At 43.8% G+C, this 72,089-nt stretch overlaps 1 protein-coding gene across 1 annotated transcript; it reads left to right on the forward strand.

The window, feature by feature from the left end:
* Window positions 1-4,480: 4,480 nt before the first annotated feature.
* On the forward strand, window positions 4,481-51,795 carry HTR1E (5-hydroxytryptamine receptor 1E). Its single transcript, XM_064508756.1, has 2 exons — window positions 4,481-4,528; window positions 46,741-51,795. Exon 2 carries the CDS (start codon window positions 46,847-46,849, stop codon window positions 48,011-48,013), a length of 1,167 nt encoding a protein of 388 aa, XP_064364826.1. The 5' UTR covers window positions 4,481-4,528; window positions 46,741-46,846; the 3' UTR covers window positions 48,014-51,795.
* Window positions 51,796-72,089: the final 20,294 nt, after the last annotated feature.

The raw sequence follows: 72,089 nt of genomic DNA on the forward strand, positions 1-72,089 counted from the left end.
CCTGTCCTCTGGCATCTGCCATTCTGCCATGATGGAAGGGTGATTGACTGAGTGAATGCATGTCGGGGTGAGTGCACACCTGAATGCAAGTAAAATCTCATCTGAGAGGACTTTTCATAGCAAGATACATCTGACAGTGTCTAAAAGGAGGTGATTCAACATGGTTTCCATCATGCATCTACAAATACGCTTAAGAAATGACAGATCAGGTCTGAGGAGCATTGCTAGGATACTGTAAGAGATGGTCCAGTTATCGTGGTACCTCCCTATCCCGCAAGCTGAGTACTTGTCCCCATGACACTTTTGGGGGAGTAGAGAGTCTTTTTATCTTCATTTGGAGTTAGGCAGCTGAGGGCTTAAGGGACTGAGACAGGGTCATAGATAAGGCATGAAGCAAAGCAGAACCCACCTCTCTCAAGAACCAGCCTGGTGCCATAATTACTGACTAATCCTGTCTCTGTAGCCTGTCACAAGAAGGGTTTTTGGCAGTCATTCCAGCTCCTTTCACAGTCACATGAAATTAATTTAATTATTAAAAAATCCTAAAGAATAATGGTATTTAATTGACTTAATATGAAGCTTTCTGGGCTGTCACTCCACCCAGTTTTGATCAGCTTGTACTCATTCAGCTGTGAGTGACTGATGTTTGTGCCTTTCATTAAGAGTCCGTTGTCTCAGTTTAAATCCTTCCTTTCATACTTACATTTGCATAAAAATAATTTGCTTTTATTTTTCGAATCTATATTTTTTTTGTCAGGCTCCCTGACTGGAGGGCCCTCCTTGAGGATATGATTGATGCAACCACCTCCTGCTCATGAAAGTTTGTTCCACCTGTAGCTGCAGTATGTTTGGGGAGGAAGGGGGGGATGCAAAGTCATTGACTGGGACAGATGCCAGAACACAGCTATACAGCAAGATGCTTTATTCAGTTGCGCACATGAATAAATACTACATCCTAAACAAAGTTCTTGTTTGTATTACCACCATGCCGATGGCCCCACTGAAGATTACAGCCCACTTATGGCTGATACTGTATGAACATAGAGCAACCTTCCTATCTCCTTTGATCTCTAAACATAAGTAGGTGGTGTAAAAACCTCTAGAGAAAGTCCTGGACAGAAATTCTTTTCAGCACTAACAACCACAAAAAATGTTTGGGAGTCTCACTCCTTTGTTGTTCAGAGCTTGAGGATGATATTAAAGACATCGCTGCTGCGACCCAGGAACTTTAGCTGGCCTTACACTGCGTTAGTTAGCCTGTTAATGAAGACTACTGTCAAATCACGGGCAATTACTATGGAAATCATTCAAGACATCGAATTTTAACAGGTCACAAAGGTATGTCCCCCAAACTACGAATGCTGGCATAGAAGTTACAGGGATCCACCTGCCCTCTCTGGGCACATCTCCTGACAAGGCATAGGGGGAGCACCACAATAAATAGCCCAAACCAGCATAGAGTAGTCTGCCCCCAGAGGAACAAACCAAACAGCATCTGGGTGCGTTTCGTCTCCTCTTTTTGGTAAAAATAACATGTGAAATGTGCAGGAATCAGTTCTCTACTCCAAGTAGTTATCTACTGCAGACTTAGAGGATTTTGTCCTGGTACATGGTTTTTAATTGGACTTTTTCTTTTTTGTGATCAGCCAGTTATTTTCAGCTCTGTTTCTATGCTCTATTTCCCAAGACACACAAAGCTGTAAGCGTAACTGGGGAAGGGTTCAGAAGAAGAGCTGGATTTACCCTATCCCAGACTTCAGAGGTGGATGCCACAATAAAGAGATGAGAAGTAAAAGCTCTGAAGTTGTTGAAGGCCATTCTGTGGCATATGAAGACCCAAGAAACTGTGCAGCAGCAGCTGTGGTTTCAGATCACAGGAAAGCACGTAAAGAGACTGTGTATCACCTCCCCAGCTGGCAGCTGAGCCCTGGGACTGGCTGCACACCAGAGGGGTGGCTGTGCCAGGACCACCCAGCACTGAGGCTAGACAACCCCATACAGGAACAGTCAGGACCCTGAGCGCAACCCCCATCCCAGAGGAGGTACATGACGCCCGCGGCTGGGGCTTCCCTGGCTGCTCCCGGTGCCCTGCTCCCTCACTGGGGAGTGGGATGTGCCCTGATGGTGAGGCCTGGCCCTGCCACCACTGGGACCCCCTGCCCACACTGGCCCTGGGGTGCCACCAGCCTGCATAGTGCTGTGGCAGGAGCAGGCCCACATCTTAGAGTCCTACATGTGTCAAAGCCCCATGGCATTAGCAAGGCAGTCCCTAGAGCTGGGTCCTCCAGGTGAAGCTGATCCCTGTCTAGTGATCCCAGTCTAGTGGGATGTCACAGGCTATTTCCCAAAACATGTGGACAGTGCCCTTTGGCTGTGGGCACTCCACTTTCAGTCCCTTTTGGAAACAGGCCAGGTATCCACAGCAGCTCCCTTGCAATACCCATCTGTTGGGCTTTCTCACCCCTTACTCATATTTTAGGACCCTGGCAATGCAGCTTTGGCCACTCCAAGGCAACAAGTTCATATAGCCTGCCACATACAGACTCCCCAACTTCTGCCCCTTAAGGGCATGTGAGCACCCCAAAACTCCTGCTCTTTTATAACACAGCCCCTTACTCTTTCAGATCCTCCCAGCGTCTCTTGCTCTCTGCAAGTCTCTCAAAACCGTGTGGCTGGAAGAAATGAGGCTGCTTTAGTGCCCTTACACTGCCCTTGTCTCTTCAGCTGCAGGACACATGCCAGCAAAGCATGTGAAGACAGGGGAAAATCAAGACGACGATAAATTTGATAAGCAACAAATTCCTGCCTTAAACTGAGAGTGGCCAGTGCTGTCTTGCATGACTGGCTCTCTGGAGCTGCTCACCAGGTACACAGCTCCTCTGTAATTCAGGGTCCAGTTCAACTCAAGCCTTTGCTCACTCAGCAGGCCATGAAGCCTCCAGCTGTGTCTCCTCCAGGAGCAGCTTCCCTCTCTCCAATTGCATTTTTTCATACTCCAGGTACTGTTTCTCCTGCTCCTCTACATCTGAGAGATTCTTTCCAGATGAAGTCTTCTCACTACATAGTGCATCCTGAGATCCCTTGGTCTTCAGAGCCTCCCTGTGCCCTGTTCCTTACTACAGCCTCCCTCTGGTCCCAGTTCAGGGCTAATAACGCCTTCCTGTCTCCAGCCATCATCATACAAGAACACCATTCCCTCTGCCCTCTCATGTCCAGCAGTGAGCTGACCTCACTGCAACTCCTTCTACATTTTTTTTTCTGTGATTCATGCTTGTTATTTTTTCCCTGGTCGCCTGAAGGGATCCACTGTCACTGTTTAAGAGTAGTTAAGTTCCTCACCAAAACCTGCTTATTAAAAAAACTCTTAATCTTACTCCAGAAACACGCTGGTACCACTGGTGGCCTGGCTTACATATGCCCTCTGCATGGGAGCATGTGGCAGCACTGCTCCTGCCTCAGAGTATCTCAGGAGCACTGCAAAGCAGTTCATGCTCTCTTTAGGCTGTGTCAGCTTCTACATTTTAACACTCCAGCTGCCTCACAGACATGTTTCCCTGGAAAGGATGTAAGATCTCTTTCTTCTCTCTGTTCTTTCAGGGGCAACGTGGCAGGAGAGACAGGAACAGTGGCTCAGCAGAGGGGTTTTAAAACAAGCAGCAGTCCACATTAAAAAATAAGCTTGCAAACCTATGGGAAATAATAAGCAAGTTCTTGCCCGTTTTGAAATCCCCAGCTGGAGACAACTTCCCTCAGAGAAAGCAGGGGTTCCTTTACCTCCACCTTTTGCACCTTGCTTTTCTTGCATCCCATGCATGCCCTTACTTAGAAAAGCAGAAACCTTTTGGGAGTCTCCTGTGTCGTTTTGTCCCCGTCTGTCGAAGCGGGGATGTTCCCATGCTGTCTACTTCGGCAGAAAACGTAAGGTCGGAGTCGTGTTCGACAATGTAGGCATTGCTAGCAGAAATCACATCGTTCCCAGAGGGGGGAAAAAAAGCTATTCGATTTTGATAGCCGCCGATGAGACCTAAACCCTCTCTAGGGCACCTCCACGGGGTATATAGCCCCCGTCCGGGCGCAGCGCTGAGCAGAGCGGCTCTCACGTCCCCGCGGGTGGCTGCGGCGCCCCGACCGCAACACAAGCGCGCCAGAGCGCCGCGGCCCTCCGCGCAGCGCGCAGCCTCCGCCGCCTGCTCCCGGCCGCTCTCCCCGCGGCGCCGCCCCGCTGCCCGCCGCGGGCGCGGAGCGGCGGGGCGGGGCGGGGCGGGGGCGGCGCCGGGCCCCGCGCCCCGCCGCGGAGCGCGGCCGCCGGAGCGCAGCGCGGTGCGGCGCCGCGGAGCCGCCTCCCCGCGGCTCCCCCGCCCGGGCGGCGGGGCGGCCCCGGCTCGGCCGGAGCGGCGGTGCGAGGCGGCCGCCGCCGCCGATAAATCCCGCCGCCGGCGGGGAGCGCGCCACTCGCCGCGGGCGCGCAGCGGGGCGCAGCCCGCCCCCCCGGGGCAGCGACCCCCGCGGACGGTGCCGCGGAGCCCAGGTGAGTGCCGGGGGCGCGCGGTGCCTCGGCGGCGGCGCGGGCGGCTGCCCCGGGGGGGCGGGCCGCGGGAGACCCCCCTCCCGGGACCGGCGTTTCCCTCCGCCAGCTCCCGTCGGGGGCCCTGCGGCGGCCCCCGGGGGCGGCAGCGCGGTGGGCAGCGCGTACCGGCTGCGCGGCTCTCGCCGCGGTGCCGAGCGCGTCCGCGGTCCCCGTGCGCGCGGGGCGAGCTCCGGGCTGCAACCCGCCGCGCTGCCCGGGCATCTGCTTTCAGCGATTCGTTCGGCGGTGAATTCGCCTCAAGAAGGAATCGCCCTTCCTTTTGATGTATCGGAAGGGCAGGTCTCTTTGCACGGTGCTTTCCCATCGTTGGACTGGGGGCTGAGCGGGTGAACGGTGTGAAAATAGAGTTGCTGTGGTTCTCTGTATCGTACGCGGCAGGTTGCGCTCCTCGCTTTTTAGGGCTGGACCGCCAGGAACGTGCGTGCGGCTGTGGGAGCCTCTGCCTACCTGTTAGCCCTCGCGGCCCAAAATGCGTGTCAGGTGGAATCGCGCCTTTTCCTTGCTCACAGATTGAAAGGGAGTCCTTGAATGTATGTAAGGATGGGGGGGTGGGGAACAGGGCTACTTCATTTTACTGTGTATCACCAGCCTCGTGCTCGAAAATCGTGACTTTGGTCTGCACTCCGTCTAAATAATGACCTATTAGAAGCATAGGGCATTTCATCTGCATCCATATATTTCTTGCTGGGCTGAGAGTCTTTTTGAAACAGTTCTGAAATTTTCAGTTTTAGAAGAACAGAGCTTGAATTGGCATGCAGTCATATACTCCAAGAGCTCAGACCTTAAATTGAAAAATACCCACCAAATATTACAACTCTAATGATGCACAAATTGCACTGTTTTCCCATAGAGAAATTCATACTTCCCACAGAGAAATATGACTTCTATCCAGCCAACTGCTTGCTTAATTCTAGTGTGTGTTTAGGTGCCATTGACTTCAGTGGAATTACAGACATGTGCTTTTGTGCTTTCCCAAACCAGGACCTAAGTCCTGATCTGAAAAGCAGTCATTTGCATAAATCACAATCGTTCAAAAGTTTGTGGCAGACCAAATCGGGTGAAACCAGCACTGAACAGCATCATCAACTCCCCTGCCCAAGGATGAGGAAATCACCAATGCTGTGGATTTTTCCTGTGTTTTTTAGGAGGTCTGTAAATATGGAGTGAGGTGGTCCTGACTCTATCTTGAAATGAAGACCACCTCCTCATTAGAGTTATTGCCCCTCAGTGATTGCTTGCTGGTTTTAGGCTACCTTCCTATTTCAGTTTTCTCCCAACTTTACAGCACAGAAGCTGTAGGTAGTTCTTCCGTGATTTATCCAACTAAAAAAATAGAATCTCTTATTTGATAGAATGACAATCTGCAATTAATTTGCAAGTACCAAATACATAAACGACTGTCAGGAACCAAAGCACTTTACAGCAAATTAAGGTGTCCAAAGACTAACATTTATTTCTTAATAGCCTGATTCTTCTGCAAGGAGCTCTTTGATTGCTTTGAAAATTAGAGAAAATTGTACTTAACTGTTCCATATTCTTTCCCAGTGCATGCTGAAATCATCTGTATTCTCAGTTACCTTGCCTTTCTGTTTCGGAAGCAGATAAATGTGCCTGTATTTGTACTTAAGATCCCTGAGAAAAGTTACGGAGTGCTTTTGCTTGTATTGTTATTTTCACAACTTCAGGAACATGCAGGCAGTGGCAGTGTTGCTTTAGTAGCTCTAAGTTTTAGCCTATTGCTGCTGACAATGTGCCTTGAAGCTTTGCTTTGTTCCCTGGTGAAAGCCGCCAGCTTCACCAAGTGGCCACCTAAAGACAGTGGATGCGTGCTTTGTATTTCGTGTTTGCTCTGGTCCTGGTCTTTTTGCTGAAACTAGCTACCCAGGTGCCGCTTGCTGGCAGTCACAGGTGTGTGTAGAAGGGAAGGAAAGGGAACCTGACAGTTGCACCGCCTCTCACTGAAGGGTTTGGATTTAGCATAACCTCCCTGTAAGAGTGATACAGGATCTCTTCCAGGACATAAAAAGGGGTAGCATTGTATATTAAAAAGGAGGGGGAAAAGATTTCAAAGCAAACAGTGAGAAAAGCCTTAAATCAGTTCAAAGACATTTAAAGGGTCATTGATCAAACACTGGGAAGACACCGTGATAAAGGAAAAGGTCACTGAGCCAAACTCATCTCGATGTAGTTCCATTAAAACTGTCAAACTGATCCCTGGCATAACTTCACTGAAAATATTTTTCTGTTCTCTTTAATAAAGTGATTGGTATGTTAATGTTGGCACCTATTTTCCACACACTCAAGTATGTAAATACCTCTGCTTATGAGCAGCCCTCGTAAATTCAATGGGTTTGACAAGTGTAAAGTTAACCACCTGCCCAGGGTTTTAATTCTGCAAACGGTTACTGGATCATCCCTTCTGCGGCTTTTAAAATAGCTAATTTGGTGCTCTTGAGAGCCGTGGCAGTACCAAGTGCGGAGTCTGTGGAAGACACTGTGGCTGGGAGCTCTGCAGGTGCACGGACGGGTAGGGCTAGAATTTAAATATAATCTCAATGAATTGGAGACAAGATCTGTGAAAGCAGGGGCAGGAAGGCCAGGTGCGAAGTGTGACTCTGAGTGGGGAATAATAAACTGCACAAATATAGGATGGGAAACAGCTCGGCTGGTGGCACTTCTGCAGGAAAAAAAAAGAATTGCTGTTGAGAGAAAGGCAGACACCTCACAGGGCTGTACAAAGAGGCCCGCAGTCTTCAAGGGGATTTGGTCCAGCTGCTCGGCATCAGCGAGGTCTCAGCAGGATGACTCTGCCGTTCAGGGCTTGGTGTTGTGTGTGGGCTACATGGGCAGGGTGCCAGGAAGGGCAGCGCCGGGATTTAAAAAACGTGGTTTAAAAGGAGTCACTCAGGTTCTTTAACCTAGAGAATGACCTGAAGCCGGACATGGTTATAGCCTTCAAATCTGTAAAAGGCTGCCCCAAAAGGAAGGAGCTAGCCATTCTCCATGCTGCCGGGACAGGATCAAGGCAAGGTGCACCCGGGGCGCTGGAGGTGTCTGGGCACTGCCCTGCCAACACAGCCGGAGAGATACGTCCCATGCGGAAAGTCTCTAAAGGCTCAGGCTCAGGTGGGGAAGGAGACACCCTTAAAAGCATCACACAGTGTTATAAGACATCCTGGGTGTGTCGGATGTGGCACGGTGGTTTTATGTAAAAAGAGGTTGCTATTAAAAAGGGATGGTTTTCTCCAGTCCCACAGACAGCAAAGTCAGATGGAGCTGAACCGTTAGGGTCTGTAAACTGTTTTGAAGCCTGAAAAGCATATTGATCAGCCCCAACATCTAACACCTCTGTCCACAGGGAATTACTGTCTTAGTTACGGTTCCTTCGCACCCAGAATGGGAACAGGGAGCCAGGGAAAAGTAAGGCTGTCCTGTTAAAAACTAGGTTTAGTCACATATATGGCAGTCACAGAAGCTGTGACAGTTGCCCGGGGCATTTTGAGCTCTGGTTTGTGAGTAAGATTGAGAGGAGGATTTGAAAACAGGATCCCTTTCCCCTCATTCGTCCTCTGTCACCTTTGCGACGTGGATTCCGTCTTCCAGCCCAGCTTCTGGGGCTGCACAAAGTCCGTCCACTGTGCCCGGGTCCATGAGAAACCCCTTCTTCCCTCCCCTCTGTGGCAGGGGTGCCGGTCTGCTCCCGGATGCTCCCATAGCTGGACACTCCCAAGCTGCTGCCAAAGAAGATGCAGTTCCCCGTCTTCCTCACCAAAGGGTCTGCAGGACGTGGGGCAGAGCCTTTCCCTGCCCAGCCATGCTCTTGTAAGAAGACACAAAATACCATCTCCGCATGAAGCAGACAAATTAAATGTTGGCATCCATAAGAGAAGCTCTTAGCAAAATTGCCTTTGAGGGTCACCCATGTCCTCCCAGGGATCAGTCTGGGCTCCTAAAAAGAGAACTTTTTTGACCTAACCCTTGCTCAGTCTCTGCAGTACTCACGAAAATAGACAGAGGTACAATATCACCCAGTATGTTTTAAAAGCTAGGAAATACAAGTGCATCCCTAGTCTTCAGCATTGCTACTCAGCCATTAGCTTCTGGAAGCCCTCCCCTTTCATACTTCAGTGTTGTTACCTCCTGACAGATAACAGGCTGCACTGGGACATCCAGCATATCTGTTGCAGAATTATCCTTTTTTGCCTCTAAGACTTTGCCGGTTTAAATGTCCTAAAGGGATATTATGCTAATAGCTTCTAATTACGCTATTAGTTCATTTACCAGTTTATGCTGATTTGAGAGCCATATTGTGCTCTGCCCAGCAAAGATACCTTCTCCTGAATCCGTGTCACAGATGAACTGGCAGGGTCTTTTTGGAGGAGATGAACCCACGATGGGCCACCTGCAAACTGCACCCTCTGACCTTTTTCTGTCCCTCCAGGCACCCTCTTCGGGTATTTGGTTTCTTGCAGTTAACAGTGCAGGGACAGAACCTCACAGGCTTCCACTTTCGAGGACCGCACACTGACCAACTCCAGATCTGCCGTTGTTTCTCTCTTTGGGAACTAGATTTTGTTTTATAATTATACAAAAGGCAACAGAAGAAAAAAAGCAAACAACCTACACATTTATTTACTTTCAGCTAATCTTGTTCCTCCCCACAAGCAAAATTAGATAGGCTTTCCTATTAAGTTAGAAGATGATTCTGACTTACATTTTTTCTGAGAAGGCCAGATTATCTGCTACCCCAGACAGCAATTGCTACATGCTTCACTGTTTCCCTTCATTCACATTTTGAAGTACCCAAGGATCAGTTAAAGCTGGCTTTCAATCAGCAGGAGCATCCAACCGGATCTACGTAGCAAATTATTCTCTTAAAACATGCTCTGTGGGTTGGGTCCTATGGTTATTCTGTCTTTGCTCGTTGAAATTGCTGATCAGTGTCTTTCCTGTAGGAGAAGAGTTTGAAGCCAAGCACATACATTGAAAAATACTATTCAGAAAGAGATTTATGATCCTGTTTCGTCAGGGATGCTTATGTGGAATTATTGCCTGCTTGAAAGCACTGACTCAGAGCTCACATGAAAATTGCCAGTATAATTCCACTACTCCATGTTTCACAGAATCGCATACTTTGTGCCCTGCTTTGAGTATTTTGCAGATGAAAGTTGGTCAGTTTTCTCCAAAGGAGAGCTTTGTAGGCAGCTGAACTGTAACCGCGTCCTCCTGAGTGGAAAAACATGCAGTGACTGCCAGTCAAATACATAATACCTTAATTTTGAAATGGACAGCTTCGCATTAACATCACTGGGTTCTTTTAATAACGCTTTTGAGCAGCCTAACTGAGCCTCGTATGTATGAAGTTTTGCATGAAGGGAAATACTTGAGACTTAGCCAAGCCGTATCGGTGCTGTATCTTACCTTCAGATGCTTTGTCCACACCACAAAGCCAAAGGTGCCTGCCCGACGCCACCCTGCCCCGCGAGCGGGCGATGCTACTAAATGGGCGTGAGTCAGGCGTATGTATACAGCCAATAACTTAATTTCCGTTTGTTTACTGAGGCACTTCCCCTCAATACAGCACTGAAGCGATGAAACAAAGTGCTTCTCCAACTGGTGGTACAGGTTTGCTTCCCTAGATAGCACCCAATTTGAAAATAAAGAGTAAGGTCTGAAATGAGTCTCACAGAGGCGCGCGTACCTTTTCTTTACTAGATATTTTCTAGCTGGTTCTTGCAGACGTCAGAGGCATGTGGCTGCTCTTACCAAAATGAAATGGTCCAACTGGGTGCGCTTGTGCATCCGCGCTCTGTTTGACACGTCTCGCTGTGATAGGTGTGATACACAGCTAATACAGTTTTCCATGCAATTCATATCTTCCTGAGTTGTGAAAGTCAAGCATCTACCTTCTTCTTTTACCAAGACTAATGACTTTGTAGCTGTTATATATCACAGGCAAGCATAGACTAGCCAAAAGGTCTCACAGTGCTGTAAATATTTGATAAAGCTGCTGATGGGGCTCTCTACAGGGTGAGTGTGAATTCCATGCTGTAAGAAACAACTAGAAATCAAATTATGCCTACTTTATCTTCCTGTATTAAAAGCCTGGGTCATCACTTTTTTTTTTCCTTGAACTGAAACAAAGGTCTGAAAACCCTGAGCAGTTTGACATACTACATATTAGAGGCTGGTATGAGCAGCTTGCTCTCCTGAAGGATTATGATTGCACTATACTGTAATATGTATACAAGCCTTTCTTTGGGCTGCATTTCACACAGTGCCTGCTTGTTGAGTCTTAGGGGTCTTTCAGGGATATCAAAACACACAGTGTTCCTCTGAAAAACAGCAGTCATCTTGTCCATGTTCAAATTCCTCCCGCAAGTCCTTGAAAAAGCTAACCTGTTGGACAAGGGGAAGGGGGGAATATGGGGGTCTGGTTGGCTGTTTGAGCCTGTTACTATTAATGTACCATGGTCTCCTTTCATGAATGTTTTCCAATTGCATCAAATAATGCATAGACAGAAAAGAAAACTCCCCCCTCCTACTGATGAGAGATATGCAACCAAAAAAAGAATAAATAGTAGGATTTCTTTTTCTAGTACAACAAATAGCTCTTCTCTGAATTACAATCTGTTCATGGAAGCTGGTGTTAAAAGATCTCCCATGCTCTGCTAGGTGGAGCTTCAGGAGGGCCTGGCGGGTATTAAATGCCACATCGTGAAATCTGTGTTTTGTGGGGGAGGGAGTATGGTCCTGGGTGCTCCCACTTGTGGAGAAGATTGGAACCAGAATTTAGGGACATTTCTACACTTTTTTTTTTAATCATTATTAAAGAAGTGAAACAAGCCCTGGTTTTAATTCATTGGTTGTGAAGGTCTGTGTCCTGAAAAGTTTGATGCAAGCACAACTCTTCTTTCTCGTTGGTGTAGAAGTGCCTGTAAGATGGAAAAATCTTCCGTTGACTGCTGTGGGTGCAAAATCTGTTCTGAAACCTTCTCATATTAAATGGCAATTGTCACTTTTTAACAACAAAGCAGAGTTCAATTGTCTACTTAAAAAGATACAGTAGTTCTCATATTGTAATAATAGCAGTTTTCCACAACTGTCTCCACAACAGAGCTCTGTATAGGCTCTGGCTTATGAACTAACATGTACACTAAGCTACTAAAGGGAAATGCCTACTAAAAAAAATAAAGCTTGGTTATTTTTCCCAAGTATTTGATAATAGAAGAACTATTTCCAAAAATTTTGCATAAAAAAAAAAAAAACAAAACAAAAGAAGAAACTATTTCAAGTATCTCATATTAGGAGAAAAAAATCAAATCATAAATAAAACCAGATCAGCCATACACAAGGCGTTTATACACAGCCGCCTTTGAAGCAAGTTGGATATGTGGGTGGGCAAGAGGTAGGTGTCCTGGGATTTATTGGTGGAGGTGTGTGCGAGTTTTTTCAGGCTGAGACCATAGCATTTTGCTGTCTAAGGCACCTCATAGGTGTTTGGAAACTTAAAACCATACAGTTTCTATTAGCTGTTCCTATTAATAAGTGCTAGCAAAGAACCCTGCCTAACGCTGGTGATGTGCAGCAAAATGAACAAGTGCAGAAACAAGGTGAGAAAGTCCTGGCCAAGCCCTAGGGAAAGCCGAGCTCAGGAAGGGGGCTGAGGTTGGGGGTAATGTTAACTGACTGCTTTGCATTCGCACTGAAGCTTAAATGTTGAGTATGGGCAATCTCAGACACCAAGTCCAGGGGAGAAGTGAGGACTTGGCCCAATCACAGCACTATATTAGAAGAAAAATTTCATATCAATTTGCCTGAGTCTCTCGTCTCTATTCAAAACCATTACATGTGCTTTTGGGTTTTGTCTGCATCCCTTACGCACTATAGATGTCCATTTGAACCAATAGATATTTGGGAACTGCTAAGAACATAAATGAATTATTAATTTATAATGAGACAGGGGAGAGAATGTTACTTAAATGTCTTCCACACCTTACTAAAGAGTTCAGGTTTTCTTAAGCCTGATTGTTTTGTTGGTTGTTGAGGGAGGATTTTAAGGGATCCATTAATAATGCTACTATCTTTGCTTCTTTATATTTTGGGGAATTTGTAGATGTGAATATAGCTAACTGCAGGCTCTTTCCTAGCCTGTTCAGATCCGAAGGAGTTTTTGCGTACCCTGTATATGTGATACAGGGTCTGTCACACTGAAAGTGATCTTGCTGCTGTCCCTCCTGGACAAGGCACTTTGGGGTCATCACCAGCTTCTGCCCACACTCAGCACCACTTTGTGAGGCTTGTGACAACGGGACAAGCTGTCTCACTACCCAGGCCTCCCTGCAGCTCTGTCCCCCTGGCTATCCCTCACCAGCGCTTCTCTTTGGGCGCCAAAAGAGAGTTTGAAAATGCAGGGGTTGTGAGCCAGAGCCAGATTATGGGGAGAAAACTGAGAGTCTGTGTCCTTTGGCAAGGCAGCTTCCCGAAGCAGATGAAATTAAGTTGCGTCCTCATCCAGCACTTTAGGAGCACGTGGGGCTGTGGCCAGCTCCAGCCCCAAGGGAACGGCTATTGCAAAAGAGAAGGAACAAACCAGCAGTGTTGTTACACTACAGCCCCTGAGGCTTAGGCGTTGAGTGCAAAGCTAAAAAAGTAGCTTAAAAATGCAGAGGCTAGAGTTAATTTCGTCTCTTAGTTTAATTCTTATAGTGCAGCTTCATTTTATCTATTCTTCTTTGTTCGATAGCATATCACACATTCTAATTGACCATTTAATAAGACATTCCTGTAAGGTTAAGCTCTGCAGTAAAATAGTCCTTATTTATTGATAGATTTATACCCGAAAAGCTTGCGGGCAGCACACTATGAGCTCATGATTTTAATGTGAAGGTGGCATTTACACTGATAAAATTTCCATCATTTCACAGCCAAGCTATTGTTTTTAATCAGGCACACAGTGGACATTATTCAAGAGAAAAATAAATCATAGTTCTTTCAGAATTAATACTTTGGGTGCATGCAATATCTCTCCTCTTTGTGTGTTTAATCCATGATGAGGTTGATACCAAAATCTATTTTCAGAAAAACGTGTTCTTTCTGCAGCTGGTTTATAAAAGTATGTTTTTTAAATGTTATCTTCAGCCAGCAAAGCATGGAAGCAATTTTATTTTGACTGTTTTAAACATAATGCTTTTACATTGTTGATACAACAACAAATATGTTAACGGACCTTTTTACGTAGCAGCCTTTAAATAATTTCACTATCTAGTACAGCAGTACTAACACAGATTTAATCTGGAGCCATATTAGATAGAATACCTTAAGCAGTTCCATGAGGCAAGAAATCCCGCATTTGTGGTTGAAGCTATCTGTGCATTACAAGGGTGAGCAATATTGCATGATCTTGAAAATGATTCTGAAAATTGGTCAGTCTGAAGTTTCAGTTACACTAGAATGTTTTTTGGCTGATAGAGGAAAAAAAAACATTGGATGTTAGAGGTCCAAGAGAGCTTGAAATATACAATGAATGTAAAGATAGACCTTGGACAGGTGAAGCCAGATGATGGGAAGAAAATCAGCAAACTCTGTCCCCCGTAAGTGCCACATCCTGGCAGTGTCCCTGTACCTAACATGATTAAATTACCAAAAATTCCTGGACAGTTCTTTGCATCTGAATCTCCTCTGAAGCACTGATGCACTGGATATTCACTATTTTTTGTTGAAGCAACACTATCTTTAGAAATGTCCCCGGAAAACTGACTACTAGAGGATCTCAGAAATGAGTGTCTTTCCCTGGTTCCTTTAGTCCCTCAAAATTTGTATTCAATTTGTATTCCAAGCCTGCTGGGTATCTTTACAAAATAGCAGCCCAAATTGCTGGTTTTGATGGCTTATTTAGGCATTAATTTCCCTCAAAACCACTTCCAGGACATTTTGAATCCTCCTTTATCCATTTGGGCAGGTATGTTGAAGACAGCTGCCTCCTTCTAGTCATCCACCAATGTTACCCTTGTTGTGCCAACTTTTGTCCCCACGTGTGTTATCCTTCACACTGAATTTACAAGTGTGTGTGAATGTAGCTAGCAACTTCAAAAGGAAACACAGCTACTCTGATCATGCTCATCTGTAGACTCCTTCCCTGAATCAGTCTTATCCAGGCAAATATAAATGCTTCCTGTGAGATCAAAACGCATTTACTTTTTCCTGTCATCTCATGTGCCAAACACAAGCTAGCTGAGGAGACTCAGCCTTGGTTCATGATATTGGTGGTGAGCAAGTGTGAGCTCTGTTCTTCTAAGGGCACCTGCCAGAAATCCATTAATTTCCTCATACGTAGAAAATATTTATTGTCAGTCATTTTATAAAACTGCCCCCTCCTCTGGTTATTGGAAAGTATCGCACATGTACATATTGCTTTTGGGACTATGGACGAGGAAAGAGCTTGAGAGAGGAGCTCCTACTTAGGACCTCTAGGTAGACCCAGCCTGCTGCCTCTTCTACTTACTTGTTAGCTCTAGGTTTTTCAGAGCAGTGAGTCTTTACATCATGCCAAGTTGGAGTGAAAATGGTCTGAATTTGTTCTAGTTATCTTCCTACTTTCCAGAATTCCAACTGTGGGATTTTAATCACCCCGGTCCTCCTTTAGTGGGGCTTTTCTCATTTTTCCCCTAATTCCGTGCTGCCTGGTCGCTGTTCACAGGTGAGGAGCAGGGCCGCCCATCTCCAGGTGCATGGTTCTAAGAGAAGAGTCCTGGGTGAGAGGAGACACAGCCCAGCACGGTCTTGCACTGCAGACCAAAGGGCTGTCCAGCTCAACCTGCCACAGCAGGGGGCCAGATCACATAATCTCCTGAGATCCCTTCCAGCATGGTATTGCTGATGTGGTTTCGCTCCTGGATTTTTAAAGCATCATGTAAGTGGCAACTTTGTGCACTTCAAGAAGGCTGCAAAACTCCCACTTTATTTGTGGAGAACAACAGAATGTTGTTTAATGTTTGTCCTCCTGGCTCTTAGCAATTAAACTTATTTCCTCCTTGCTGATGTTAAATAGACTGGGCATGTTCTCGTGGTGTGGCATCCTGTTTGAAATCTGTTCATCCAGCTTCCTCTCTAGTTCTGTGCAGCGTAAGCAAGGAAGATGCACATCACCATGAAGAAGCACTCAAGAGTAAGCATGGAACAAGGGGACATTACTGGAAGGCTACCAAGCTGCTATAGCTGTGTAGATATTGTGCTAATACCCTTCATTTCTGATTGAAGCTTCCTCTTGAATCTTAAGTCCCTCACTCGCTCCCCATCCCAGCAGTGCACAGGGCAATTGGCAACCACCCTGAACCACCTGGATCCCGGGGCAGGGAGGGACATGCTGTCACTGTTGTCACTGCTTGGCTTGGTGGCCCACTGGTGACACCTGGTTGTTGGCACTAAGAAGAGAGATGTTTGCAATGGAAGTGTTGATGGGCAGGGGCTTTAGAGAAATGCCTGGAATGGCCTCCTGCGCACAAAAAAAAAGACTGAACTCACTTTCATCTACCTACACGCACCTTAAAAGTCAACCTCATGAGATTGTACAGAATGTTTTGACATGTTCCGCTGATTTAAGGACATCAAATTCTGTTACTGTAAGCTCTAGAGTGGCTCTTTTTGCTGTTTCACTCAATTCCCAGCCGAAATTAAACACCTGAGCTGGGACGCCGCCGTTTGAGATTAATGAAATTGTTCAGGTATCGAAGCAGTGACAAAATGAGAAGTTCTTTCTAGCAGAAAAAGTAATTACTCCTTTTCAGATTTTCAATCTGACACTAGCGTTAGCATCAATTATTCTCTGTTGGGAATATTATATCTCTTAATAAGGTTCATTGTAATATCATCCTTTCTCAGTAGTAATCTGAATAGAGAAGACCTCTTCAAACCTTTGTCTTGCTGCCTTGAGATTTTTAACATTTCAGCCTCCCACTTATCAGCTGATACCTTGCACTGACTTCAGCATCTGAACAAATCCAGGTATCTCAAGTGTCTGGAAATCAGATCTCCCCCTCCCCTTTTGGGGGCAAGAATTTGAAGAGAAAAGCAACAATGTTTCCAAGCTAAAAGGTGTTGTAACAATTGAAGTTAAAATCCTCAGGGTGGAGAAAACATGTCAAAATAATCTGGCAAATCTTTGAGAATGGGTCTCAGGGAGAAAGGGGAACTCCCGTGTGTTGTTTTCATCTTAATAAGGAAATAGCGTCAGCTCTGGGTCTCAGCTCCTGCTCCCGCAGGTCAAGAGTGTAGTTCAAAAAGCTAAGCATGCCATCTTCCTATATTTCCAACAGTGTAAAATTGTCCAACTCCAAAGTGCTCAGGTGCAAAATATGTTGTATTTTTAAGAGCTGAGCTGCTGTCCTAGTGCACACTTCTTTGAGAGTTTAATAAAGCCTGGTGTAGTCAAGACCACTGGGTTTTCTCAAGTCCAAATAGATCCTTAGTTCCTCCATGCCGCCATTCATAGTACAACCTCTCAGCTGATTGCCTTCAATGCAGTATTTACACCAGTGCTTAATTTCTAACTCAGCCTCTCTGGTGCTCCCTCTTCTGTTTCTCCATCTATCATTCTCTCTGATTTAACATCTAATGTTTGAGAGTATTGAAACAGGCTGAAGAGATTTAGATGCACAGCTGTGTGACTAAATCCCTTAGATAGTTTTGACAATCAGCCATTATGCTCAGCTTCCAATTGTTTTGAATAGAAGACTGTTGAAAATAAACAGAAAAAATAAAATAAATTGCAAGTGACCTTTCCTGTGGCTCCAGATTAGGACATTCTATGAGTAAACAGTCTCTGAATGATGCTGTTCTGAATTAAATAAATCAGTGGCTTCAGTGGGTATAATACGAGGCTGGCAATAAAAAATATTTAAAATCCTGTCAAAATGTTGAAATCCTAATCCAGACCTCACCAGGACTAGTATGAGCTGTTGCCAGTACCTGTCTGCAAAATCTGCCTCACAGACCAACAGACCCTGCCTGTTTCTGCCTACCTGGACTTCTTGTTCAGACGTCCAGGGCAGATTGCTGGCTCTTTGCTCAAGTGATATCTTGGAAGATCGTGTGGTAAAATAAAATCACTGTTGGGACACAGACACAAAGTATAATAAGATGGCTGCCACAGCTGGACAACATCCAACTTCAGAATATGGGACATTCAGAAATGCTACAAAGTCAGGCATTTTTGAAGGACTCACAAGAACTGTTGGGTTCAGCAGGAAAGCTGTACTGCCTTTGCCAAAGCAGAGGGCTACAGCAGAGACATTTGCTACAAGCTGCTAATATACAGCCAGCCCAGATGTCACAGGGCCTGAGCTGGAAAGGAAAAGGCATATTTGGAGCCAGTTATGCTGAATATTTCTTTAACTTCATTATTTGAAGCATTTGTAGTAATTGTATTGTAACCCTTATCTTCATTTATGTGGTTGCTTTTTGCAAATTATTAACAATTGCAGGTCACCTTTGAGATTGAAGCATCCTAGCATTTGCTGTAAAAGCTTTTCAGAGTAACTCATATCTTATTTACCCTGTCACCAGATCATTTCATGTGCTAATACACCAGGAAGGTCAAACTGTGCTGATAATAGCAGAGTTTTCATTCAACTCATTTTTATTCCAGTGCAGATATATTTAAGGCAAGAGGTACCTTAGGGGTGCCTAAGTACATACACTAGATTACCTCCGCCGTTGTCTCCTAAGGCAAACACACCCAGAAACGTAAGGTCTTTGGGAAAGAGTTTTGTATCTGTTTCTGCGGCACCTTGCACAATTGGGTCACAGCCCCTTAGCCTTTGCCTCTGCACTCGTTCTGGCCGTTGGCAGGAAGGTGTCTGCGGTGGTTCACCAGGAATGAAATCTGTGTCTAATCTTCAGCATGGCAACAGCCCCAGTAACTGCCTCTGGAGGTATTCCCATATTTAATGCTAGGCCTGTACTTAAGACTTTCAGAATTTGGGTTCGTATTGCAGCAAGACTCCAGTTCAACAAACAGGAAGTCTTGGGAAAACTGGGATTTGGGAATTTGGGACTTTGCAAGAGATTTTTCCTAAATTTGGGGGGAAATTGACATCTTTCCACTAGCATTGAAGAGCTTTGGATCAGGATCGTAAGAGACTATGCAGGAGTGAAATCAACAGGACACACGTTTGCATGTCTGTGAACCTGAGCCAATGTGACAATAAATCTCCCATACAACACAGGTAAGAGTAGGTATCATACCCAAGGGCATGTTGACAACATCCAAGATGCACAGGAGGACAACCCTGGGATAGGGCTATATCTTAAAAGTAAATTTTGCAGGAAGAAGCAATTTGCCAATCTTTCTCTAAAGAGCTACAAGGTGCTAGAAATAGTCCATGGGATTTTGACTGTGATGCACCCAGAGAATGGAGTTCACCCATCTACTGAAGGCCTCAGTATGTCACAGACCAGGCACTCTCCTAAAGGTTGAATTTATCCCAGACTGCTCAGCAAGCAATCATTTTAGCTTTCTTGCCACACAGATAGAGTAAGTTAGGCAGTGACCCATGCATACTAAGCACCCCTGCAAAATTGACTGTTTTTAACTAAATACCCGAGAGTGGTTTCAAGTGCCTAATTTAAGATCTTTTCAGATAAGGAGCCTACAGTAACTTGGGAAAACCACTCATTGCTATATCAGTGTCAGGCATGGGCATATAACCCAATCCTGTATAATCCATCAGAGTTAATCTATCTCAACTAAAAATGACCTTACACATGAATATATGAAACTGTAATGCCATCCCATTTTCTAGTTCCTCTGTTCCCATAAATTAAATGCGTTCAGTAGAAGACTGGGAATATAAGTAAAGGGAATCAGCTCTCTGCCCTTTTAGACTGACAAAAAAAATGCAGCAAATTACAACTAAAAAGTAGCCATAATTTGTGAGTCACAAAAGACCCTAGGGTGAATACAATTAGAAAGGGAGAATTAATGGTATATTGTCTATGTATGTCCGAGTTGCAGGCAGACACTGAAGTGCAGACAACTTGAAGCAGGAGAGGCTGCTGTTGTTGCTCATTTTTTTTTCAGACTACTCCAGCATCCATGCAAAATAATTTCAACAGCTTCCAGTTCTGAGGAAATGTGTAGCTAAAATTTGCTGCTATAAATATTTATTCAAGAGGAGGACAGGTAAATGCTCTGTGCTAATAGTTCGCAGAAGAGAGCTGAATTGCCAGTGTCACTGGATGATGTACACAGTGTCGGAAGTACTTTGGTTTTTGCATTGTTGTCTATACAGCTTTCTTTTTTTTACACTGGTCTCACAATTATAGTGGGATATCAGATACAGTTGTCTTACATCAGCTTCAGTGACGCAATGGACTGGAATAACCAGTTAATACCATAATACTACATGGGGAGGTGGAGGTGGAGACATGACAAGTCATAGTAAGATCGGTAGTATAGCAATATCATTAATGTTTTTTTTTTTCTTTTGGTATCTGCACTAAATTTTCCACAGGAAAGAACATTAATAATCGTAACTTTGATTGAGGACTGCTGTTATCCACTCACAGCATGTAGGAGCACACAGGCACTTGGATAAATCACAAAAAAGAAAACCACTTAGCATGCTGCTGTCCTCAATAGCACCTTTTTCTGAAGGTACAAGGCTGAGTGCTCTAAGCAGAGAGCGAGTGAAGAGGAAAGCAAGGCTGGAACAGCCTGCTGAAGTGTACTCAAGGTCAACCCATCTCATGGAAGACTAAGAGGTCACACTTGACTTGGAAGGTATTCTGATATGCTTAAAAATTTACGTAATTAAATAATTCAGTGAATGAAAGCCATCAGAATTCTAATGTACAGTTAATGGGATCTTTCAAGAATCGCAAAGATCAGCTGTAAGAATGACATAACTACAGCCATTAGCAAGCTCATCCAAAAGTAATTGTCCATCAAAGCTGAGTGCCTGCACATCCACATCACCGCAACACAGGGGAGCCTGAGAAGCCGCACAGATATCCCTGCTTTCAACCACTGCAAAAAGGCAGGTGGCATGTGTGAATAATCTCCTGAACTGCCTCTTTTTCCTACTGCAGACTGTCAGCCCAAGTCTGTTTGCCACACCTCCATGGATGAAGTGGGTAGTAGTAACTCGACCAGAGTGTGCTGCCAACCTCCTGGTAGCAATCACAGCAGGAGATCATCTTCTCCTTAAACAATGCTGCTTAAGCAGATCACTGGGAGAGAAGCAAATCACACTGATTTGAAACATGGAGTGCCTCTCACACACACATTGAGAGGATGAGTTGCTGAACAGTCTCCACAAAACTGCTATACAATTTTGCACTGTATTTGTATTTCCTACCAAGTGCACAGGCAATGCCAACGTGACAAAAGAAAACAAGCAATAAGGGCATGCCATAGCTGCTTCTCCACTGCTCAACAGTGTCTCTAGGCTTCACATCCCTGAGACAGCCTTGAGGCATGGGGCAGCACTCAAACCTAAGAAAAATATGGTGGGAAGACCACCATGCCACTCCTCATTCAAGGCTGCTAACATGGTTGGGATAGCCTCCAGCATAAATTTCCCACTCCTACTAACTCCTACTGGATGTATCTTCTATACCAAGGCCTATGAAAGGGACCTCACAAAGCCTGAACCAGAGATTCGGCCCTTCACCTGCTTTGTATAGAACCAAGCAATAAACAATTCCAATATGAAGGTCTAATGGAGTTAACAGAGCATATAAAACTGTCTGCCATGTTTCAGCATATTTAATTTGCTGCAGCAACCTGCAGCCATTAGAGCTGTTTCTGCCTCTCTTTTACAATCCACCTGTGCTCTGAGAGATGCGTTCCCATGCCAGGAGGCCCTGTGTAGCTACTCTAAATTCGACAGAGTGATGCAATGCCATGAAAGCATTAAGCTGCTCTTTGCTTTCCAATGCAGTACAGAGTAAAGCAGCTCCCTCACTGCAGCCAGGAGAGGCAGGAGGGACCCTGTGGCCTGGCCGCTCCTGCAAAGAGCAGGGAAGCAATGCCTGCGGCTGTGGCTTCCTCTGGAGCACAAACTTTGGGACCCCTCAGGCTGCACCGCAGGTTGGTGCCTCTCTCCAGTGCTTTCTCCAAACACATCCTCCTGTCACATTTTGTGGATTGTTAGGAATATGATTCACTAGCCCAGCAGTCTACTGTGCTGCATGTGCCCTGTGATAATGTGTAGCATAACAGCAGTGATTCACAAGTTCCCCCTCTCCAGCCCACAGCTCTGCGCATGTCCCCGGGAAAATGAGAGTTTGCTTTTCACAGGGGTGGAGAATCACACCATCCATGCATCCCAGTCTTTGATCAGATGAACAGGGCATCACGTGCCCCTGCATGTGGGAAGTGGTTGTGGCGAAAGAGGGTTTTGGGTGAAGTGAACAGACCTACCTTCTCCTGATCGGTACAAAGCATGCTGCAGAACCTCTGGCAGCTGCTTTCTCACTTAAATTAGTTGATGACTGTAATCAACATATGAAATATTTTAAACCACTTTAGCTTGCATAAGTTGTATCTTACAGTCATTGCTGTTACGTGCCCAAACAAGGTGTGATACTGGTACTGCTATCATCAATTTGAAGTTATGAAGGTATGTTTCAGATTATTCTTAAAAACTTCCCTGTGTAGACAAGAATTTCTTTTTTTAAATTAGGATAAGTTGAGAAGACTGGTCCGCACATGTAATGCATGCAACAGCAGCTATAATCAGAATCTTGCGTCATGTACATCAGACTTCCAGAGGTCATATAGTCCAACCTCCTGCCCTTAGCATAATATAAAGGCTAATGACCTGCAAAGATGTCATGCAGTGTGAGGAATCACATAAAATAATTTCTCAGGAGATTGCAAGGTCTGTTGGCAAAGAGAGCAGCTGAAACATTACCCGGTGCTGCCAAGGATGCTGCAGCTGGAGATGAGGAAGATTGGGAAATAGCCATCACATAACGATCATAATCTGTCTCAGAAACTCCCATCTCCCTCGTCAGTGTTCAGGTGGTGCAGGGCCAGAAGAAGCTTCAGGCAGAGGGTGACTGTACTTTGGACCCCCTGGGGGAGTTTCAGCATGACAGGGCAGACTGAGTGCTCTGAGCTCTGGTGCAGAGATCCTGACTGGGATCGTCCATCTGTGCAAAAGCTATTAAAAAAACCCATCGGTCTCTCCCACTCCTGCCCAGGTTGCTTGCACACTCTCTTTCCTCTGATGTTAAAATAGCCATTCCCAGTCCTGGCCCCCTGACTCCCAGCGGGGGTAGAGCATTCCTGGGAGGGGCCGGCCAGTATTCCCATGGGTCTGGAATGTCAGCAGGGAGAAGGGGGGGGTAAGCAGCAAAAACGCTTGGGCACTGCTGCACCAAATACTACATCAGCAGCCCCTACTTCTCCAGCCCTGTACGCAGGCTGTGTGCTCTCAGCCCAGCACAGTGTCCCTGCATCTGCATAGCACCAAGCAGCTCCCCGAATGCCCACCACCGTCTCTGATGTCCCACCTCAGCTGCCTTCTTCCACAGTGTGAATGTGATGGGCTGCAGCAGTGATAGAAATGAGCATACTTCATTCTAAGGGTATGGATGAGTACATCTAGCCAGCAGTAATTTAACTGATGTATTGCAAGTCTAGGACCACCATTGCTCACCAAGGAGAGAAAAATTCTCCTCTAAAATATTTACAAAGAATTTAAACAATGACCCAGCCAGGCAGTCAGTACAGTAGCATGGAAAGCAGTCTGTAGCATAAGCATTTTTCTGCAGTGTGGCTGCTTTCACTTGGACCAGTTTAGCACAAGGAGAGTATCCCAAAGCAGGTGAATCAGAACTGCTTGTCAAGACATGCCTCATTGGTGCTGAGCTGGAAGGCAGGGATCCTACGTCCTTCTCCTGTTTGGTACAAAACCTGCTGCAGAACCTCTGGTAGCTGCTTTCTCACTTAAATTAGCTAATGACTGTAATTAAGATACAAAATATTTTAAACCACTTTAGCCTGCATAAGTTGTATCTTACAACCATTGCCAGGAGAGCATATCCTGTACCCAGCCTTAGATGACAGGCAAAGTTAGAAACTATTTGCTGCCTGCTCTGCAACCTAGCCATGGAAAGGGGCAGAGATAATACAGAAATGTGCAAAGGGATGACAATAGTGAATGGGGAGGAGTTAGTGGAAAGACCACAAACTGAGTGAAGCTGCCTCATCTCTGCATTGTGTGACCCTTGCAAGGGGTTTGCCTTTGGCTCTGGGCCAAGGATTTAGCCCCTCATTGCAGTGGGCGGCTGCCACTACAGGCTTCCCTGCACTCATGGCATTTGCAGGCTGTACTCTTGGCCATGATGCAACTGTGTGAAACGCAGTGTCAGGCACTGCAGGATGGACACAGCGCAGGGTCAGCATAGTCATGCAGGCAGCAGCTAGAGGTGTCTATAGTTTCCCATGCTCTAGAACAAGATGGGTTTTGCTGCAGTAAGATTGCACGTTAACTGTAATGATAAGTGTATTTGCTCACTTCCAGATTTGGCCATTGACAACATACCTGATTCCTTCTGGTACTGTTAGGGACTGCATAAAAAGTGTCAACTGATATGTTGCAGAGCTTAAGCTGGATTTTATTTAAACATGCATAAGACACTTGGGGTGGGAGGGGAAGGAAAGACGACTTTATCTGCTTTCCAGAGTCTGATCATGAGTCAACTGTCAATGACTGTTATACCAGTTTGGGGGAAAATTCTGTATTGGTAGGTTCATGAAGCTACTGCACCATGAAGACTATAGTTCTTCAAATTATTTTTTTGTAGTAATGGTCAGAATAAAGCATTCTCATGAGATGCCTTACAAGGAACTAGGTACAATCTGGCAGTCAACAGTTGTGAATATACAGAACCAACATGTTTGAGGACATCTGGAAGTTTAATTAATCTCTATTGCGTATTGATAGAGGAAACATGCTTTATCTGCCAGAATTGTAGATAAACGTTTGCTTGTGTTTGACTGATCTTTGGCAACAAAGATTGACAAAAGTAATAGCACCAGAATATAAAAAAAGATTTCTTTTGTAAGTCAGAGTTTCACACAGCTCTCACTTGTAATGTCCCAGCAGCATTTTAAGGCTGTATTTCATAAATGCAGTCCACTTGTGCACGGAGCAGAGAAATGGATATATGATGTTTGTGACAGAAAAACAAATGGAGGGGAAAGAAAAGCAATGCCAAAATGATACTGAAGATATCTCCTCTGATATGCTTCTATTATAAGTATTTTACTGTGTGCTTCAGTACTGGGGTTTGGTGATGGTGGCGGAGGTTCTGACATGTTGATACATGTCAGGTAGGTAGGCTGAAGAGATTGTTTTATTTTCACTTTCTCCACTCTGAGCGATTCCTTAGCTTTTCAGCACTGCATTGTGCAATGCACTAGTGCTATTAAGGGGCAGAAGTAAAGACCAGATTAGGGGCACTGTTGATATGGACCAGATCTGATCTCTGAGCTCACAGTTCTCACCCTCTTCAGCTACTCAAACTTCCCCTGTGGGCTGAAAATTCCCATTTCAGCCTCAAAGCGACTCTTCGCAAGTCTGAGCGAAAACATCAGCTCCTTCAGTTTTGCAAGCAGGGAAAATGTTTTATTTCTCCCGTTTGGTGCAAGCACTACAGTGCTGCACTTGCATAGCTCGTAAGTGACTGAAGGCACCAACTTCAGACTGCTGGGCTCTATCGTCCCTAGAGCAGAAACAAGCCAAGCTGAAAGAAAACAGATCATTCAGTTCGAAGTGCTTTATAGTTATGGGCACTTGTTTACTTGCTCACATTGATTTTTTCTGCGTATGTTCTCACAGGTTCTTGCCATAGGGCAGTCCAGGAGGGCTAAACCTGTGTGGATCCAGACGCCTCGTTTCAGAATGCGTCAAGTTATTTCTACATAAGGTGTCTGGTTGGAGAGCAGGCACAAACACCCCATTCATTGAAGGAGATGTAATACAAGATCCAAGAGATTTAGAACAAATGAGGCTGACTATGAAGACAGTAAGGACGATGAACTGCAAGTGCTGGCTTGCTATGGTTTCAGTGATGTCTCTTTCCACATGACCAAAGTGAGATGCTCGTGTTTTTCCCTTGTGTGGCATGGTGTTCACCAATCATTTGTCCATCAGGCAGACCAAGCCTCCTCAGAGTATATAAAGAGACTGCAGCCAACAGATGCAGCAGTTTGTGCAGCAGGTCACACAGAAGGATGCAAAGAAGGTGCCTTCGTCTCCAGTCGTAGTAGTGTACACTTCCTCAGATATGGTTATGACGCCCCAGAGCACATTCCCCAGTAGCTGTTGGAGTCACTGCATCTGCCATGTCAGAGGCTTCCACCCAGACAGATCTGATGGCAGATGCAGCTCTGCAGGTCTCAGGCTGCAGGGAGTGCCTGGGGTCTCTCCGTGAGGCTGGGGCTGACAGTCAGCTCTCCCGCAGAAGGTGTGCTGTTGTTTACGAGTTGTGTCGCCAGGTCAAGTAGTTACAGGAAGAAGTAAGCAGGCTGTGTAGCATCTGAGAAGATGAGTGTGAGATAGATAGGATATTCTCAGAGACCCTACAGCTCCAAGAGTCTCAACCCCCCACAGAAGCGGAGATGCAGGCGGGCTCTGTGCCATGTGGAACAGTAGGTCACAACTCTGTAGAAGACAAAGGCTGAAAACTGGTCAGTTTTCATATGAGGAGAAAGGCTCTTGCTCCTGCTGAAGACTTTGAGTTGATGAACAGGTTCAGTGCCCTCCAAGCTGAGGAGGAGCTGGGCATGGCTTCAAGGGAAGCAACTGGGCTGACAAACCCTGTGCCATGCAGGAACACCTGGAAGAAGCAGCAAGTGATTGTTGTGGGTGACTCCCTGCTGCAGGGGACAGAGTCACTCATCTGCTGACCTGACCTCTTGTCTAGAGAGGTTTGTTGCCTGCCAAGAGCTCAAATACAAGATGTCGTGGAAAGACTGCCAAGGCTTGTCCATGTGTTGGACTTTCATGCAAGCACTAATGATACCAAGGCCAAATTGGAAACCATCAAACAGGATTTCAGAGCTCTGGGGATGGTGGTCAAGGGCCTGAGAGCCCAGGTCATTTTCTCCTCAATCCTGACAGTGAGGGGGAAGGATGGGAGGAGGAATAGATGGATACTCCAATTTACTGGGTGCACAGCTGGTCTCAGCAACAGGGTTTTGGTTGCTATGACCATGGGACCCAATTTGAAGATCAACAGCTGATTGGGAGAGATGGGATCCGCCTCACTAAATGGGGCACACATGTCTTTGCCATCAGGCTGGCCAACCTGGTAAGAAGGGCTTTAAACTAGGAAAGATGGGCAAAGGGGAGAGTTATAGAGACCATGCAGTCAGTATAACAGGGCCCAAGTGGGGATACCTCAAGCAATTGCATGCAGCTAAGCTAGTACTTACAAGACAAGACTGGGGAAACCTCTTGCACTCCTTCTGGGAGAGCAGCATGCTCGTATACCTCTCTGAAGTGCCAGAAGTGCCTATACACAAATACATGGGGAATAAACACTTAGCATGGGAACTAAACAGGAGGAATTAGAGATCTGTGTGCAGTCGCAGAGCTATGATCTCATAGTGATTACAGAGACATGGTGGGATAGCTCACATGACTATAATGCTGCAGTGTATAACTACACGCTCTTTAGGAAGGACAGCCCAGGAAGATGAGGAGGGGGAGTTGCCCTTTATGTGCGAGAGCAACTGGAATATATGGAGCTCTGCCTAGGGGTGGATGATGAGCAGGCTGAGAGCTTATGAGTAAGGATTAAGGGACAGACTAACATGAGTGATACTGTTGTGGGTGTTTGCTACAGGCCACCTGATCAGGAAGAAGATGTAGATGAGGCCTTCTATAGACAGCTGGAAGTAGCCTCATGATCACGGGCCCTGGTTCTCGTGGGGGACTTCAACCACCCTGATATCTGCTGGAGGAACAACACAGCAAGGCACAAACAGTCCAGGAGGTTCCTGCAGGGCATTAATGGTAACTTTCTGACACAGGTGATGGAGGAGCCAATGAGGAGAGCTATGCTGCTGGACCTTGTACTAACAAACAAAGAAGGACTGGCTGGAGGTGTGAAGGTTGGGGGCAGCCTTGGCTACAGTGACCATGAGATGGTGGAGTTCAGGATCCTGCAAGGAGGAAGCAGGGCAAAAAGCAGGATCACAATCCTGGACTTCAGGAGAGCAAATTTTGGCCTCTTCAGGGACCTTCCTGGAAGAATCCCATGGGATAGGGCCCTAGAAGGAAGGGCGGGGTCCAAGAGAGCTGGTTAATATTCAAGGATTACGTCCTCCAAGCTCAAGATTTGTGCATCCCTATGAGTAAGAAGTCAAGCAAAGGGGGAGGAGACCTGCATGGATGAGCAAGGAGCTCCTGGCAAAACTCAAACAGAAGAAGGAAGTGTACATAAGGTGGAAGAAGGGACAGGCCACTTGGGAGGAATATAGGGACATCGTCTGAGTATGCAGGAAGGCCAAGGCCCCTTTGGAGTTAAATCTGGCAAGGGATATCAAGGACAGCAAGAAGGGCTTCTTTAAATACATCGGTAACAAATGGAAGATGAGGGAAAATATGGGCCTGCTGCTAAATGGGACAGGGGCCCTGGTGACAAAAGATACAGAAAAAGCTGAGGTACTGAGTGCCTTCTTTTTCTCAGTCTTTACTGGTAAGATTAGCCCTCAGGAACCCTGGGACCTGCAGACCCGGGAGAAAGTCTGGAGAAAGGAAGATTTCCCTTGGTGGAGGAGAATCAGGTTAGGGAACACTTAAGCAAGCTGGACATACACAAGTCCATGGGTCCTGATGGGATGCACACACAAGAGCTGAAGGAGCTGGTGGATATCATAGCTATCATCTTTGAAAGGTCATGGTGATCAGGAGAGGTGCCTGAGGACTGCAAGAAAGCCAGTGTCACTCCGGTCTTCAACAAGGGCAAGAAGGAGGGCCCAGGAAACTACAGGCCAGTCAGCCTCACCTCCATCCCTGGAAAGGTGATGGAACAGCTCATCCTGGATGCCATCTCTAAGCATGTGAAGGGTAAGAAGGTGATCAGGAGTAGTCAGCATGGATTCACCAAGGGGAAATCATGCTTAACCAACCTGATAACCTTCTATGATGGAATGACTGGCTGGATAGATGAGGGGAAAGCAGTGGGTGTTGTCTACCTTGACTTCAGCAAGGCTTTTGACACTGTGTCCCGTAACATCCTCATAGGCAAGCTCAGAAAGTGTGGGCCAGATGAGTGGACAGTGAGGTGGAGTGAGAACTGGCTGAATGGCAGAGCTCCAAGGGCTGTGATCAGTGGCACAAAGTCTAGTTGGAGGCCTGTAGCTAGTGGTGTCTCCCAGGGATCAATACTGGGTCCAGTCTTGTTCAATTTCTTCATCAGTGACCTGGATGAAGGGACAGAGTGCACCCTCAGCAAGTTTGCTGATGATACAAACCTGGGAGGAGTGGCTGATACAGCAAAGGGCTGTGCTGCCATTCAGAGAGTCCTGGACAGGCTGGAGAGTGAGGCGGAGAGGAACCTCATGAAGTTCAACAAAGGCAAGTGCAGGGTCCTGCACCTAGGGAGGAATAACCCCATGCACCAGTACAGGCTGGGGGCTGACCTGCTGGAAAGCAGCTCTGTGAAGAAGGACCTGGGAGTCCTAGTGGACAACCCGTTGACCATTAGTCAACAGTGTGCCCTTGTGGCCAAGAAGGCCAATGGTATCCTGGGGTGCATTAGGCAGAGCATTGACAGCAGGTCGAGGGAGGTGATCCTCCCCCTCTCCTCAGCCCTGGTGAGGCCACACCTGCAGTGCTGGGTCCTGTTCTGGGCTCCCCAATACAAGAAAGACATGGCACTACAGGAGCATGCGCAATGAAGGGCTACGAAAATGCTGAAAGGACTGAAGCATCTCCCCTGTGAAGAAAGGCTGAAATCGCTGGAACTGCTCAGCCTGGAGAAGAGAAGACTGAGAGGGGATCTTATCAATGTGTATAAATATCTGAAGGGAGGGTGTGGAAAGGCTGGGACCAGACTCTCTTCAGTGGTGCCCAGTGGTAGGATGATAGGCAATGAGCACAAACTGAAACACAGGAAGTTCCATCTGAACATGTGGAAAAACTTCTTTCCTGTGAGGGTGACAGAGCACTGGAACAGGTTGCCCAGAGAGGTTGTGGAGTCTCCATCCTTGCAGATACTCAGAAGCCATGTGGATAGGGTCCTGTGCAACATGCTCTAGGTGACCCTGCTTGAGCAGGGGGGTTGGACTAGGTGATCTCCAGAGGTCCCTTCCAACCTCAACCATTCTGTGATTCTGTGATGCAAAGATGCTGGAATTCATCTCACCACCCATTAGCCATCTAAAAATTAAGAGTCCAGTTTAAAATGCTTGTCCATGCTCCTTTAAGCATGATAGGCTTGAGAAAGACAGACATCTCAAGCAGGTGCCTCAGCTAATGCTCAAATGGGGTCTAAGGCAGGAAGGGTAAATTGGTCTCCAGAGGTATCTGTCTTTTTTACTATAGAAGGAGCTCAGGTGGCAAGTTTAGACTAGAAGCCTAAAACAGAGCTAGCTAAAGGTTTGTGGGAGGATTCCCACCAAATAGTCATGATAGGGACTACTCTATGTGCCTGTCAGCGAAGTTGCTCCATCTTCAGTCCAGTGGCTTTAATGTTCAGAGCAAAAATGTATGTTGCATACTTGACCACACAGCTCTCACTGCCAAACTTTCCGGAGGAACATGATTGTGAAGTGCAGCTGGAGCCCTGGATGTGGAAAACCTGGCCTTCCACCCCAGCTTTTCCAGGAGCTCTCTGTGTGACTGGAGAAGACCCTTCATCTCTCTGCCCTTCAGCTTGTCCATCTATAAAAAGAGAACACTGGTACTGTTTTACCCAGCCAGGATCCACATAGCAGTCATTCACCTCGGTGATGTAATGAGTGCTGAGGAATGCTTCTGCTCCTTGCTGGGCACCAGAAGACATCTTGCTCTACCTCCTCCCAAACCTAAGGACGCAGCTTAGTGGAATTCCTAGAATTCCTAGGAAATTACAGGAGCGTGGTGGACACTACAAGACTCACCTGTTACCTTAACCTGAAGGTGTATTTACCCAGACAGACAGAGTGGCTTGTTCTCTGCCAGTTAACAGAAATCACACTTAGCACAAGCCAGGAGAAGGTACCAGTGAAATAAATACTTTATCTGAAGAGTCCAAATGCAGACTATCTAATTATAACAGTGACACAGGTAGGTCAGTTATGACAGAAAACTACCTTTTAGCTACCTAGCTCTAGATTTTCTACAGAGGTTTCTCTCACTCTGCATTAGCTACCTGATTATTAGTTTAGGAAATGAACTGATGCATATTTCTGGGAATTTAGTCTTCTACAGCTGTAGTTAAGCTGTCATCAAGGAGGATTTCTGTTTGGGGACGGATTCATCTGTTTATAACCTAAACCTTTCCTTCGATTTGGTGATTTCTGAACTCTGCAGTCCTCATGATGATTAGTACCAAGTCAGCTCAGAAATAAACTTGTGTTTAAACGGTGACATGGATTAGAGCAGCTCCTTCCCTTACCCCAGGTTCTGCTCTTTTGCATTGGTGTAACTTCCTAGGCGCTCCACTAAGTCAATGAGGAATACTTAACTTGTGCAAGTTTGGACAGTGCAAAATTTGCTCACATTGGTAGGTTTTCAGTACTGTCCCCCAGAAACTAACTCTCCCTCCATTTAATGCCTCTCAGAGCAGTATGTTGCTTTGGAGATAAAGAAAAAGAAAGAAGGTTGCTTTGCGTTGCCTGGTGATCGATGTCCCCATTTCACAGGGCAGGAGGGGTGTCAGGCCTGACAGTCTCTCTGGAAAGGACTGGCACTGCGGTCTGGCTAACTGCTGCCTGTGGTCTGGTATTATAAGCAATGCTGTGATGGGTATCTGCTGCAAAGGGAAAGCTAGCAAGGCTTCACGTGTGAGATGAGGAAGCCTCAGATGCCCAGTGAGGATCACTCAGCCTTTGCTGGGTGCAACAGGGCCACTCAGTATTCGTTCCTTTTTTTTTGTCATCTCAGAGACAGGCAAGTCAGCACAATCATGGCGCTTGTGATTAGAAATCAAAAATCCTCAAGCTTTCAACAAGTGTTTCAGGAATAACATAACAATCACACAGTTTGATGATATTTTGAAGGTGTATATTCATGCACGCATACACATGCACTTTTAGTCCCTGTACAAGTTTGAGAATATATGCTGTTTGAACTTCATAGAGCTGATGAATTTTAAAACATCTCATTTTGCTATACTTACCTCCGATCCTGTAGTAAGTTCTACACAAGCGAGTATATGTAGCTTCCAGAAGTAGATATCTGGTAAAGAGAAAGCGATGCACACTCTTCCTCTTCTACTGCCTCATCATCTCCTTCATTTTCTGAGGCAGAGTAAATCAAGGATTTGCTTGTGCTGATGATTGAAGTACTCTGCTTTATTCCAGAAATTAATATTGTTCTTAATGAGAAAAATATATTTGAAATGCTCACAGTAGGTGTGAAACGTATCAAGCCTTTAAAATTAGTGTTCTACCACTGCGACAGGAATGGCGGGTGGGGGAGGTGTGTTCTGTTTAATTTTTGGAGTTTTGTGACCCTTCACTTGTTAGCACAATATCAAGATCTCTTACTTGCTATGAGCATTAGCTGCTGCAGCAAAACCCAACCAAGTGCAGGACAAATGTTTGCATTAGCATTTCTGTTTAATAAAGGGGTTTGACATGCTAGTAGTTGTAGGATGTCATTAGTGCAACCCACAGCTTTCTGTGTTCAGCATAACTAATCTACTGCAAACAAGGAAAATGGAAATATGGTGTATATATAGTTGAAAAACATATGACTTTCAGTGGCATTCCAGTAATGAGCCTCACAGCCAGATACTGCCCTTTCTCTCTCTCTCTCTCTCTCTCACATACACACAGACCCCTGCTTTCATAAGATACATTACTTAAGGCTGAGTTTAGTTCATCATATTTTATTACACCTGTTAAAAGACAGCTCAATCCTTACAATATAGTGGATGAACTTCCATAATTACTCTATATTTGTGTTTTATTTGTGGTGTAATTATATTGTGCTAATGGTTTTTGACAGCTAATTACCACTAATTCATATAATGACATGTCTGAAATACTTGATATTTAATTGGTCTCATAATGATATATTCTACTTATCTTGTATTTACACAGTATTTGCTCCAGACATGCAGTTACATTGCCAGTTATGTCAGCTTAGATGCAATTAAAAGTCTCCAAAGGCAAAAATATGGTTTAATTATCTTGGGTAATAAAAAAAATTAAACATCTTAGTTTGGTTGTAGGTATAATAAGGGCCTCAGAGAAAACATATACCTTCGTATGAAAGCAATAGCCAAAACTAGGTACTGGTAAGGCCCCAAGGCAGTGTCACAGCAGTCACTGTATTATATGGGTAACCAAATAATTAACCCTATGTGCTGCCAGTTCTGCTATTGTCCGGTGCTGATCTGCTGGTTCCCCTGGCTCTCATTACGAAGAGCAAAGTCCCAGAAATAAAAGTAGTCATTCTCTTCTTCATTGGATTTTCCAGGAACTATTCACCAGGTTTAGTTTGAGATTTTTGTTTTCAACTAAGAGCATTACTGGAGACACTATTATGAATGCTTTCCCCTTCTGCTTAACATCAGCTCCGTGAATGTACTGCCTCTGATGCAATGTTCCAGAGAAGAGACCCAGGCACTCACTGCCCCACATTTGGAAAATAAGATGAACACATACCACCTCCCAAAGGTTCAAGCAGTTGCGTGGACGTTTGCTGCAGCACTGCACTGCACCATGTGCCTCTCTGCCCATGCCCTGCAGACCCTTCTGGGGCACAGACTGGCCCACGGTGCCCGCTGCAGATGGCACCGGCAGACGGCACACGTGCATGGGACAGGACTTGTGCAAAAAATGCTTTCTCAAACAAAGAGGGATTTTGTCCTTGAGCATTTCCATCAGGGTGCAGGGCACCCCATGGACCATCAGTAACTCATTTCCCCCCATGCTTGCAGCAAGCGTGCTGGCCAGATGGAAAGCCCATGCTCGCAGTCCCCAGCAGCAGTCTCATGCCACTGGCCTGATTTCACCACCATGAGACATTACTCAGCATGAGTAAGGAACCGCAATGCCTTCTTCTACTATAAAACTATTTGTTCAATCACACAATATTCTCCTTTTAAATCAAGTCCAGAGACATTGTGTGAGTCATCTGCATTATTTTATCAGCTAGAAGTTGGGCATATATTCATTAGGGCTTAATCAGAAATCTTTTGGCCACAGTGGAAACATTCCCATTGGTTTCAAAGGGTTTTGGATCAAGCTTCAAGGTGTTTAGTATGCTAGTAAGTTTTAGTCTGTCGAATTTGTTCATTTGGCTTTTATGAATTACAGAAGAGTTGTGTACAGATCCAAGTCATGTGGCGATTAAGTAAATCCCATTGACATCAGTCTCCTGACACAGAATAGCAGCAAGAAACAAATATTGACTTTAAAAACAATGCATGTACAGTGACATTTAGCTTGTATAAAGTGGTAGTCTCTATATAAAAACAAATAGCACCATTTCCCCAGAGCTGGATAAATGATATTCATAGGTGAATATTTGTGTGTCTTTGACAAGTCTCTGAGCAGCAAGATGAGAACTCGAGATGGAAAATGTATTCACAGATGAAGATTCAATGTAGATTTTCCTTATAGTTTTCCTCAAAGGATTTAGGAGACCTTGCAAAGCAGATGCTTCCTTTTTTAGTTAGTGCTTTAAATGCAAAGTAGCAAAACCATAACACACCATGACATAATAGGCTCCTGCCACTAATTTCCTGACCCTGCCACTCATGCTGTGCTACACTACAAGGCTTCTAGCCTGAAAGCACTCCTCAAAAAGCAAACCTGAAGTATCTGAGTAATTTAGGAGCCTCATGACCATTTTCAGAAAGGATTTAGGGATTCTATGGGCAAGGGTTTTTTTCAGTTAAGTGACCTAAGTATCTTTATTAATGTAAAATGGGCGTTTTCCTCTGTATGAGGAACGATTGTACAGACTAGGACTCATCAGGTAGGAAAGAGAAGAGAGAGAGGGTCAGACTGCTGACAGCAAAGGTTGTTAAAACTACAGGTGACCCAGAGAAGGTGGCTAGGGAGTAAGTGTTCACCATAGGGAACTACCGTTCCTACTGTTTAAGTTCTTTTTAAGAAAAGCCATAAAACAATGAAGATGAAGTAGGATTTCAGCCGTGTGCCTGAAGATGAGCACAGTCCATCAGCAGGTAACACCGTGGATTAATTCCTAGTGCTGCCTCCGCATTAGGGGCTGCAGGGCAAGCCAGTTCCTTTGTCTCACGTTGCCCTCTTACTAACATTTTTGGGAGGACAGGCAGTTTACAGGTGAGGAATCATGCAATACTCCCCACCGTGCCTGTGTGCAGGATAGCAAGTGTTGCATTTGAAAACTGCTTTGGGATCTTCAACTCAAATAGAGTAAAAGTAAGAATTACCAGCTGCGGGGAACACCCAACTGTAGTTCGTTCAGTGGTTTCTAGTCATGTTAGACTAGATTTCCCATTCGAAAATGGAAACAAAGGGAAAACAAAGATTTCCTATTCAGAGAGACTATGCCATGGCCAAGGGGACACTAAAATATTTTGTCCCTGGATCTATTTTTTGAAGCAAGAACTGTTTTTTCAGAAGATAACAGAGCAAACCCAACTCCTTCCCAAGTCCTCCAGCACCTTATTGGGCCATCCTCTATTTTCTTAACACACCAAGATGGACACTGTCTGTGCAACTCCCCACTTAGAAAGGGGGATCTCTTCTGCGCTGAACTCCCAGTCCCATTACCACAGAGCACCTATTCTTAGGAATTGTTTGGAGGCAATTACTTTACAATTAAACCTCACCAGCTAAATTCACAAATATCTGTCCATGGGCCACCAACCAGTCAAGCATCCCAAGCGTTGTCCTCTAAGTAGGTCTATAAATCCAAGAAATGTCATGCTCCTCTTCTCTCTTCCCTGACCTCCCCCTTTATGAATTACATGGAGGGATTTCAGAGCTTAGCTGCCAATGTCTAATATGGTGTCTCATTATCCGAGCTGTCCTCCCACCTGTATTTTATCTGATTGCAGCTCTTAGTCATACAGTCAATGAATAAATAGTCTGAATGGGATTTTCAGCAGTAGGAGGAAAGATTATGGAGGGCCCGGAGGACCCACCAATACTCAGCATGTGCGCTCTTTTGTTGTGTGCGTGTGCGGGTGTGTTTCTAAGCCATTCAGTAAAACAAAAGGGAAGTACAGAGCGAAATAATGGGGCCAAAAACAGCAGTAGGTACTGTAGCAGCACAAAACCTATGGCAAGTGCCTTCACTTCAAGTGACTGGCTGTTCCACAGCAAGAGATTTGGTCTGTTGCCAGATCTTTAAGGTTTATACATTTTCCTGAAGCAAATTTCTTATTTGTTATCTTTAACAAGTCATAACAGGTATCAGTGTCATGGTAAATCTTATAAAAACAATGTAGGTTTAAAAAAATAAAAAGCTTTAAAAATTAGCTAAAATCACGGGGAGACAATGTTGGTAACACGGCATCTTTTAAAGAGGCACACACAAAGACAGGCAAAATAGAAAATTCAGAGAAAAGGTCATTTTTAGTGGTGAACAACATTGAGGAATGTGAAGTTTGAGTAAGACAGCAGTCTTAACTATGTTTTCTAAAAAAAAAAGAAAAAAGATCAGTGAACCTCTCTCTGCATGAAGGTAACTGCTACTCGTGAAGATTCCAAGAGTCAGCAGCCTGTGCAGGCTGTATTTTTCTTTCCCAAATGAGAGGTTAAGTGTCTAGGTTACATGTCTGCTGGCTCTAGCTATCTACTAAATTAGGAAAGCAGCAGGGATCAAAAGCCCCTTCTCTGCACAGAGACAAGATCCTTTGACAAGCATAACTGAAGCAGCTAAATGCTTCTGTGGGGCAACTGAGACATGCTTGCGTGCTTCTATTAGCATAGATGTCCTAGGTATCTGTGAAGAGCTAGCAGGTAGCTTTAATCAAGTTAGCTCCATGACAAGGCTTCCCAGCCTCAGTAATAGGCAGCTCCAGTTGGAAAATTACCCTGCTCTCTGGACCAGGTGAATTAACCCCTTCAGCCCTCCATGCTAACATAGTGTGACGTTTCTGCAACCCAAGATAGCTCATTTCAATGTTTAATTAAATGCCGTCTGCAAAATAGATGGGTTTTTTTTTTTTTTCCTGCACTGTGAGGCACAGATTTATCATGGATGGCAGTCTGTAGCTCACTTCCCGTGAGTGAGGCATGCACACAAGCATCATGCAAACTGAGTCAAAGCTACCCAGCCAAGAGCCTTTTTCTGCCTGGCTACGTCAGGGCTGCCTCTCGCCATTTACACTGACTTCTGCTTCCTCAACCCTGCTCACCATGCTGAATAACAACTGCAAACCTTCATAACTCATCTCTGGAGAAAGAGGAGGTATGGGGAGAAGGTCCTCCTGCCACAACTTCATCGGAACAGCAGCACTTACACAATTTGACAGAGTAGGGTTGTATGGCTGATTACCATATATTCTGTCTGAGGGGTTGCAATATCCAGACATCCATGTCTCCTGGCTGCAGGGTATGGAAAAATACAGACTCCAGCATTTGTAGGCTAAATGCTTCAGATGTTAAGCTACTGCATGAAAAGGGGAAAGTGAAAGGAACTACACAGAATGAGCTGAACCTTAAAGGAGCATTTTGTGTGGTGTGAAACAAAATGGACTTTTAAAATGTTCAGTGTTAAAGGTCTAGACTGTTATGAGAAGCAATGATGAGTTTTAAGGTTATTTTTAGTCTGATAATCTTTTTAAAGCAAATTATTACAAAGGAGCCACCTACTCAAGTTGTTTATCGGAAATCTGGGCATTTTACCATCTCAGAAAATTGTATTTATGTCAACTAAAGATGGCATGAAATCTGCATTGAATCCTAGTTTATATCACACTGCAGCTCAACACCACCTGACAGACTTACACTACCTAAGATTTACTAATTCTTTTATTAAAAGCAGGTAAAAATGAGTAATCATCAGTGAATGATAATCATACCACTGCTTGTGGGAGGAAGCATGGTTTGAAGATCATCACTAATTATTGTTTCTCATTTGCATGTGCCAAGATCTAACCCAGAAAAGCTTATCTCTGAAGTGTAGTCCTTACAGTGTTTCTTTAAAAATAGCTTTGCAGAGCTCCCTGCATATGGTCTTTCACTAACTCCAGCTTAGATTGATTCAGGCCCAGCTTTGCACTGATTCTGCAAAATGGTGCATTTTTCAAATGATTTAGCTGCACCAATGAAAAACTCATCCTGGAGATTCTGGAATCAGTTTAAAACTGGTATACATCAATTTAGCTTAAGTAGGTTCCTTACCAGGTAAAAATAAATTAATAAGCCCACCCTAATGTTTTTGACCAGCACTGTGCAATTTCATATAACCAGAATTTCAGTGTAGAATATGATTGTTTTCAAATATAATGATCCTGAGTGTTGCTAATATGACACAAGCATTTATGAAGTGGATGAAAATAGTTTTTTTTTAAATGACATACATGTAGCAAACAGCATCATTGTATAATTTTTGTTAGAGAAGGCCGTAACCATGAGTTTCAGCAACAAAAAAAATGACATTTTCCCATTCTAACTAATAACAAACTGTTTTGTTTGCCTAGTCACAGTGACTTACCAGTTAGTGAGAGACATTATCACAAGGCCTAAGCCAAGGTGTTAATTACCTCCTTGACTAGACAGTGTTTGCCAAGGTATTTAAGGTTAACAAACATTTGAGTCCTCTTTGAGGTTCCTTTTTCTCACTGAACCACAGTTAAATACATACACAGATTTCTTGGGTTTTATTAGTGGGTTGAAACTACCCACCGTGTGCAAGGAAAAAGCGGGCCTGTTGCTTTAGCGCAGAGGCTGGGCTGTGTTTGCAAGAGATGAACGCCCAGACTCTCTCTTGGTCTTTTGGGACCCGCGCTAGTTGGGGTCATGTGGCCACGACTTGTTGCTTCCATCGCCAGGCCTCCGCGAGGAGGAACTCGTTCCCCGCTGCAAATAGGTGCAGAAAAAGACAATGATGGTTTAAAAAGCATCGTGTGCAGAAGAGCAGAACTCAACAGCCTTGTGCCTGTGCTCCGAAGTCGGTGTCTGGCATGGTTTTGAGCATGTACAGGGCAGGCAGCTGGGGCGCATCATGGGAGAGGAGTCCGAGACCTGGCCTTAGCAGGAGCCAGAGCCTCTCTTGCCTTCCTGAGACAAGATATTGAGGGGCAGCTGACAACACTGTGTCTCTGAGAGGCGGCATCACCCCAAATCACAGCAGTTTTCTCCCAGCCTTCTGGAATAACTGACTGTGAAGGAAAACATCCAAGCTGGCACTGTCCACTGGAAAGTGAGGTTAAGAAATCCTGAAAAGTGGGGAAAGATCCATTTTCACATACTGAGAGCGTTAAAATTTCATTTTAATGCTAGGGTTCATCATAAGCTATTCAGGAAAATATCTTGGAGAGCAAAGAAACACGTGGGACAGCAACTCTGTGGAACGGATACAGCAGTGCTAATGCACTGCTTTGCAGCTTGCAGTTTTGGAAACATTGTGGACAGTGTTTAAGTTTCATTAGATGTTAAGTAAAGTCATTAAAGTAAGCACACAAACACACAAAAATGACCTGCATGAATGCACTGATTAGATGAATACCAAATACTTCTTTTCACTCTTTCACAGACAGAAGGAACCTGTAAATTCCTCAATATTATTAGGAGGTGGTAGGTGGCTGCCGATGCTGTGGGCACCAACGTGGGGATATTGGGGTGTGCGATCCACCTGTCCCAGGTGTTCCCGGGCTGCCCAGGGGATGCACCCCGACGCCCCAGGGATCCGAGTCACAGAGGCAGGTTTGACTCGTGTGGTCTATCAGAAAAACAGGTTTAGTTTATTGCCCTGGCAGTGGGGGAGCAATGTGCTGCCTGATGGGCACCCCTGGATGGCAGTGCTACATGATTTGCACACCTTGTTATCCCTTTTCCCATTTCTGGGCCCTCTTTTTCACTGCCCTCAAACCTCTGTTTCTCCACCCCAGTATCCTCCCAAATAGACAATCCTGCCCCAGTTACTTCCAGTTACTGCCCCAGTTTTGGTATATCAGTACCCAAACTTGGTATTTCTGATACTGCTACTTAGACAATCTCAGCCTTATATGCAATTACTGTTATGGTTACCTAGGTGCTGGGGGCCTTGCAAGGTTGTGCACCCCAAAAGGTCTCCAACGCTCCCCACCAATTATCTGTGAAATTTGGCTATTTCTCGCATCACTCACCCTTTAACCACCTGCAATAGCCAGCCATCCCTCGGGGCGCTACCTGTAACTTCTGTCAGGTTCTTACACTGTCTCATCTGTCTTATCCAGTACGTCTGGCAATTTCTCATGTCATGCCTAGCAGTTTCCCCTGTGCTGTTCAGCCAGCTTATCCTCAGGCCAGGGCCGAGCCAGCAGCCTAGTGGCTTCCCTGCAGCCCTAATAATCTTCTTTACACAAAAACACTGGAGAACAGGCTGTTATATCCTTGATTATAATGTACTGGGCTCCGGTTATTTATGTACAGGGTGAGTATATTATTAGTGTTAGTCAGATATCCCGAGATCTAAATGCACAAATAGAAAGCCAGTGCAGCTGCTGGATGTTCCTCTAAGCTATTTGCTTAGGGCTGAGTTCTTCTGACTTGCCTTTTCATCATGCTGCTCTAGTCACCAGTGTGTGCAGGGAAAATTTAACTTGAAGGTCAAACTCATACCTCAGTTCATATAAACTTCACAGTAATTTCATTCTGAACCTCATTCAGTCTGCATAGGAAAAGGATGCATCCCTAATCTTGAGGCCCCTTAATCCAGCTATGAGTCTCTCGAAGACAGGTTCTTAGAAAATTTCTAGCACAGAAATAGCCATTTCATTTATTTTCCTATCTCAGTTTGCTCTGTTGTAAGGTAACCCCAACACACCTTCTGGTAGTTTGCCTTCACTTTGCCTACAACACAGATAGCATCAAAATCTCATGCTGTGAGTGTGAATATGAGCTGCCTGGTGACAGCAAGATTTTAATTTGCTGACAGTCCTGCCACAACCTGATATGATTTTGATCATCTCTGTTATCTCAGCTTCTGGGTACCACTTTTCCCGGTATGGCATGCTATGAACAGCATCAAGCCTATATAAATTGCAGCCAATTAAGACTGCTGCCACAACATGAACCTCTGCAGCACTGAGATCCACAGAAGACCAAAGGATTCCAGAATACAACATAATACGCTTGGAAACCTACAATCTTCAGTTAAACTCAGCTCTCAGTTGGCTACCAAGGAGCCATGAAGCCCAAAAGTATGTTTTGATTTTACAAGAGGAGGCTGATCTAAAAAGTTATATCAAAAATAATATCAAAATAAATTTAGAGTGAAAGGCCTGAATTTCAGTGCAGTATTTCTGAGCTTGAGAGGACCAGCCAATGACTTTGAGAATAACAAGGAAGAATACTGGAAGTTTTAGTATTTTTTTTGTAGTTTGAAATATCAACATTATCACAAATGTGCTAAGTAATATTTTCCATAAGCTAACCACCTGTTTCACAAAGCCCACCACGGTTTCCTGCCCTTCACAGCTACAACCATGAAAATGTTGACAGGAAAAAGCAGTCAGACCAATTCAGGATTTAGCAAAGTCAGATTGATTTATTGCTGCTAAGGGTGCAAAGATGTATAATTTGCACAGTGCCTTAATTGCTTAAAGGAAATTTAAAACCACAGACATAAAGGAACTGCCCCTGCAACAGACACAGAGTGTAGACTGACCTCATTCTCTCCAAGTGATGTTATTCCATTTCTTATGAAATACTGGAAATTTCACTAGCTGGGGAGCTGGAATCAGACCCTCCACCAGAAATTCAGAGTACTTTGCCGCATGATGGTCCTCTGCTGAGAAGGTGGAGATAAATCCTGGCAGGAGCAGACATGAGCATTGATATCTCACAGCTTAAAGCTGTCCAGCTGTACTTAAGGAACAATTAATCATCCTTTTCCCCCTTTCTTCCTCCCAAACAGCACACAATGCCATTACCAATAAAGAGATAATAGGAAATGTGATTGATTCCACTTCAGAGGAACTCAAATGAGTTTCTCTCATCAAACCAGTAAAATTAGTCTCAATGTGAGATGATTGACAGCCCAAAAGGATTCAGCTGCAAAACATAAACATCAGTGCTTTTAGTGAGAATACTTTAAATAATATAACTATGTTATTAATGTCTCTTTCAAGAAGCAACTTGGATAAAACCACAATCAATTACTGTAGTGGTAGTAATACTATATATAGCGATAGCACACATGTGATAGTGATACTGAAGACCAGCTGTTATTAACTAGAGCTAGTCCAGTTCTCTGTGTTAAAATACTTTGTGTTTCTGCTAAACTCTTTGTAGGTAGTCTCTCTACATATGTATGTCATAAATGATCTAACACTCATACTGTAAATTCTCCAAGACAGTAGCTCCACAAGACCAAAACAGTTAAATCCTGCCCTATGTTAATAAGCAAGGCTGATCGCTGACACCTTCTAGTAAAATCATTTCCCATCATAAAACCCATTTCTGATCTGGGCTGAAGTATTTCAGATTGGGTGCCTTATAGTTCAAAAGCAGAGATGAAAGCCAGACAAGCAAGGACAGCAAGAAATAGAGTGGATCACAGACACGAGGATGGCTGGACATCAGCCCTGGCCAAGCTATGGGAGGTGGAGGCTGAGATTGCAAGAGAAAGTCAAGTAGTCGCAGCTCGCTGTGGCATACCAAGAGGTGAGCTGGGAGCTAGTGAGGGATAAGGGGCTGCATCTGCTTTTGGAAGCAAGAGTTGTGATTAGTTCATACAGAAACAAGGACGCCTTGGAAAGTGCGGAGCAGAAAGGGGAAAGAGCCAGAAGAGTTAAAATGCCCAGAGCACAGTCCCACCTGGGAGTGTGGAAGGAAACACTGTATTCCTGAGTTTATGCTCTTGCTTTCTGCTGTCATCTGTGAATTGTGCAGTATTGTGCTGCTGGTCTATCTTGAGGACAAGAGGTTGCCAGTCCCCGTCCCCCCCCCCCCCCCCCCCCCCCCCCCGTTACACCATTGCCTCGAGCAATGCTGACCTGGGGAACAACAAACCTTCTGACCAAGCTGAAAACCTGTCTGAGTATCAATACAATGTCCCACGATGGGATATTTAGAGGAGGGAATCCTTTTTAGGAATGCTGGAGGTTTTGCACAAAGCACATGGGAAGGCTATTGCTAATATGGTAAAACCAAGCTCCAAAGTGAGGATTTCCCAGGTAAAATATTCTTCAGTCCTTATCTCCCCTATTTTCTGTAATGCAGATATTAGATGCCCTCCTCTCCCACGGAGGCAGAGTGCATCCTGTTCATATATGAACTAGATAGGAACAGCTGATGAGGGCTGCGAAGGATAAGCTGCTGGAGAGCTCGGGAAGCCAGGGCATGAAGAAGCTGCTGGAGAGCTCGGGGGTCAGTGAAACTTCACCTAGCGGTCCCTTTGCCATGGTCCTCACTTTCATGATAGCTGCCTTGCCACACTGGGCCCATTTTGCCCTGGGGGCAATCTCTCAGATTTGCATCTGGCTTGAGCAGGAGCTGTGCCTGTACCACAAGAAGCACTACATAAGGCTAAGCCCATAGAAAAATCAGCTTCTAGACACCACAAACCACACACAGGAAATCAGTGGAGATTTTTTTGACTTTAATCTCTGCCTCTGTGGTCCCCATCTGTGAGACGTGGGCAGTAGTCCCCTGGGGGCACTGTGAAAAGAAACTCCTTGAGCACTGGGAGATGATAAGCACAAGTTCTTGAGAAACCGAACAGAGCTGTGGTCAGAGCAGGCTGTGACTAGTGTGAAGCACTGAAGGGAGGGGGCCAAATTTGAACAAAAGCAGGAGAAAAGAAATACTGAAAAGCTATTCAAGTTGCATATGGGTGGGGCAGAGGGTCTGTGGCAAAACGCAGTGTTCACAATTAGTGTTACTAATTAATGTTATAATGCTATTATGTATCACAGTAATGTGTGTGAGGGATGAGAAGAGGCACTGATTTAAAGCTGTAGAGAAAACCTTCAGCCTGACGTTTCCAGACCTTCAAGAATTTAAATATACTTCCTTAATAATGTTGGTTTAATACAGCTCTTGCATGTGGTATTTATTTATATTGACTGAATTGCTAAGGACTCATTTCCTATAACGAGCATGGGAATTAAAACAAAGCAACTCCTCAGCAATGGATTTTGACATGAAGCAATGGGAACACCACTGTCCCAGGCTGCCTGCTCTGAGGTACCTACAGGGCAGTGTTCTGCAGGGAGGATGCATAGTTTATCTTTTCACCTTGTCTTCAATTATTGCAGTGGTTTCCCAGGGGAAAAATTCAGTCCTGGTGAGCAGCGAGCAGACTTAAACAACCAACTTCCCCTGTGTGATCAGCAGTATCCCTTGTTCTAATGGAAACCTTTGAATTTGAGCCTGTTAAAGCGTGATGAGTTTTACTTAAAGACAAGTTTGTTAAGGGAGGAAAGAATGTATTTTTCAGAGTATGCTTGTGGTGCTGAGAGAGGAACGGGCTCCAAAAGGATTTCCCTGGGACTACATCACTGTGAAAGGCCATTTGAGGGGAACCACAGCTGTTTGTTCAGTTCCTGTTGGGTTAAACATGCACATAGACAGTGCTCAGCAGGGAATATGATGGGGACCATGCAGAATGGTTCCCTCTCTGAGAGAATCACCAGAAGCCCCAAAACTTCCAGGCTTCCAGGGAAGTGAAGACAAACAGAAAAAATGCTGCTTGCATCCCGAAGCACCAGGAGCTTTCTTGTACATGGGACAGATCAACAGGCGGTTGTAGCCGATGTGCGCATCCCATGGCACCTTCTAGTCCCTTTGAGTTTGCCTGTGCACCAGGCTAGGTAATTATGCTGAAGAAAGCATATGAATTGCAATTGTATCTGGTCCATGCCCCAGAAGTGCAGAGAGATAGAGAAAGCCTCTTTGCTTTATCCCTCTCCTCTGGTAAAAAGTCAGACCTAATCAGGGCACAAACTAGTGAAGTCAAGATCTGACTTGACAGAGAAGACTCCCATGAACATTTGTAGAGATGGTTTGACCTGAAGTTTTGGCTTTAGGCTTGAACCACCAACTCAGCATTTTCAGTACAGTCACAACCTCAAGGCTGATACTGAATTTCCGTCTAGCTTGTCCAGTCCATTTTTAATGAGTGGGCCTGACATTTTCTCCAAAGCTATTCATACTTTAAAGCAATTTATGAAGAGCAGAATATAGTTCAGGGGGTTCCTTTTGCTTTTACTGTGAGGAAAATTTAAAACTCCTCATACTTTGCCAACCTACAGTCTACGATGATACAGATCTACTTTCCTAGGGCCTATCTGCAAAGAACAGTTTTTTCCTGAGGTTTCTATTTTTGATTGCTCTTCATCCAGCTCATTCAGAGGATGGCACTCTAATTTTCAAATAAGAGCATATGTACACAGAGCTAAGCAGCTGACTAGCTTCAAATTCATAATTCCTCATTCAAATTCTTAGTTCTTCACCAGCTTGCATGTGCAACCTCTCTCTCAGAACCTAATCTAAATCCTTCTGATGTCAGTGAGGACAAAGAGTTTTACCTCTCCAATGTAGCCTTCTAAAAATCAGGCATGTATTCTAAATGCAATTGTGAAGGAGCCACTCGTAGTCAAAATAGAGAAAGATCAGCTATTCCGGGAAGTGATTCATACTATCTACCTTAAAGACTTGTCTTAAGCAGGGACAAATGTATTTCTGGCAGTGACTATCTCATTCCACTACCTGTCGAGGGAGCCTATGCAACTAGCCTAGAGGTTTCCTTTCTCTTAGACAAGTGAAGCCAAGGGAAGGGATCTTTCTGTTTGTTTTAATGCCAAAGGATTCAGGCTTTCTGTTTACTGAGATGAATTCAAAATGAGAAAGTAAGGCCCCAAAGGGTACCTCAAGCTGCATCCCACAGATTGCTAACTCAGTCAGTATTTGGATGTATGGAAAAGACGTATCAACTTTCTCAAAATAAACTGCTGAAACAAGAGTAAACTTTTTTTTTACGTATTGTTTGTACTTTGCATCATAGTGAACTGCCTGACAGGGAGCACAATTTGACAGAAATCTCAAAGAAAAGACGAATGCTTTTTGTCTGTCTCCTCCAAAGACACACTCAGTGGGATATGTGAAATGTCAAAAATAATTAGACAAAACTATATTAGCTCCTAGCAACACTACTGTGCTGTGTAAAAGTGAGTATTTGCTACAAAGCTTTAAACATTTGTTTGAAGGCTGCATGTTAAAGGTAACCTGAGTATTTTTTTAAAATACCGTTTCCAAGATATCAATTAAGACAGACCTGGATATGAAAAAGCAGTATGGAAAATTATGAAATGCTGCCATGCCTTTGCTGAAATAGGCTGCTCTGTTTCTTTTTTCCAAAGATGATACGTGGAAGTAATTGATCCCTCTTATATAGCAATTAAAGTGAAAAGGCAGACTTCCTTAGCTCATCATCTGCTGGAGCTTATTTAATAAAGCAGAAAAAGGACTAGCTCCCAGTGTCGATAATCAAATAATCAATAAACATAGAAATGTTTGTTGAAAGTGACCTTCGGAGGTTCTTTAGTCCAACTTTCCATTTCAAGTGAGATCTCCAAAGTCAACAAAAATATACGAGTTTATACCAGTGGGAAATCTAGCCCAAAGTCTTTTTTAGAGACAAAAAAATAGAAACAGAAACTATGAATGCAAAGAAAAGGGGAAGTAAAGGAAGGAGAGGAGAAGAGAAGAAGGAAAAATAGGCCAAGATTTTTAGTTGAGGTGGTAGTATTAGAAGCATAGGATTTCTGTCAAAAAGTGGGATTTTTTTTGCAGGTTTGGCTAACAGATGTGTTTTTGTCTCTAGGAAAACAATGATCAGGAGAAAACTTGGAAGCTTTGAGCTGCTCTGGTGAATATGGGGATATAAAAAAATTTTGCATCTGAAGCATCTCTGCCCCTTTTTCAAATGGATGAGTTCTGAGCATGGAACTATTAGCTACCTAAAGCAGCAACTTCTTTCACTGTGTAACTTGGAGGGGAAAATGAATTTCACAAATTGCACCACTGAAGCCAATGTGGCTGCAAAGCCAAAAACAGTAACTGAAAAGATGCTTGTTACCCTGACCTTGGCCACAATCACAACCCTGACTATGCTGCTGAATTCTGCTGTGATTGCAGCAATCTGCACAACCAAGAAGCTCCACCAGCCGGCAAATTATTTAATATGTTCACTAGCTGTGACAGATTTGCTTGTTGCTGTTCTCGTCATGCCCTTGAGTATCACTTACATAATGATAGATAAATGGACTTTGGGATACTTCATCTGTGAGATCTGGCTCAGTGTTGACATGACCTGTTGCACGTGTTCTATTCTTCATCTTTGTGTCATTGCTCTGGATAGGTACTGGGCAATCACAGACGCTATCGAATATGCCAGAAAAAGAACGGCAAAAAGAGCTGGGCTGATGATAGTCACTGTGTGGACAATCTCCATTTTCATATCAATGCCCCCTTTGTTTTGGAGAAATCACCACAGTATCACCGTTCCCAGTGAGTGTCGCATTCAACATGATCATGTCATCTACACTATTTATTCCACATTTGGGGCATTTTATATACCCTTGACTTTGATCCTGATCCTGTACTACAGAATCTACCATGCTGCAAAGAGCCTTTACCAAAAACGGGGTTCAAGCCGCCACCTCAGCAACAGGAGCACAGACAGCCAAAACTCTTTTGCCAGCTGCAAGCTCACACAGACATTCTGTGTCTCAGACTTCTCCACATCCGATCCAACCACGGAGTTTGATAAAATCAACGCGTCTGTGAGGATCCCTCCTTTTGAAAATGATTTGGACATGGCTGGTGACCGGCAGCAGATTTCTACAACACGGGAACGAAAGGCTGCTCGCATTCTGGGGCTGATTTTAGGTGCTTTCATTTTGTCTTGGTTGCCATTTTTCATTAAGGAGTTGCTTGTGGGCCTTCACATTTTCACTGTCTCTCCAGAAGTAGCTGACTTCCTGACCTGGCTTGGATATGTCAACTCCCTTATCAACCCTTTGCTGTACACTAGCTTTAATGAAGATTTCAAGCTGGCCTTTAAAAAGCTCATCAGGTGTCGAGAACATACTTAAAAGTACTGGGAGATGATGGTGACATGACTCCTGGCCTTAAGAATGAGTAAAATAATTTGACTCCATCACAATTTTCCTTGATAGAGGAGATTTTTGTGTTTGCCCATTTGCTTGACTTCTCTTCAGCCTGTAATTCATTCTGCTGTTTTTTACCTCTGGTGTTATTCATGGTAAAGAGTTTGGAATAAATTTTGTTCTACAAAGGCACAGATTTTTTAGCAAGAAAACAAAAAAGAAACTATTAGGTATTCTTGTTTAAGGCATTTTGTCTAATCAATGATTCAAGAAAGAAAACAGTATCCACAATTTGTTTATACGTCTTTCATTTAAGAATAGAATGTCTAATTTAACATGCACTGTAGTAATATAAAGGTTTATAAATGGAATCCCATAAATACTTACTCAGAAATTAATAAGCACTTCATGGTCACAACAGTTAAACAGTAAATCTTTACTGCGGCATTCTGAGAAAATTGTAACAGCCATTTAACACCATTACCAGCTCAGGCCATGGCAGAATAAACCATTCTGTTCTTTTTATACCTGCAGAAATTTACAGTAAATATACCATCATAACAGAAAGCAGAGTTCAGTTCCTCCCTTCTGAAAAGGGATCCTAGTTTGTACTCCATGGTATTTGTTTAAGTGGCTGATTGTGTGTAACATTCTTGAGACACATCTGTACAGTTTGTTTGGTAACTGAGAAAACAAAGCTAGCAAGCGTCACATGTGTAGGACCAGCTGCACCTCTGACTGGTCACGTTTTTAATATCACTAAACATATCTCTTCAGGTCTCAGGCCTTGTGCCTTAGTCGGTTGTGTAGTGGAATTATTCAGTTTTTCCACCCTTCAGCTGGACGTTGCAGAACCCCCTGGATCAACCAGTCTCACCCCACAGACTTACCTGGACATCTTCTCTGCAGGCCAGCGATACACAGTGTTCAGAACAATCTTCTAAAAAATTATTTTTTGTTTGAACAGCAGCAAAAAAAAAAAAAAAAAAAAAAAAGGAGAGAGTGTTTTAGACAGCAATCTACACGTCTGCCTCGCCTTAATCCTACGATACCCAGTGGCACCCTTGTTAGCATAACCTATGATCGTGCACCTCTAGCAAGATTTCTTAGATCTTATTCCGGGATTCCTCCAAAGAGTTACTTCCCTTGTCTTGAGAGAGAGAGACCGAGATAGTTCTTAGTATCCTGCCTTCTGTCCTCATGGAAGTTAAAGTGTTCCAGTTCAAACAGTTCGGAAATCAGTCTCGGAAGAGGCAAAATCAAAGCTAAGAATATGGTATTTTCCATTAGTAACTCTTAAGCACTGTTTAAATATTGACTACTTATCTTGAGCCATTATTTTCCTTCCTATCCATTTCCCTGGACAGATTCTTGTTAAATTATACTGATACACCGTGCAGAAAATATCACATACATCAACCTGATATGCAATAACAGTGAACTATGGTATGGCAGCTTCCAACCCATCAAAACAAATATTAAAGGCAGCAGAAGTGTTGTAGCAGCATTGGAAACCAGCTCTAAAAAATGCTTTGAAAATTTTTGACGTGACAATCATTTTTCTTATCAGGAGTCAAGGAAGTGTAAGTAACACATGAGTAATAAAGTCCAGATGGAGTTGAGAAATGACATCCTTACTTCCACGAAAAAGCATTCAGCTGGAAAGATGCAGTGCTGCAAGCAGAGTGTAAATCAAGTCTGAATGTGACAGAAGTGTGACCTACAGCCTACCCACATGCAGTGGGATTCTGCTTTTAATGACTACCAGTTTTCTATGCTTGAATTTAGGAGTTTTATCACCAGTTGCCCTTCTGAAGTTATTGTCACAGCTGCCTTCCCCAACTGCCTTTAGGTTCCATACAAGCTAATAATAACATCTACAAAGAGGGCAAAAAGAAATCTTAACCCCTGAAAATGTCTTCTAGTGGGGAAGCTGGGAGATCCATTGTGGTCTTCCCTTTGTGCAGCTTGTTGGAGGTGGAAACTATCCATGGAAACTGCGGAGGACTGCCCTGATCATACCTACCTGTAGGTATGATCTATAAAACTTCCAAAGCAACTTGCCAGAATACCTACGCTACTAGAAAAAAAAAAAGGAAAATAATGAAAAAAGGCAAGCAATTAAAAGACTAAGAAGTATTTATAAGGACTATTGCAGAATGACTTTATTTTTTCTTTCAGCAGGCTCAACAGAACTTACTAAAAAAGGACAAAGATTGTGCATAATTTCCACAAATAAGGTGACTGTTGCATGGAAAGCTGGACATTTGTTGCTAAAAGAGAGTAAATTTTAGCATGTCTCATGCAGTTTACAGCTCTGCTACAAAGGTGCCCAACCACACTACCAATTAGGGAGGGAAAGGTAAACATCCAAGACTGCACTAGCAGGAAGTTTGAAAAAGGCAGTAAGTACAATGGGAGAAAACACTCAGAAGCTTCCTGATCCATGCTGTGTCTCAGGGGGACCAGGGTATGTCAAATTACAGTAAGAGGTAGGGAGGAATAAGGCTCTGCCTCTCTTCACATGAGGCAAGTGATCTTCCTGCTAAGAGCCTGCTGTGGCCCTGACAATGTGAGCACGGACCTACAGAGAAGAAAGCACTTCCCGGATTTACGAGTTTCTGGAGTGCACAAAGGTCACCATTTCAAAATCAGAGCTGAGGGATTTCCTGAGTGACTTTACCCAGAGTGCATATGTTGTCATGGCTCTCCTGACCAGGAGAGATGGCCAGATTTTCTCTTTCAGACTTTGTGTCCTTCCTGTTGTGCCTCTCCTGCAGGCACAACTAACCTGAGAGCATCTTCAAGAGTGTAACCATGACCATATACTGGGCCCATAGAGTCCAATTCCTGCCTCCTCCAAACAGTGCAGATTTATGGTAATGACACCACCGACTCGCACTTCCACAGACAGCCAGAGACCCGGAGAAAGAAAGTGAAGGATGCTCACTCCGGGTCACTCTGGCCGACACAAGGGCACAAACTGTGCCCCCAGCGAGACCATGGGTGATGGTCCCCCCCAGCATTAGATAGGCTGCAGCTCTGCCTGGCAGCACAGACCATCATGGCCACACAAAATTACTGAGGTTGGACGGGATCTCTGGAGGCCAACTAGTCCAACCTCCACCCAGCATCCCTCAAAGCAAGGGAAAGCTCACAGCTAGCTGCCCACTGCTGACACATGATGGGCAGAGTTACATTTCTCACGCAACAGGCTCTGTAAAGCAGGTGGCTGATGCCTTTGCTTGTTTATGGACAGAAGTGTGGCTAAAGGGCCAAAAATGATGAACATGATCTCTACAGAAGCTATTGTAGGTAGACAGAAATGCTTCAGAGACAGATATTAGAGCTGTAAAATTGAGGAGCTCCATCATCTTCATTTCTATTAATGTCCTTTTTTTCTTTTCTGATCTCCACTACTACCACTCAAACCACCAATCAGTGTCAGGTTGAAGACTGTCTTTAATTTTAATATTTAGAAGTAATTAACAGGAAAAAAACAGATGGACAGCTAATTTTTGTGCTTCCCTGTTAAATAAAGACTCAACATTCACTGCCAGCTAACTACTGCTTTCCTAATTAAGTCATTAGCTAAACACAGAGCTATGTTTTCTAACAAATATCACTAGACTGATGAAGATGTCCTGCACATTTTCCCCACGCACAGACTCAAAGTCAGGAACAGCTTAAGGGACTGTTTACTTGCAACAATTTAATTTGATCAGAAATTACCTGTCAACTGATGGAAATAAAAACTTTCACTAGTCTGGCACTGTTATTTGGCAAATTCATTGTTTCTGTGTTAAAAACCTGATTTTACAAAGGGTTATAAGACATTTCCTAAGCTTTGACTTCTTGTCCACAGCAACTGCCCATTCACACCTATCCTGGATCTGCTCCAGCCACACGGTGCTCTGCAATGCGAGTTGTTCCTAGCAAGCTCTTAATGAGTCACCTGCAGCAAAACCCCAAACCTTCACCCTACACCCATCTTCCTTAGCCTCTATGACACCTCTTCCCTCCTCAAAGTCTTATTTTCCCTTGATGTGCCGCTTGCTTATTTCTCTTCCTACCTTTCTTCCTGTCTCCCTTGAGAGGTTTCTCCTCCTCTTCTCCCCTCCTTTCTATAGGGGGGCTCATACAGACCTGTCTGTTTAGCCCCTCTCCTCTTCCTTTCTACATCTTTTCTCTGAGTGCTGTTTTCTCCTATACTTACATCCCCAACTCACAATCCAACCTCACCATTTCTAGCTCCCTCTAATGCCTAAATGTAATGTGGTCCTACAGCACTGGTGCTGTAATCAGGATTCTCATGATCATGGACATTGAAGTCTGTCAGGTTCTACTCCATATCACATGTGCCCAAGTGTCTAGGGCATATCCAGAAGCTTTTCCTTCTGCGTAACCAGCCAGTACTTTGGAAAGAGTTCATATATCTCTAGCCCTAAAGAGTGAACCCATCTACCAGATAGTCTCCCCACAACACATAACCTTCAAATGCTATTTTACCTGCTATTTTTATCTGTCACCCTTCCTCTTCACCCTAACACATTAAAATCAATCATATTTTCACCTTCAGGGACCTGTACCTTTCAGGTAACTGGCATGCACTCAGCTCCTGCTGGTCTGCCTGTGCCAACCTCAGCTCTCCCATCTGCAAGCTTTCTCTTCATCACCTCCATCATCTCCCCTAGTCCTCACAGCTGATGTTTTTTTCCTTCTCAAGCCTCCTTCTGCCACAGCTGTCAAAAGGAAAACAGTCAGCAAGGGCAGTGAAAGGAATATTGTGCACACATCATTTACCCCTTTTCTCCTTTCCTACACAGTTCCTGCCTCTCAGGGCATACCACCTACTGTGCTGAGCTACATCTCTCTAGTACATAGCACATGCAGGACACAGCAACAATATACAATAGCTAAGTGTGTCCTGAGCCACTTAGCTGTGGCTCATCCCATCTTCCATTTAAAGTCTAGGGTTCCCCACTGCAATGTTATACTGAGCTGATTACAGCAGGTGAGATTACTTTTGTTGATCTTCCCAGATAGAGACAGATGACGGGATCGAACTTTTCCAAAAGAGTTTAAAACAAGAGTCCCTATTTCACCAAGTTTACATGATGAAAGGCTGTCACTATTCAGACTTCCCTGCCAGGTATCTCAGCTATCCAGGTTTCTGTAGTTTGTCACTCACTATTTTTCTTTGCTGACAGCAGACTCTTGTCTTTGCATGTACCAGGAGGGAGAAAAAAGAAAAAAGTGTGGCTTTATTTGGCACAAGACATTAAAAGAACAAGGAAATATTTTCTAAGGACTCTATTTATGCCCCCCTGTTTACAACCTCAGTTATCAAAAAGCAAATAGCACTGCAGTGTTGAAGAGAAATACAGACTTCCAACACAAGTGGAGGGATTGTTCATGCGCTTTGTGTAGTCTGTTTAACCACTGCAAATTTCAGTGACAGACAGGCTATTTTATGTTCACATTTTACACACCCAAATGATTTGTATGAAGAATTATCTTAAATTGCTTTATTGTTTAAGTGGACACAGTAGACATCGAGGTATCTTTTACTGGGCTAGCCAATATATTAAAATTGTAGGACATAAAAGCCCCACATAACACATAGTCCCTCTGTAATTGCTACCTGTTCTAAAACTATAAAGAATAAAAAATTTTGAAATTTTTTGAGTTTGGCTAAATGCCAGGTTCATGAGCTGTAAAATTTTTCTTTATAACTCTCTATTTTAATGATATGGATGTAATATTGCCAACATTTCCTCCTCCTTCTTTCCCCTCCCGTCCTCCCACTCAAGGATTTTTATCTTTTCATGAACCACATGTAGGTATTCACATGTAGATGATATTATATTTATTATCTGCAGTATGATTAAAAATTCCTTCTCACCCAGGATAAACTAAACACTTGCTACATTCATATTAAAATAAACTGCAGATGCTATCCTTCCGTGCCTGAAGAACAATTTGTAAAATTTCACATGGTTTTATGTAGCCCTGCCCAATAATTCTATTATGGATCACTGCTCAGAAAGTGTGACTGGAAAGAGTTCCACTAATTTCTTTGAGCACTGAATCAGCCCTTAAAGGTAATCTTTTAGTGTTGCTACTGTAAGTAAAACACGTAAATACAAATGTGGAAAAATATATGCTGCCAAATAATGTAAGCCTCTGCTCTAAAAGCTAAGGAAGAATGATTTGTTTCCCATTTTTTCCTTCTTAATTTTTTCTTTCTTCCTCATCTCACCATTTCCTGGTCTGCAGCTCCTGTTCATTATTTCTTCTCTCAGTTTCTTATCTCTCTCTCCTTCCTTTCCACTGCATCCTTCCTCAGCATACAGCTTCATCTAAGTAACTCGTACCAAGATGCTGCAAGCAGAGTGTTGGGACACTCCCTGTATTTCACTCTCTTTTGGTTGCTTGGATCATGGTTTTTTTTTTTTTTTTTTTTTTTTTTAATTAGCATACAGATCAGTTCTTTCAAGCTTTCATGGAGTAATTTCCTGCATGACAAATTCTCAGCCTCATTTCAATCCAGTGCAAGGTCCCGTATCATTGGGGTACTAGAATCGTTTTAAGTACTATGCCTTCAATAACCATTTCATATACCACATGACTGCAAATGGACATATTTCTATAAGGTGAGACATAAAACATTGTCTCCTTGCCTCACTTTATAAAAGACACCCTTTTCATCAATTCAGAAACAAAAGGTAACTTTTCGGAGGAGGAAGGACAGAATTCATACTCCTTTGTAAAGTGCTGTTTTGCACATAATTTGAAATGACTCAACTTCTGGCTATCAGTTTAAAAGAACACTGAGACTCAATCATGAAATCACACATGCAGGCCTGAATTGCCTGCAACAAGCAGAGGGACCTTCCAGTGGACTTAACAAAAAAAAATTGTTTCTTTCCAAAGCCTTCCACAACAACCTTTTCAGGGGAATAGGAAGTTCCACACAAATTACTTTCACTTTTCTGATGCCACTCAAAATTATATCTCAATCGTTTATATGAGATACAGCCTGAGAAGCTGTTAAGAGTTGTGGGATAATCCTCAACAAGCTTATTTCTGCAATAAATAAAAAAATTGGCCTAATACCTCCAGTTTGAGAGTTATTAATTGGAGAATTTGACCAATAAAATCAAGCCTATGAACTAGAGCCTTCTTTTCACTTATATGTGTTCCAGTGTAATTCCTTATTCTTTTATTGCTAAATTACATATGAGCAATAAAAAGAAGGAATAACTTTTTAAATTTAGAATAACAAGAAAATATTCTTCCTCTTATTTTTGCTGTTCCAGCAAAACTTTTCCATGTTAGGACTAGATATTCATTCTGAAGCAGGCAGAATGAAAAAATTAACCTAATTAGGTCAAAGAAGTTAATCTAGGATTGTAAAATTAAGCATTGTTGCCTTGGGCTGATATTTACACAAGCACACATGTCACGGATCATAGTTCCTTAATTTTTTCGCTGCAGCAGAACAGGTCATCTGTATTTTTAATACAGGTCAGTAAAAGGTTGTATCCCTCCCTACCATGCATTAAGGGCCAAGAGGCAGAAAGGGACCTAGACCGTGAGTTGCAAGGCTGGCAGAAGCTGAGCATCGTTTTCCTCTAGCCTGTATGACAAATAATGGCAAAGACGATATGACGGCAAGGCAGAGAGCAGGAATGGCTGAGCCTCATCCCTTGCGGGGTTGTTAACATGTGTCAGCTCATGCTAAAGCTTGGGATGCAGCATCTTGACCAGCAGTACCCCAATTAATGCAGCAAGGACAGGCTAGCACATGTCACAGGAATGCCTTCGCTTTGCTCAGTTGACCTGCTCTTCATCATCAAACTCTTCTTTGCACTGAATGGAGTTAGGCACATAACCCACGGGGGCAATAACAGACCACCTCATCCAGGTGGTAAAATGGCCACACCAAGAGCAATCTCTAAACCTCCCTGTTCCCTAAAGCTGATGAACAGCTCCACAGAGCTAAACACTAACAGGTGGGAGACCTTGTACAAACCCACTGTACAAGAAAGTACTGGGATCCTCCATATTTATTGATCCTGGCTGGAAACAAAGCATTTGTGTAGTACAAATTGTTTGGACTAACAAAGGTACTAACAATGCATAAAAGTATAATAAGGTTACTGAGAATAAACATAGCTCATAAGCATAAATCCAGGCAAATGGTGGCCATGCCAACTAGTATGGATCTCTAAGACCATTAAAAAGTTACGCTAACAAAATTAAAGAGGGAATTGGTAACGCCTGCCACTCCATGACAGCCATTAACACAGAGCACAACAGCTAGGCCTCCTGATAGGTTCCACACTGGTGACCAAGATCCACAACAGCAACAGTTGCCAAGGCCATATCAGTCTTTAAAGGGCCTGTTTTTGTGACATTAGCTTCCCCACTTGGAAATGCAATAGGAGAGACCAAATGCCCTTCCTCCACCAGGCTGAGGAACAGCAAACTGCTGTTCTTGCAGCCTTTAAGCAGCAACAGACCAGTGTCCCTGCTGCTCTCCTCCCTCCAGGTGGGCACAAGTACAAGATAAGGAAGCTTCCTTAGCTCTCCCTTAAATGTGCCACATGGTAACCACCAAGACTGGACGTAGCACTCAGCAGCAGGTAGGCACAGAAAAGACACCTGAGTTAGCTCACGGTGGGAACAAAGTACACTGAGCAGTTCCTGTTGGTTCTTCCAGCTAATTTACACCATCTCTCCTCCCACATCACTGTTTATTCCTTTTCTTCTTCCTCTTTGGAAAATCAATTGTTATTGATGGGTTCTGATGGAGCCACAACGATCACCCCAAATCAATGGGGATGACTAACAACAGGGAGGCTGGAGGCCCACTAGGCCAGTTGCACTCCCTTTGGAGACTATAGTTGTTTCTATATCATAGAATCAGCCTGTAGGGTATCTCCTAAAGGATATTGTTCTGAGAGAACAAAGTTTTAAGCAGTTCTGGATCATGGTGATCTGCTAGTCATGTTAATTTTATATATATACACACATATATATGTGTATATGTGTATATATATGTGTGTGTATATGTGTGTGTATATATGTACATATGTGTATATATATTTTTTATATACCATATATGTATATATCATCTTTCTTTCTAAAGAATTTTAACTAACTTTGCAAACTATGGAGAACACAGAGAGACATCCTTTTATCACCAAGCTAAGGGCCTTAACATAATGTTTAAGAGAAGATACAAATCTACACAGAGAAGGCAGAGACAGGGTGAGAAATAATTACTGTTGATCCCTTTCAGAGAACAGGTTTGCAAGTAAGGAGAGTAAGTGAACAGCAGTTCTCATACATTACACAAAAATACAGTATTGGAGCCCTTGGACCTAGAAAGTCGCTAGTTATTGCTCACTGATTTCCAATCTAACTAACCACAACAGTTTTCAGTTTTAAAACATTCATGGATAGCTGTAGAGAAGATGAGTCTCTAAAAAAGATCACTGCAAACTTCACTTACTGCTATACGCATCTGACAGACAATTAAAAACATGGACGACATATTTTGAATGCATCTCCTTGTGCACACAAAGATTTCTGCTCTTGTAAAATAAACAGACATTAAGCTATCCATTTTTCTTGCACGCCCATAAAATCTGGTACTTGATCTAAAGTCATATGAAGTCAGTTGCAGACTTGGTATTGTCTTCACCTGGTGTTGAATTATTCTCTTGATATATAAAATTTGGCGGTAGTTTTGAAGGTTGCCTGAAAACTTGACTGATAATCTGCCTTTCAGAGTTACAATAACCAACATTGTCTGAATATCAATTATTTTAGAAGAGAGATCTTTTCTTGTTTCCAATTCTCTATTTCCTCGCTCTTCCACAAGTTCTCCCATTAACCTAATAGACTAATACTTCAGTGTGAATCATTACCTTAGGGATCCAAAAGGTCAGTTTACTTCATCATCAATATATATGCTAGAATGTACTTTTCACAACTTGTTAACCAAACAACACATACGAGCAGAAGGATATGAAATACTGGCCAGTGGCCACATACCCAGAAGAAGGGTTGATTTGCCCTCTTGATTTGCTCCATACACATTCTCATTGTGTTTCTCAGCAATTCTGTAACTCCATGAGAGTATTCTGCACTTTGTGCTATTCTGAGATCAACATTTCTGGCACTGAAATGACAGAAGAAGAGCTAAGCAAACTAAAGAAATGACAGGTAAAAGGTATTCTGCTTTTACACACATGCATGCACCATTAGGGACAGAACTACCATCATCAGCATGAAAACCACGAGCTGCTGTCATCTGAGTTAAAAGGCACACTTTTCCAATAGGACTTGCCTACTTCACAGGCCAGCAGCTAGAGGAAGGCATAATTTCATACACCCACACAGATCCCTAGAGCAGAAGGCAGAGGTAGGCTGCCCAGCCCCAGCCCGGGCCCCCAAATTAGGCTGTCACTGAGCAGACAGGCTCTGCGCTGTTACCCTCACAGCAGCTTGTCAGCAGCTCCTCTCACCTTCGGCATGGACATAGCTCGAATCCGGTTTTGATTCACAGTTGTCAAGTGCTGCCTTCCCAGCATAGAAATGTGATTGCAGACTGGAGATGGTACCTCACTGGGAAAGCAGGGGTATGAAACTGAGCCTCGAGCCAAAGCCTGGTCCTCATTCACCCAGCCACAACGGGCTTTGCTGAGAGCCGAAGGAAGCTGGATGTGGGGCTGAGCATGTTGTTCCCTTGTGCGCCCTAAGCTAGAGAAACAGCACTTTTACCCAAGCTGAGTTTGACCTTGGGTTTCCCTCTTGCAGCAGACATCAGGTATTTTCTGTAAAATCGCTAGAGATAGTTCGATTCGAAGAAGCAGCCAGCAAACAATCTTGCCAAGCATACCCCAGCAGGTTCAAAAGCAGAGCCATCGTCCCCAGGGCCATGCCAGGCGTCGCGAACAGCGCAAGCCCTGCGCTAGGGCAAGCAGCTCGAAAGTACCGGCTGCTCACCCAGCGCGGCCACGGGGAGCAGGAAGCTGAAAACTTCCATTTGTCAAGGTGGCCATGAAACATTCACCTCTGGAAACATCTTCAAATACCCAAAACACTCTGTAGCACAGAACAAGTGCCTGTGCTGGATGTACAGTACCCCAGAGGGAGTTTGGGCTGAAAAAGGAAAGCTAACGTTTATTAAGTTAATAATTAAGTTCTGCTTATTAAGAGGGTTTGTGTCAAAAACAGGCTTCAAATATCACTTGTTAGACATACAACTTGCTAAAACATGACTAAAAATTAACATGTATGAACCTAAAAAACAAGCAAATCTCATTGAAAATGTTCATTGAAACCAACAAAAAAAATGTTTTTTTAAGGACTTTTTTGAACCAAGTGGTAGCAAACAGCTTGGGGGTGCTCTGGAGATGAATCTGTTCCAGTAGCTCTTCACTTATGTTGATGAATTATCTTTATGCCTAACTTTTCCAGTTACTTACACTGAATATTTTCCAATGGTATTTTTCTGGCTTTTTACCAACTTAGTGCACACGTTGTTTTGACTGCTCATCAGGTGTGCTAGGCACATGATTTTTCAAGTCAGTCTTTTTATTTTCCCTGGTAACCTGCAATTTCATGATCTTTTTTATCTATCTACCATTTTATGTAAGGTGATTAAGTAGCCGCATTAGTTAGAGAGCAAAATCCAAAAGCTCCCAACCTCTGATTGATTCCACAGCAGCTTTGCCACTTATTTTTCTCATTCCTGACAACATAATTGCTACATTATGCCATACACATGAAACTCATTTTTCTGCTAGAACAAGAAAGGTAGCACTTGATTTTGCGGATTATGGAAGTTTCAACGATCTAAGCTTTTTGGTGCCCAACTCATAAATTTACTGTTTTCTGAAGCCAGATATGAAAGTTCTGATCATTTCATGTGATCCTTTGCTTAAAAAGGAGATGGCATAGATTTGAGTATCTCTTCACCAGCTTGTGTATAATGAATTAAAATTTCATATGGTCAAGATCACATTATATCTCAGCCCTACTGCTACTGAGGTTGGTAGCACAAGAGGGATATCAATAAGTGTGTGGAACAGAAAGGGGTTAAATGGGATTTGGCTGCAGATGAAGACAACAAAATTTACATGTCTACTAAGAAAATCTTACATTTGTGCTAGATCTATAAACTCCATTACAGCTAAGAGGGATCTCATCCAACAGTCTTTGGAGCTGGGGGTTGTGATTCGGTTTAACCTGAAACAGACACCTGCGGCCCAGATATGACACAGGCTTTACAGGAGATCAGTGCCTTTCTGAAGACACAGCTGGAAGCCTTCAGGACACTGCAGGACACTTCAAATATCAGATGCCTGGCTGTGGGCAATTGAACTAAGCCCTAGGTTCTCTGTGGCTCCAAAGAGAGCTTAGACTCCTGTCTTATCTGTAGACAACTACATGCAGACACTCAAACGCTGAAACTCTGTCATCCAAGAATCAGTTTTCTGGTTTGACCTTTTTAAAATAAAGTCTCCAAAAAACACACTCTGTGTGAACGACCCATCTGCTAGAGTGAGACAGCTGTTTTCTTTTTCCCACTTAGCACTTGCTTTGGTCCTTCTCTGAATCACATAAAAATATTTTCTACCTCACTTCTTCAAAATGGTCATGTTGGAGCAACAGGCTGCTGGATACAGCAAGGCTGCCCAAGGAAATAAAGATGAGAATAAATGTTTAGGTGAAGGAAATAAGCCACCTTTTTATGCAGTGAACACATGAGCACATAGGGAATGCAAATAAAGCCATGTGTCACCTAATATCATGCTAAAGACCTGAAAACCTGGAGGCAAAAATATGCTTCTGCACAAAAACAATAAAAGCTCTGTTCTTGCAGCCAGGGCAGTGCAGACTTCTCTGCTCACAGGCTCCTCTGCTACATGTGGAAGTGTTACCACAATTTTCCTAGTGGATTTTTTTTTAACTCATGGTAACTCTGTTGTTGAAATATTTGCTAACATACTATATAAAATACATCCTGGATCGACAGACAGAGAAAGAAAATGCAAACTTGTAGCAGAAATTCCTTGCCTTTCAACAGCTATGAATCGTGTATGACTTGCATCCTCATGCAGCTGTCATTGAGTATAGTCTGGTTTGCACAGCTAGGCAAGAGAGATGCAGAAGTGATGTGAGGAGCAGCATGGTTAGGAGATAAGTCTCCACGACCATGACTTCACTGCTGTCAGGCTGTCCCAACCACATCAATACTGCTTGACAGCTGGGGCAATATCAGTCACAACAGCTACCCCACAAACCTTTTTAACACTCTAGCTAGGTTCCCTTCCTCAACTCACCTTCAGTATGAGGCTCATGCCTGCCCACAGACTCCCAATCTTGCTGTGTCAGCCTCCCACATAGGTCACGAAGGGAGAGAAAAAGACAGGATTCCTGCACACTCCAGGCATGCAGGTGGCCATGCACATGCTCTCTGTCATCTATATTGCAAATATCTCAGGGGTATCTTAAGGAGCTGTAGTCCCAGCACTGGCACCATCAACAACCCTCTTTCATATATGAAAAGCATGGGCCATTGCCGGGAACTGTTGCTATGAGCCATAGACCCACCAAGTCTTGACAGTTACAGACACATCCCAAGCACCCCTGTGGGAATACACTGTCCTCAACTGATTTGAGGATGTAGATCTTCCTGATCCTGGGCCCAGATCAGCCACCAGCTTTGTAGTGGCAGCACACCAATGTCCAGCCCTCAGTCCCAGTCCAAATATAAGCAATCACTCCCGAAAGCTGGTCACAGTTTCCCTGCCCACCCCGCCCAAGATTAGGAGTTCAACATCAGCAAGTTCATGGTGGCCATCCTCATCATGGAGGTCTACAAGCCATATTGCCATCCGCTCCCTCTCCTACTCCTTCCCCTCTGGCACAGCCCAGGCCTCGCTACCTTCTTCCATGTGAACAGTACGCCTGACTATTTTGGAGACATTGACTGGATACCTATCCCACCCAGTATCCCTCAAAGGGAAGCTGTGGTTATTGTGATTATAAGAGGAACAATTTCTTCATACACTGAGTCCCCAACAGCCTTTGCCACAACATAAACCTCATTTGCAAATACGATGCTTGCATACTCTGGAATGCTGGTTTCTCCGTAAGATACGTATTTATACTGACATCTGTGGTGTAATTCTGATGACACTTGCTGACTTTGGCAGCAAATGCACTAACCCACAACAGCTTCCACTCCTGCCATCCCAGCAATCATGATGGTCACTGGAAGACTGACTGACTTTTCACTTCCCACCAGATGCCTGTGAAGCACAGATTCTGGTGGCTGAAGGGGAGTGAATACTATCTACAAAATCAGCCAGTGCAGAGAAGGCCAACTAGACTACTGTGACCAAACCGCACATTTCATACACTGCGTAAAAAAAGCGGGAACTAGATCCTGAGAGGATGAAAGTGGAATAGACACTGTAAAGGGCCCTTGTGCAGCCAACTGACCATCCTGGACACAGCTTTGGTAGACATGGCTCCTATAAGGGACACATACATCACCTGAGGCTCTGTTCAAAAGCCCAGTAAGAGAAGGAAGGCACAGAAGAGCACACTGGGAAATGGTCTTACCATGCACAGGGTAGCATCAGAAAGTTGCTGTCCATATTAACCACTCAGATCTTACCCCAAATCAAGAATAACTTAGCAAACAAACAAAAAAAAACCCTCAGGTCTTTAGAAAATGTGGGCACCATATGAGCCACTTTATAGCATTACAAGCCACAGATGTTAAAATCATACTTTTTAAAACAGAGTTCCTAAATACATTCCACAATTCCTCACTTCATTTTAGGATATTAACACCAATTAAACATGAAGTGTTAAGCTTGCAGCTGTTAGGCTTATTGTGTGTATTTGCAGGGATCTAAACAGTCTAACAAATACATTGCTGTGGTGTTGATGCCAAGAGACTTGTCTGTAGTGAACAATTTATCTCAGACTTAGGGAATTAGAAGAGCCTCATGCATCCCCAAACCTCAAAGCAGGGTCACCTGCAGTTTTGTCACTTCTGAAAAATGTTTATTCAATCAATTGTTTTTAAAGCCCTGCTGTGATGGAGATGCCTTAACTTTCTCAGACAACCTAGTCCTCCACTTCGTTTCCTTCACCATAGAAAGTTTTATTCTCTATGGAACCTGAATCTCCCTTGCTACAATTGGAGACAAAGAGGAAATAATGCACTATTATTGGCAGCGAACACTGAACCCGTATTATTTGACAATTCTTTCTTTTTTTTCTGTTTATGTCATGTCCACAAAAAGATTGCAGCTATTATAGGTTATAGTTAGAAATAGAAAAGAATAACATCTAACTATAGTTAAAGGGTATAGTCAGAAAACTGTCTCTCAAAATTTCATTTATTTTTAAGGCTTCCAATCTGAAGATTGCTGCTTAGCTGCAATTACTCACAGACCCCCAATACCTCTTCTGCTCAGTTCAGCCATGGAAACAGGCACTAATACCTGTATTCCAGTTTCCTCTGAGAATGTTTGCTGAGAGCAAATTTCAAATTTGCTTAATATTAACATTTGCTTAATATTAACATTTGCTGAGTAAACTTTGGTAGCACAAAAATATATGGGAAGCAAGCCAAAAAATTTGGCTGAGGACAGACATTCGATGTTCAGTGCAAGAAACCACATGCTGCTAACTGAGGTCTGTAAGGCCAATCTTCACCACCTCCTATTTGCACCCTCACCCAGCTACAGCCTCCTGAGCTGCCTCAGCACTCAGCTTCCTTCCTCTTTGAACTGGCTCTTCCTCCCTTCTGCCCCCAAGATCCAGCTGCCACCTCCTCTAAGTACCACCACCTCTTCTTCCTCAGTGTCCTCTTCTCTCTCTCAAGCCCAGAGCCCAAACTAGCAAGCCCCACACTTGTGTAGGGGGCAGGCACTGCTCTACTGTCATGACATATGACGGCAGCAGGACTCTGAGGTGCACCTCACTGGTGAGGGACTGGTGGCGTAGCGGTGGGATGCCACTCAGGTGGGATTTTTTCCACCTAGTTTTTGCTATCCAGAAAGGGGGCACCTGAGGAACTCACCTAGTCTTCCCCATTAGACAACATGGAGACAAATCACTCCTGTATGGGAGACTGTCTCTCTCCATAGGTTATAGAGGTAGCCCTGGCATCTAGCTTTCAGTCAAAGGAAAATTAAACAAATGCTATTCCCAGTGAAGGGAAATATTTTCCATTATCAATGGCAAAGCATTGGATTTCACATGGTTTCTGACAAAACTCTAACAAGAAACAGAGTCTGAACAAAATATGACTGTCTTAGACCTAATGCTGAAGAGGTCAAGGTCAATACCAAAGCCTCACTGCACAGGCAATTAGCTTTTCTCAAGATGCTTGTTTTTCTGCAGATCACAAGGAGCCTGAGATCAAAAAGTCATAAGCTGCTCTACAGTGAAACTGAGTGCCATCAGCTTCCACTGAAGTCAACAGGAGTGGAAAGCAAGAAGAAGCCAGCCCATATTCAATATGCAATTTAGAATGACACAACTTTTTTTTTTCCTCTTCAGCTAAGTGCCTATTACAAGAAGTACTTATGAGTATGAAATGCCCCATACAGTGTACATTTAACTATCAAAATACTCTTCAGCAACTTTTATCTCAGGAGAGAAGTGTTCCAGGAAACACACTGCTTAAACAAGCATGTGTTTACCAGAAAAAGAAGTGACCTTTAGCAGCAAGAGAAATCTCTTATGCAGATCTCTGAGCTACAGGCTTTACAGCTGGCGCTTTTCATGTGCCCCATATACATGCATGAAAAAGTTGCTTTTCAATTAAGTACATGAACCCTTTAAATAAAATATTTATGCTCATGTGGCATTCTCACATATCTCAGGCAGGAACTGAGGAAGGAGAGCACAAGAGGTTTCTACCCTCCTACTCCCTGTTCAGCAAACAGATGGGACCACATTCCAGGCACTTAGGACTAACTTTAACAATAGCACTAGCCTTTCTCCTTTTCTTCTGCATACCTTCTTGCTCCATGTATGCTGGGTGGCAAAGCCAGTCAGATTCAAGAGTGAGCATATCCACGCACCTAGGACTGGGTGGGATTTCCAGGTCTGCCCATGATGTCATCTCCAAGTACGGTGTCATGTCATCTCTTTTACAAACTGATCACACACCACCTTAGACTTAGCTCCCCTACTACTTTGCCCCCCTTCAGAAGAGGAGGCTCTTCCAAAACCTCACTGATTGGACAGTGTGAGCTGGTGTGAGCTGGTGTGAGCTAGAAGCTCTTCAAACCATGAGCTGGGATGGGGCTCCTCTTCAGCAGTCATCTTGTGGTGTTACGGAGCTGGCCTTGTCTTTACATTATGAGTTTCTGATCTAGCAAAACCTTACTATATGGACAAACATGACAGTTCACTCTACAGTTTCTAGTTCAGCACAGGGCTTGGAGTGCAGCAGTGCTTGCTTAAACACACCATAGACAATTACAACTGCAGAGAGCATAATGCCACCGGGAAGCTGGGGGACTGAGTTCTCTATGCTGCATCTTTTTTCTTCAAAGAAATTTAGCACAGTTCCCCAAAATCAGCTCCCAGAAATTGGTAGCTAGGCAAGTGAAGACAGCTATTCTCCCTAAGTAGCTAAGCCTTCCCTGTACACTGAGCAGCCACTTCTTCACTCCAAACCAGGTACAAACCAAGGCAACTCCAAGGGTTTCTGCATCATGCTAGCGCACCATGACTTCTGTGGCATTGTGTTCACATAACCCAGGGACCTCTCTCCCATGTCTGTCTGAAGGGACAGTACGATTCTGTTGTGTATGCACATTACAGTGGAAAAGACCCGGGTTTGTCTCTTCCCATCCTCAAACCACAAAAGCAACATGGGGAGGAAACTCAGGTACATTTACTAGCAATCCAGAGGAAAGTTTGGGCTTGACCACTTTTCAGAGCCTCTTTGCAGAAGTGTAAATGAGATCTTAGTATACATGGTAGCAGAGAATCACACCCTTCATGTTCCCTCTTGTTGCAGAATAGCAAGAATGAATCCCTACATCTGCTTCACATAAGGTTTACCTGTAATGATCAACACTTAAACCAGCACAAGCTTCAAAAATGTTCTAGATGTTCTGAGTCTATCCACACTGACTAGAATTTCCGTTTAAATAGCACCCCACTTCACAGCCCAGTAGTAAATCCCCGCTCAATCCCCAGTATCCTGGGCTTTCTGAATGTAGACGTTGAGCATGTTCAGGGACTCAGAATATCCTGAAGACAGAAGAAACTCTTTTTCCTCATGGATATAAGCAACATGAAGAGAAAAGATGCTGGTCCCTCTCAGAACACTCTCCTCATGTGCTGCTTACACAACACTGCACTCATACTGGTGGCAGGCCAAGGTGAGAGAGTCCACAAAACATTTACTAAAGATAAACTGCTTTCCTTTGTCTTTGCCTTTTATCTATTTGTCCTGTCTCATTGATCAAGAGTCTGGGGCAGGGAAAGTTTCTTGTCAATAAAACACCTAATACATTTGGTTATCACTGACAATAGACTCTACCATAATGGCTGGCAATGACACAGAATAAGTAAGGCATGCTAAGATTTCATGAGTTGTCACAAATATACTGTTTAATAAAAATATCCTGTGCATACTGCAGTTTGTATTTTAGCTGAAATCTACAATAATAACTACTGTGTTTCAGCTGAAATACATAAATATGGGCATGTCTATCCATCCCACTTGAACTTACTACTTGAACATACAATATGAACTTCTCTATAGTTTTTAACGCTGTCATAAAATGCCAGTGTGACTGCCAAAATCTCAGCCTCAAGAAACCTTTCGCCCTCATCTTCTAAATCTCTTACCAGAGACCGCTGACTCATTTCTGGTGATGGATTTAGCTGGAGTAGCTGTAACCCCTATATGTGGCCCCCACCTCTCTTCTGTAGGTTACCATTCCTGATGTGGAGAAGGCTTAAGGGGACAAATATCTGCTCTTGCACAGATGTAGTTTACAGTTCAGTAAATTAATGTATATCATTTAGCATTAATGCAACTATACACATTTTTCTCTGCCTCCTACATAGCAGCACACTGCATTGTGAGTTGCAACTAGTGGAAATCTAAAAGGATATCAAAAACAGCCTAGAATGACCTTGTTTCCTTAAGTCCATTTTCTCTCTTGGAGAAAGAAAACAAAAAGGATTCTATTTCAGGCAATTTTCAATACAAACCAGCAGTATGGCCCTCAGCCACTCATGCTTTGGGTATTTTGAAACAGCAGCCTTCCCAGTTAACCTCAGTGTTAAATCACTAGTGTTTATTTGCCAAATCTTAGCAGTTCCTTGAAAACAGTTTCTGTGAAACAGATGGTAGCAACACTGTGAAAATGTGTTTTCAAAACTGGCAGATTCCCCAGAAAATCACAGTCCAGGCTTCATTTGTGGCTGCAGCAGCAACAGGAAAGCAAATGACTTCATGAAATGTCACTTAAAGTTTGGCTTCATTTGCACTGCAGTAGAGCATTGACAGCGGCATTTGCAGGGAAAGTTCTGCATAGGATTTCTAGCCAGGCATATTGATGCACTTTCCAGCGAGGAAGCAGGAAAGGTTTCCTAATTAAAAATCTAGTGGCCAGCCACAAAACAGCAACTTCTCATGCACGTTCTTCCATCCATCCTTGACGAGCTGGCCTCTGACATAGTGACCTTCTACAGGGAAGATGTTTCAGCCCTGGATGTCGCTTGACAAAGAAACACAGTGAAGAATGCTGTGGTCCTCTCCTATAGTGGGAAGAGCCTTCTGGAGGGCAATCTGATATGGCTCATTATTTCATTGAGTTAAGTAGGATCAGATCCCTCAAAGTGCTCAGGGTCTGGGACGCTGACCAGTGAAGCATCTACACTTTGGATGTTGTGGTGCTGCTGCAGACAAATTCACATTACTCACTAGGGCACCAACACCACTAACATGCTGTAAGGGGACAGTCAGATCCCATGACCGGGGTGTGCTGCAGCCAGTGATCTGTATCCTGGGCTGCAGCAGGAAAGGACAAAGAAGCCATTGTTTGAAGTTGTGCCTCTCACCTGGAAGCTGCCCAGCCCTGAAGCTTTGAAAGTTATACCTTGTAAAACTGATTCACAGGCAAAACCCCCCTTTCATAGTTCATAGCCCTAAGCTGGCAGGAAGAAAAGAAATAGAAGCTGCCTTTTTTCACAGTGGCTCACTCCTCAGAGTAGTCACAAAGGAATTGAAAGATTTGGGGCTAGGCCCTCTTCAGCCTACTGAGGCTTACAGCTCCTGTTTCCCAACAGAGTTCCCAAACCTCCAGGGTAGGGCTTTAGCTTTCAGCTTACATTCCCTGCTGGAATGAGATTACTTTGCAATCCTGGTTTCTCACTCCAGCTACGCAGGCAGATAGAAGAGACAGCAGGAAAAAAACTCAGACTGATTCACCACAACAAGTCTTCAGGAGAACAGATGAGTTGCTTTTACAAAATGATAAAGCAGAGTATTAAAAAAAAAAGCCCTGTTTTCAGGTCAGTCCACAAAATAGCAACAAAACCTCCTGAGCTGACTTCACAGGAAGAGTTGGGTTCATATGGCAGTTTGGGTTCACATGAACAGAACATAAATGAAACTCAAGTGCAACTGAAGGAAACTCAGCAAACTCAGTAATCACTTCCTCACAGATTCACTGACTTACTACAGCCAAAGGAAACCCCATGTGCCTTCCATGTGTCCTTAAGGTGATGAAACTACTTTGTAATTGACAGGCAAAGCAGTGGCTTTCACCCAGGAAAAATGGAAGGAGCACTTGAGCTTAAGTGCTGAAGCAATTACAATCACTGTCAAAAATACTATCTACGCCCAAAGTCAGGCACGAATGAATGGTATGAATACAAGAGTTTTAGGGGAGGCTGACTGAAGATGCAGAGCATTAGGTATTGTTTATTGGAAGGGAATGTGACAGGAGTCCCAGGAGCACAGGTCAGGAAGGTCTGTTCAGCTCCTGGGTGAGACACGGTCTCATCTGCCCCCCTCTGACACTGGAGCAAGCCCACTTTGGCCCCCAGCACAGGCAGGCCTAATCTGTTCCCCTTGGTGAGTACTGAGCTGCAGGCTCTCACGGTAGCCTGTTCCAGCTGTGTTTGAAGTTGGAAAGTTTTCTTCCTGCTTTAAGCTATTTTTTTCTTGTTCTATCCCCCTATCCTTTTCACTGATGTCTATATAAGAATTTTCTGTTTGCTAGAAAACTATAAAGTTTCCCTCAGTCTTCTCTTTTGTAGGCTATACAAACCTAAATCCTCCAACTTTATTTCTCAGGTCACACGTTCTGCACCTCTGATGAGACACACACTGCCCACAAAGACCTCCCCCCAGAGTCAAATAGAACCAAATAAATACATCTTTCTTTTATAGAATCCTTTCCAGATAATTCAGTACATGATGTCATTTCCTTTTTTTGTTAGCAATGCTTTTTTTACTCCTGTGCAGCTTGTGACAAAAGGCTTCTATTCTTTTTCTGCAATACTTTTACATAGTTATTTTAAATTTTGTGCTACATCGTTAGACTTCCTCAGTATTGCACTTTCATTTGTCTTTGTTTTTATTTCCTGTCATTGATTTTGGAACATTTATCCAATTTATTAAAATCACTTTGAATTCTTATCTTGTCCTCCAAAGTAAATAAAACCACTGACTGTTTAATGTCATCCACAAACTTTCCAAGTATTCCATCTAGTTTATCATCCAAGTCATTAATAAAAATAATGATTAGAGCTGCTTTCAGCTCCGATCCCATAGGACTCCATTTGCAAAATCCTCCTTTTTGGCAGTGAAGCCTTGATAATTATTTATGAGCGTAGTTTTTCAGCTGGTTGTGCACTCATCTAGGACTGAAGATTTTCTCTGGACCTAGACCTCATTTGCAAGTAGCATATCCAGTAGCTGTGCCAGAAGTTTGACTTAAATGAAAGATAAATTACATTTCTCACTTCCCCTCATACAGTAGGCCATTATACTGTCAACAACGGAAGAAGTTTTCTTTGACACAATTTATTCTCAGCAAATCTTTGCATGCTGTTTCTTATTACTTGAGGTGTGTACAAATCGGTTATTTAAAAGTGTGTCCTACATCTTTGCAGGTGTCAAAGTTAGTCCGGCTGGCCTTGTAGAAGGTTTCCTTTTTTAAGAATGGTATTATCCAAGTACTATTCTAGATGCAAGCACATTAAACCTCCCCACACCCCTTTAATTATCTGTGACAGTTGTTACTAATTCAGAGGTTGCTTTGACTAGTTCTTTTGGTACCTGTTTAATCAGATGCAGTTAGCTTGAAGACATCAAACCTGTATGTTCTTTAACCTGTTCTTTGAACTACTTTTGGTCTATTCTTTAATAATTCTTTCCTTTCTCTGGCCTTGTCTTGGAGAACAAAGGAGAAAGCAGAAAAGAAGCATGCCTGTCTTCCCCTAGTGAACCTGCAGCTCCTCACTTTTGATTACTTTTGATGGTATCTGCTGATGCAGGATGTGCCACTGCAAGTTAGAAAGGAGTCAGGAGACAGACAAGGACTGTCAGAAGAAATGTTTGCACCATCAGCGACAGAAAAAAAAAATAGGAAAGAAGATTAAGGACAGAACCTGCTAAAAAACAGGCTTGGGATGTTTTGTGAGCAAACTATCTCCTTACAGCTTCCAAGTTTGATTGTTCCTGTGTTCCTGGAAACAACCGTATAACTATGTTATGTGAAAATAAGATGAACACATCAAACAACTCAGCACTACCCAATTCTCAAATGCTAGGAAAGGCACTATGTAGAAACCCTGCAGCAAGGTGGAAAGAAAGAAAATATGTGTGTGAGGCACTCGGATAGTTAGGTTATCAATGTGGTTGTATAGCACCTTCAAACACCAGAGCTGTGGACTCTAATTTTGCTAGATTGGCAGAAATAGGGGTACAGCTGCCTAAATTGAGGTAGGCTTTGTCTTGATCTGTGCTGCCTGCTGTTATCACTGCCATCCTGAGCATAGGCAGGCAAACTGGCAATGATTTCAGCGGTTCAAGCAGGTATAAACACACATAAAAATAGCATCTGTGTCTTTCTGCACTCATTGTAGAAGTCTCATTCCCTGTCTTCTTCCTGAATTAACTTCGTGTACCCCTCTACCATGAATAAATGGCAATGAGCTTCTCAAACAAGTACCATTCTCCCCTCCAAGCATATTTTGTGTTCTGCCCTTTCTTGCGCTATTGCTTTGCTTCTGTTCTCACCTCACCGCTCTTCTCCGTTACTCTCCTCCCAGCACCAGGACATTTGAGGCTCCATGGCACCATGCTTAATCCCACCAATGGAGGCAGAAACAGGAGGGAGATGCTGGACCTCCTAGGCAGCCTTAAGAGGACAGCGAGCACTGGGCATTGGAGGACAGGAGCTGGAAGGACCAGGCACTCCAGAGGAGCACCCTCAGCCCGCTGGCCCTGAGGGAAGCTCTGCCTGCCTCTGGCATTCTGGGAGTAGCTCTGCTTGGGTGCCGTCCTCCAAGATGTGGGTGTAAGGGAAAGGCAGGAAAGCTTGAAAATATGATAGGCTGTAAAACCAGCAGGCAGATAAATTTACAACCTATTCATGCTAATAATATCATTACTTTTAAGCTAGGCTCTTAATTTTTGAGGCTTGACTCATGCTTATTTTTCAGCACTTGGAGAATAGAACTGTTACAAATTTGGCTTCTAAAAGCATTGTGTTCCTTGAGAGACATGGCAGATAAAAGAGAGGGGAGGTCTGCCTCATCAAGAGAAGCGTATGCAGGATCTTGATGAAAAAGGCATGTGGAATACACCTATCAAAGCAAAGGAAAAAGGCAAGTAACACCATTAGAACTGAGTGATGCCTATTTCCTGGGATTATTGTTCAAAAACAGACAGACTTGGAGGGTTAATCCCAAAATGTATGCCATTTTTGTTACAATACCTTCCCTGAAAAGTATGCCTGGGGAAGTC

Source organism: Dromaius novaehollandiae, chromosome 3, assembly GCF_036370855.1.
Source record: "Dromaius novaehollandiae isolate bDroNov1 chromosome 3, bDroNov1.hap1, whole genome shotgun sequence".
NCBI classification, from domain to species: Eukaryota; Metazoa; Chordata; class Aves; order Casuariiformes; family Dromaiidae; genus Dromaius; species Dromaius novaehollandiae.

What these genes read in the sequence shown, in the direction of transcription:
- HTR1E (XM_064508756.1), top strand. Translation starts at nt 46,847, where the DNA reads ATGAGTTCTGAGCATGGAACTATTAGCTACCTAAAGCAGCAACTTCTT.